The sequence below is a fragment of the Jatropha curcas genome, chromosome 5, assembly GCF_041381405.1.
Source record: "Jatropha curcas cultivar XTBG-Jc1 chromosome 5, XTBG_Jcur_1.0, whole genome shotgun sequence".
NCBI lineage: Eukaryota > Viridiplantae > Streptophyta > Magnoliopsida > Malpighiales > Euphorbiaceae > Jatropha > Jatropha curcas.
Window position 1 is genome coordinate 14,606,627 of NC_143155.1, and position 72,089 is coordinate 14,678,715.

Below are 72,089 nucleotides of genomic sequence, written 5' to 3' on the forward strand. Positions count from 1 at the left end.
AGGAGGGCGTGGGATGAGATGCTGCTAAGATGCATAAGTAAGAAAGAGGGAGAAGAAATAATGAAGAAAATCCATGAGGGAGTCTGCGGTACTCATTTGAGCGGCATGAGCTTGGCCAGAAAAATCATGAGGCAAGGTTATTTTTGGATGCAGATGGAAGGTGATTGCGTCAACTATGTTCGCTATTGTAAAGCGTGCCAGTACCATGATAATAAAAGTCATTTGCCTGCTGTTGAACTCCATCCGATAGCTCCTTCTTAGCCTTTCTCAGCATGGGGTATAGACATCATCGGCAAGATCACACCAGCAGTATCGAATGGACATCAGTATATCTTGGTTGCAGTAGACTACTTTTCTAGGTGGATCGAGGCTCAATCCTACAAAACTTTGACCGCTAAACATGTGGCTAGATTCATTGAACAGAACATTTTCTGTCGCTATGGAGTTCCCCATCACATAGTTACAGACAATGGTTCTCATTTTCAAGCAGATGTTGGTCAGTTGCTATATAGGTATAAGGTTGAGCATCATCATTCTTCTCCTTATCGCCCTCAAGCTAATGGTGCAGTAGAAGCCGCGAATAAGGAGATTAAGAGAATCCTACCCAAGATGTGCAAAGAGTATAGAAGCTGGGCTGAGAAACTTCCTTTCGCGCTCTGGGGGCATCACACTACATTTAAGTCAGTGAATGGAGCTTCTCCCTTTGAACTTGTATATGGGATGGAAGCGGTGTTACCTGTAGAGCTCGAAAAGAAGTCCCTTAGGGTTCTTGTAGAAGCTGGTCTGACCGAAGAAGAATGGGTCAAGAAAAGGTATGAAGATCTGGCGCTTTTAGATCGAAGAAGATTGAACGCTCGATTCCAGGATCAGATAAGAAAGAGAAGGATTGCTCGTTTCTACAACAAACGGGTACATCCAAGGGCTTTAAAGAATGGAGATTTAGTATTGATTAGATTATTAGACCATGAAGCCCAGAATCATCCTAGTGGGAAATTCAGACCCAACTGGCATGGACCATTCAGAATTCAGAAGTTACTAGCTAAAGGTGCCGCTGAATTAATCACCATGGAAGGGAAGCCTGTCAATCGGATTATCAATCAGGACCAAATGAAAAGGTTATATGTCTGACATGATGATTTTGATTAAAAAAAAAAAAAAAGAGGCTAGGTCGAAAACCCGAAAGGGCGGTCTAGGCAAGAAATGAGCTCGCTAGGTTGAAAACCCGAAAGGGCGGCCTAGGCGAAAGTTAGAGCATAATAAAAATAATAATAATAAAAATAAAACTTTCGGGATTAACGCGTGGTGCTTAGTTTAAATGCGAAATCTATGCCATGCGTTCATGACAGATTTGTGATTGGTTGTTCAATGCCGTCAACTTGACTAGAAGGAGAATCGGTAAGTGAATAGTTAGAATGAATGACCATTGTATTAAAATAAGTTTTCTTTACTTTTGTATAATGTTGAAAGAAGTAAGATTAATAAAGGGTTTGAATTTCAAAATTTTTCTTCCTTTTGTTTCAGGGATATGATTAAGGAATGCAAGACCTTCCTCTCTGCTTATATGATCAAGATTGACTCATCTATTTTGAAAACGTTCTAGTTGTTGGTCCTGCCTAAGTGATGAATTCTTTTAAAAAAATCGATCAGGAGAACGAATACCATTTTCTTAGTGATTTCCTTGGAAAGATCGATAAAAAACCATGGATAAAACCTTAGTACTCAATAGGTTCATGCATACATAAAGGAGTTACATATATTGTTTTTGTTTGATCTATGCAGGCAATAAAAATAGTCACCCCATCTTTGGATTTCCAAGTGTAAGCTTCTGCCTTTAGATCAAATGATTCGTTTTTATGGGCTTTCATTTATTGACCCAAGGGCAGGAGGCCCAAATGACTAACACAACAAATAATTTCGAAGGAAAAGATTTGTTGTCTTTTATTGTCCATGTGTGCAGAAAGCAGGGATTAATAAAGACAGAACTATCAGAGTCAACCATTGAAAAACATGGGATACATTAATTAGGAGCTCATGGCCCTGGAATACAAGAAACTGAAAAAGAAAACATAGCAACAACAGCATTTATTCTAGCAGAGGTTATCATCTGACGCCAATCTTTTCAAAATCTGGTATCATCACTAGGTGTAAAACCAGTCGACATACTCGGGTGTCACGGTGTCCTGCATCACCCCTTAACCCAGGTACCAAGTGTTTCGATTTCGCCAACGGTCAGCCAAATTGGTCAACAGACTATGCGTCATGGGACCACTTTCAAAGTCTTGGATTCTAGGAACGCGTTGTATCATACCGTACTGACGGCTGATCCTGTCCGGGAAATAGGCCACGGAACGATCTAGACTAGCGTACAACACGTAATTGAGGTTCATGCTTCCAGCAGTGACCAGTCTGATCCTCCACGAAGGACAAGTCCACCGAATCACAGGTTTATCCCCAAAATCAAAGTGTCCTCGGGACCGAGACCGAAAATGGGCAGGGCCATAGGTTGGAATCAAACGAGCAGGGACTGGAGGAATCAAGCATCCCCCTCCCAAGGAGTCAGAAGAAGCTGCAAAATAGAAGAGTCAGTGAATGCACAGTGAAGAAGAAAAGGGAACGTATTGTTCAGAAGTTTCCTTGTATTACATCGGATAAAGCCCTATCGTTCAGGAAGCACCTCTAGTAGTGGGGATCCTCGGAACTGGAGAAGGTATGATGGCAGTGCGCCAAATACCGAGGAATCCACCGGGAGTCAGCTGAGGCATCACCCCCAGGACCACCTGGATAAATACGATACTTGTAGGCCCACACCTGCAGCAAGATCTTAATCAGTCAAGAATAAAACTGAGTAATGGAAAATATGAAAGAAGAGAATGAAGAGAATAAGAGTCTTACCTCGAGTGGCCGGAGGAACTGCCAGTTTGACTCACCACTACCCCTGGTCCATACATCAAGACCGTGGTAGAGGTGAGCCAAGGCGAGAGAACCCCAGCTATAAGAACCAACCCGGCTCAAATCCCACAGACATGCTAGCACCGCAGGGTCTCCCTTATTCTAGGAGGTGCATAGCAGCTGCGAGGAGATGATGTAAAAAAGGAAAGACCAGGCTGCCTGATCCCTCTCCTCTCAATTGTATGCTGGAGCAGTAGGCCGAGCATCTACCGGTAGCTCTCTCCATGCGGCCAACCGTGTCCGGATCCGCTCGGCCCAAAAACGGTACACCACCTCGTAGGATACACACCCCTACGCGATGTACCTAGTCTGAGTGGTCACACCAAGCAGAGTGCGAATTAGCTGAGCTCCCAGAGCAGCAGTCTGGTATTGAGCGTCCAAAGGAGCAGCTGGACCATCAAACCCAAGCCCGGTGATGGCAGTGTAGTTGATGGGCGTGAGAGTCATCTCCCCGAAGCCGAAAATGAAGGTGTGGGTGCAGTTGTTCCACCGCTCCATCAGCGCATAACGCATGGCGGGTGGAAATCGAGGCTGAGTACGGGGAGCCCAGCAGCGTAGTCGCCAAAACCAGCAGCAATGACCCTGGACCGGATGGGAGGGTCCAACAAATCCCAGAATGCAGATGCGTCAGTGGAAGATCCGCCAGTATGGGCCTTGCCCAAATCAACCTGTGTAAGAAAAATTTCAATTCACAATGAATATTAAGCTAACAATTATTTATTTTTGTTTCATGGCAAGAAAATAAAGTATTCAAGCCTCGGGCCAAACATAGCTGCGTCACGCAACTATAGTTGCGCACGCGTCTACACAGCTGCATCACGCAGCTTGCCAAAGTCGCGCCCCCCTGATGAACAGCTGCGTCACGCAACTTTCCAAAGTTGCGCCTCCTGACGAACAGTTGCGTCATGCAACTTTCTAAAGTTGCGCCTCCTGACGAACAGCTGCGTCACGCAGCTTTCCAAAGTTGTGCCTTCTGATGGACAGCTGCGCCACGCAACTGTTCAAAGCATTGCATCCTTGACGAACAGTCGCGTCACGGAACTGTTCTTCCATAAGAACAGTTGCGTGACGCAACTGTCGAAGGTATGCAGAAACTAACCTATGTTCAATCTCTTTGTGTTTTTATTATTTCTATGCATTTTCAGGGCAAAAGTATGTCGCATGGGAGATAGCATCAATTCTCAATCAACAAATAAAGTAGTAATACATATAAAGGGGCGAAATCACAATGTTCAGAAACGCTAGGATTCATGGCGCTTCGAACATTTGCGTCACGCAACTGTTCACACAAGAACAGTTGCGTCATGTAACTCCTTCCTGCGTGACGCAACTGCCGACTCACATACAGCCTACAAATTCAATAAATTATCCACAATGCGCAATCGAAAGCGAGAAATTCAAATGCAAAATTACTTACCTCTGTCTGGAAACTGTGCATCGTGCTGGTCTCGTGGCGAACTGGGAACTCGGTGCCCGGCAATGGGAGGAGCTACAGCGGTCGCGTCCCGGGAGTCAGGGCATTATGGCTAACCGGTATCCGCTCACCCTCGAAAGTCAGGATGTTCGGGATCGCCCCCAGTGTGTTCATCTCCGGTGTGTAGGCGGAGGCTGGGATCTCGGGAAGTTGAGACATTTTGGTTGGAGTTCAGAGTGTTTTTAGAAAGCTTAGAGTTTTGGAAAGTGAAAATGAAATGTTTAAGAAGCTTACTTATAGTAAGCGGTGGGCCCAAGCCCATTTACCATCTCTTCAAGCCCAAAAGGAGGGGCCCATTAACCTCTTCAAGCCCACAAGGGCCCAAAAGGCCCGTTTAAAGCCCATAATGAACCGTTCAAGCAATTTGACGTCAGTATGCGGATCGTATACTTCAGCAATTTTGTCTACTCATCACACAGGGGGCAGGAGCATTAAATTGCCCAGATTACCCTCAGGTAAGTTTTCTTTCAAACACTGCATCAGGAAAGGTATACTTGAGAACTCAGGCTCAAAATTTTTCTAGCCTAAATTTTTGCTAAATTTTTGCAAAACTTTTAAACCAAATTTTGACAAAAAACATTGAAGGTATACCTAAAAAAGCTGATATTGTTTGTCCTAGGTCGGAATTCCAGACTGGGGGCAAAAGTATAATCTTTTGCCCTGATGCAAAATTTTAAAATTTATGATTAATGCATGGGGGCATGGGACGTCCCAACATTTTTTTTTTAACAAAAGGCAATGTAACATCCCTTCCCGGTCCACCCGTTAACCCGAATGAACCGAGCCGAGACGCTACAATCTGGTTGAACTTATATCCTGTCATGCTGATATCATCCTGTATGCTAAATATGAATATAAAACACTCCCAATTAAACTTTAAACTTTCAATATCTCCAACTAATCATCATAACACAACAACACTTTATATATAGTCATAACTGTATAAATCCTCAATAGCATTTAATATCCAGCAATTAATTGCATTCATGATCTATATCAAGTCTTCATGACCTAATCATACCAACTATAGTAAAATATTTCATATTCAATCATTTCCTCCAAATACTTACACCACAATAATTACATGCTTCAATTATATTTCCAATCACATAAGCTCTAACAAATGTAATAATTATACATGCCATAAATCTTAATACATGCCATAATTCTTAATGATATTACTCTCGATCTACTACTCCCAAATTCGTCACTTCTGTCTTGATAGTACTCTTCAAGTCTTCAAGTAGCAACCACGATCTTCAACCTACGCATGATAAAAATCGACGCGCTGAGTATAAAACTCAGTGGTGCTCATAATTCACATACTTAACAAAGTGTGATGGTAACTAACTTAAAATACAAATTGCATAAAAACATTGATAATCATAGATTCAGTAAATTTCAACGTCAATGCATCTTTATAGCAAAGAATAAACTTCTAATTCACACCATAAATAATTTAGTTCTAATTATCTCATAACTCCTTTACATGAACCTTTAATCACACATTATGATACTATCATGATCTTACCTGCTGTTCATTGTGTTGTATGAATGAAATCAATAAACATGTAAGAATACATAACAGTATATGTTCATTGTCTTACTTGTTATTCATTATGCTGTATGACTTATGCACTTTTAGTCACATCATATAAGTTATGATTAATAACATCTCATGACTGTATGGCTCCTTAAAGATTCAATAAATAAACTTGTAAGCATATATAGCATTATACTTTCATGATCTTACCTGATGTTCTTTATGCTGTATGAACTCTGCAACTTTGATTAAACTCAGTGAATATCACAATGAATAAAGAAACATATAAGCACATACATATGTAGAAATAAACATTTACTCACATATGGAATGTAAGCACACATATCATGATACTTTCATTTTACCTTGATGATCTTTCTTGCTGTTTAGTATACTGTATGATTCATGCAATGTTATGTCAAGATATCTGTATGGCTCCATAAGGTTATAGTGAAACCGAAGTGATAAGAAAAACTGTATGAAACTGGATGAAACTGTATGCTTGGCTGCTATGGCCTATATAATCATATCCACTCAACGGCCTGTAGCCGGAGTACCAAACTGTATGGGGCGCAGATCTGCTATTCTATGTCGCGACATAGCCTTATCTACGTGGTTTCTACCTAACCTCAATGGAGCATATTAATGGAATGACAATAGATAAAACAAAAGCATAGTAACTGTGTCATAATTTGCATGCTTGTGTCATGTTATTTTCACATGCTTGTGTCATACAATTAACTGCTTCATCATTTCATAAAATTTACTGCTTACCTGTATGCTGATACCCTCGCCAAGCGGGCAACTTGTGTCATGTTAGTTTCACACCATTTGCATGCTTGCATTTTGTGTTTATACATGTGTTCATGTTGTCTTTTTGCTTTAAAATGATTGAAGACATACAAGTTGAGAAAAGGAATACAATTGCATAGAATTCATAACTTCATACACCATAGTGTTTACCTCATTTCACATCATTTACATGCTTGCATGTTGTTTTGATGCATGTTCTAATGTTGTCTTTTTGTTTTAAAATGATTGGAGACATACAAGTTAAGCAAAGGAATACAATTGCATTGAAAATGAAGTCCAAAAGAGCATCAGAACACAATTCGCGAGCGCGCCATGCAAAGTCGCGAGCGCGAGAAGTGCAAAATGAGAGTCAAAGAGTTTCCAGGCATAATTCGCGAGCGCGCAAATGAAATTCGCGAGCGCGCGTCGTGTTTTCCAGCCTGCGCAGTCTGTACTTTTTGGTCATATCTCTCAACTTACAACTCCAATTTGGGTGATTCAAAAACCCATGTAAAGCTAACACATAGAGGAACAAATAACTCTTCTATGACACTTCCTAATTCCATCATTAAATAGGGTAAAAATCAAGGTGAAGTTACTGGTAACTTTTCCAGCAAAACTTGTTTCAGCATGAACTCAATATCTACTTCATTTATTCATTTCATCTCATGCTTTTTCACCATTTTCAGTCATCTTACTCAACATGAAACAACATATTTTCTCATTATCAACACACCACACAAATTCTCATGCAAGGAAATTAATTAAACTAAAAGAGATAGCACACCTTCACTTAACAAGCTTGAGCTCTTCTTTTTAGCTTCCTTTTTCTTCTACCTTTGAGCTCACCTCTCCTATACATGAGAATTCTTATGAATACTCAAAAAATATCACCAAATGATTCAAGTATGAAATTCAAGAAGGTTTACTTACTTGGATAGAATAGAAGTTGAATTACTGCTTGAATCCCATTAAAATCTTCACTACCATTAAAAGTGATGGAGAAAGGAAAGTGGAAGAGGAAAGTAGAGGAAGAAGATGAAGATAAGGATGAAGAAATGAAAATGAAATGGAACTCACGGGTAGTCTCTAGAATATCATTGATTTTTATGTGAAAATTACCAAATGGTACCTCAAGTGTCAAAATGGTACAACTCAATACCTCAACTTTATACTTTAGTGCAAGCAAGTCCTAATCCTTATACTTTGATCTTTTTGTTTCCTTCAAGTAAGTCCACTTCTTTTCCTTATTTCAGTTACATCCCATTCTACCCCACTCTGGACTCTAATGGCTCGAACTGGGTTTTGAATCAGCCCGACTCGACTCTAAGCAACGACTCGATTCAATAGAAAAATGGGACGTTACAGTTCTACCCCCCTTAAAGAATTTCGTCCTCGAAATTCACTTACATTAAACACTTACAACTCTCATAATAGTTTCCAACTCAGATTCTTCGTTAATTGGGTAGCACTTACTAGCCTTATGTTCTCCACATGATTCTCCCAAATGAACATCCATACTAGCTAATATATCCAGTCCATATCAGCACTCAATCCAAAGACCTATATACCGCCCATACCAAACATATCAGTATATCATAGACATATCATATCATATACATATCATATCATCATCTCATATACATATCAAGGCATTTCATTGCAATAGCCTATTCAAAGATTTGCATAAAGTAAATTCTCATAAAGCATGATGAGATTATAGAAACATATCCTGAGATCATATAGTTTATGTTCATAACTGTATGAATAACTTTATGTCGTCATGGTACTTAATTTCGTCATGGTACTTCTTCTCATCCACTGTCATGCATATATACATATAGTCATACATGCATACTTGCAAGTTCCACTCAAGAAGAAAACAAAATGAAACCAAAGTTCCAAATGTCAATACATGAAAGTAATTGTACACAATCACAAAGTTATGCAAATCATGCAATATGCCATATAGATTATCTCAACTTGACCATTTATCCATAATGATTTGGTTGTTCCATCCAAATAGAATTCATTAAGTGATAGCAATTCCACCTTTCTCTTTTTTTTGAATCAAAGATAGCTCACATAAATCCATAAATCATCCGTGACTTATAAATACTTCTATTAACGATTAACCAATCTTTCCTGTCTGAAGAATGATCACGTATAAAATCTTGATCATTTTGGCTTAGAATTTATTCTTATATAAACATAGTGAGATCAACACGAACCACAATTTGTACATATTCATGAACTCTCAAAGTATAGTAAGTCTGATCTTGTATATACTCTGATGCATCATTACTTTATGTCCATCGAATCTTAATAACCATGATTCCTAATTTGTCACAAAAACTCTGAATGATTATCATCTCATTTAAATCATCCTAATTCATATTCCTTCACCTCTTTAATTGATGCTTTTCTTAATCTTAATTTACTCACATGACTAGATCCATTCTTACTTACCTAATTTCTTGGTATAACATCAATTCAATAGTTGGACAACTATCTCTCCATGTCCAATGTCATTCATCATTTCACTTAATCATCATGGTCCAATATTTATATAACATCATTATCTTCGTTTGGTGTTTAGGAACCGTTTACTTTTTTTTTTTTTTTTGGAATCATAGAATTTCTCATTAAACTTACATAACATCTAGAATTCACCAAATACTTTAAACCTCAAAAACGAAATCTTGTTGAATATAATTCATACTTATATCATATTAACCCACAAGGTGCCACAATTCATACAGATCCACTACTAGGCTCATCAAGATTTAAGTAATTTACTTCTTCCTAAGAATCACCATACTTTTCTTATAACCATAGTACTTTATATTATTCCTGATAGTCATACATTTGCAAAATAGCTGATGAACACCACAATATACTTGACTCCACCAAATAGTAAGTATTTCTCATAAATAGAAATCACTTCTCATAAATGACTTGAAATAATGACATTAGTTCTTATGAAAAATACTCATCACCCATTCTTAGAGCAAATCACATCAAATCATTCATCATTAAGATCATTTATGTAAATACACCAATGAATATATGTATATATGTATTCTATCCAGCAAAATGCTTATCTCAATAGTCATATTAGATTCCATTAACCACAATCATGTAAACATCAATACTCTTCTTAACTAGATTCTAATGTCCTTATATTCGAATCAGTTCATTTTCTTATTATATAAGACTAGCATCTCATCCTCAACATACTCCTTCCATAGGCACATGTACACACATTCATGCATTTTATGCATGCATTTCACATTCACATCATTTCACCTTTATACTCTTAATCATGCATAACTTAATATAGCTTTGTGCTTACACAACCATACAAGGTTACACTACATCTTACATTTGTAAGTATATACATATATGTTATTTTAATGTTTAAGTTGTAACATCCCTTCCCGGTCCACCCGTTAACCCGAATGAACCGAACCGAGACGCTACAAACTGGTTGACTTTATGTCCTGTCATGCTGATATCATAATGTATATTGAATATAATATTATGCTGATGTTGTTTCCATTAATAATGTACTTAATATTTACAAGACATGATACTAGTGTCAAAATGAAATGGGCCCAACTGTGTGCCCTGTACATGCCATAAAAAGGGTAGACAAAAGATAAACATCCAAATGAGTAGCTACCCTGAAGACTGAGTCTTCTACAGATGAACTGCAGCAGTTGTAAGCTGACTCTCTACGGTCCAGTCTCAAAACCTGCGAGTTAAACAGGTAACTCGCTGAGCAAATAAAGCTCAGTGGATATCTCAACATAGAAAAAAAAAAACAATTAAGCACATACATGTATAGAAAGAACCATGTAAACACATATGGCACATATAAGCACACATATCATGATACTTTCTTTCTACCTTGACAGTCTTTCTTGCTATTTATTATACTGTATGATTCATGCAATATTATGTCAAGATATCTGTATGGCTCCATAAGGTTATAGTGAAACCGAAGTGATAAGAAAAACTGTATGAAACTGGATGAAACTGTATGCTTGGCTGCTATGGCCCATATATAATCATATCCACTCAACAGCCTTTAGCCGGAGTACCAAACTGTATGGGGTGCAGATCTGCTATCCTATGTCGCGACATAGCCTTATCTATATGGTTTCTACCTAATCTCAATGGAGCATAATGTTGGTCTGTCAATAGTATAACACAACATCATATTAATGGTTTCATAACTTCATAAATCATAATGTTTACTTGGTTTCACATCATTTGCATGCTTGCAGGTTGTTTTGATACATGTTCTAATGTTGTCTTTTTGTTTTACAATGATTGGAGGCATACAAGGTGAGCGAAGGAATACAATTGCATAGAAAATGAAGTCCAAAAGAGCATAAAAACACAAGTCGCGAGCGCGCAAAGCACACATGAGAGTCAGTGAGTTTACAGGCCAAATTCGCGAGCGCGCAATGAAATTCGCGAGCGCGCGACGTGTTTTCCAGCCTTCGCAGTCTGTACTCTTTTGGTCATATCTCTCAATATATAACTCCGATTTGAGTGATTCAAAAACCCGTGTAAAGCTAACACATAGAGGAACAAATAACTCTTCTATGACACTTCCTAATTCCGTCATTAAATAGGGTCAAAATCAAGGTGAAGTCACTGGTTCTTTTTCCAGCAAAACCTGTTTCAGCATAACTCAATATCTACTTCATTTGTTCAGTTCATCCCATGTTTTCTCACCATTTCCAGTCCTCTCACTCAACATTAAGCAATATATTGTCTCATTATCAACACACCACACAAGTTCTCATGCAAAGAAAATGGTAAATGACAGGAGATATCAAACCTTCACTCCACAAAGCTTGAGCTCTTCTTTAGCTTCCCTTTTCTACAATCTTTGAACTCACTTCTCCTATACACATCAAAATTCTTATAACTTATCTACAATATAACTCAATTAGAGGTTGAATAACATAAAGCTTCAAGAAATTCTACTTACTTGGAGAAAATAGAGGTTGCCTTAATGCTTAACTACCATGTAAATGGATGGAGAAATAAAGGGAAAGGAAGGAGATGAAGAAGATGAAGATAAAGATGAAAATGGGAAAGTGAAATGATTATCACGGGTAGGCCATCAAAATATCAAGGGATTTATGTGAAACTTCCTAAATGGTACCTCAATTGTCAACAGGTTACAACTTAATACCCAAGCTTGATCTTTTAGTGCAAGTAAATCCTAACCCTTATACTTTGATCTTTTTCTCTCATTCAAGTAAGTCCACTTATAATCCCAGTCTACCCCAACCGGGTTTGGTTCGGCCCGACTCAACTCGACTCTATGAAATGACTCGACTCAGTAGGATGTCACAATTCTCCCCTCCTAAATAAAAACTTCGTCCCGAAGTTTACCTGTTGTGAACAAATGCGGATACTGTTGTCGCATGGTGTCTTCAGATTCCCAAGTTGCTTCTTCTGTCTTATGATTCCTCCAAAGAACTTTTACCAATGCTATTTTCTTGTTCCGCAATTCTTTAATTTCTCTAGCTAAGATCTGCACTGGTTCTTCTTCATAAGTGAGATCCGGCTGAATTTCAATCTCTTCTGTTGATAACACGTGTGATGGGTCTGATCTATATTTCCTTAACATTGATACGTGAAAGATATTATGAATCCGATCTAAGGTTGAAGGTAATGCTAGGCGATAGGCTAATGGTCCTACACGTTCAATAATCTCGTATGGACCAATGAACCTAGGGCTAAGCTTACCCTTTCGTCCAAACCTTAGGATCTTTTTCCATGGTGAAACTTTCAGAAATACTTTATCACCGACCGAGTACTCAATATCCTTTCTCTTTAAATCAGCATAGGACTTCTGTCGATCACTTGCTTCTTTCAGCCGTTTTTTGATGATTTCCACTTTCTCTTCTGTTTCTCTAACCAAATCTGGACCCAAAATCTTCTTCTCACTAAGTTCTGTCCAACACACAGGTGTCCTGCATTGTCTACCATACAATGCTTCATATGGTGCCATCTTAATGCTCGATTGGTAGCTGTTGTTGTAGGCAAATTCCATGAGAGGTACATATTTGTCCCAACTGCCTTCAAATTCTATAACACATGATCTCATCATGTCTTCCAGGATCTGAATGACTCTCTCTGATTGGCCATCGGTTTGAGGATGAAATGCAGTGCTGAAATGCAATTTCGTCCCTAATGCTTCCTGCAGTTTACCCCAAAACTTCGATGTAAACCTTGGATCACGATCAGATATAATGGATGATGGAACTCCATGTAGTCGAACTATTTCTCTAACATAAATGTCTGCTAACTTGTCCAGAGAATAGTCCATCCTAACTGGTAGAAAGTGTGCGGACTTAGTTAATCTATCTACAATTACCCACACTGCATCATGCTTCCACTGTGTCTGAGGTAATCCAATAACAAAATCCATCGTGATCTGATCCCATTTCCATGTTGGCACTGTTATTGGATGAAGCAACCTAGATGGCAGTTGATGTTCTGCTTTTACTTGTTGACATGTTAAACATCTTGTTACAACATTTCCGATGTCTTTCTTCATGCCCGGCCACCAATAGCCTTTCTTCAAATCTTGATACATCTTGGTACTACCTGGATGCATTGTATATGGACTGTTATGAGCTTCATGCAGAATCTTTTGTCTAAGCTCCCCTGTCTGTGGTACAACAACTCTGTCTTCATAGAATAAGACTCCACTGTTATCCAATCTGAATTTCCCACCATGATCTTCCTGTACTTGTTTCACCCATAGTGCTGTTTGTGCATCTTTCTTCTGTGCTTCTGCAACTTCCTGAACCCAAGATGGCTGTACTTGCATCTGTGCTAGAATAACTCCCTGCTGTTGCAACTCCATGCTAATTCTCATTGCTCTCAAAGTAAACAATGATTTCCGGCTAAGGGCATCAGCTACCACATTAGCTTTGCCTGGATGGTAATTAATGACATAATCATAATTAGCCAGAATCTGCATCCACTTCCGTTGTCTTGAATTCAAGTCCTTTTGTGTCGGTAAATACTTTAAACTCTGATGATCTGTGTAAATGTGACACTTTTCACCGTACAGATAATGCCGCCATACTTTGAATGCTAGAACAATGGCTGCCAGTTCTAAATCATGGGTTGGATAATTCAATTCATGTGGCTTCAATTGTCTGGAGACATAAGCTACCACTTTACTGTCTTGCATGAGTACACATCCTAACCCAATATGAGAGGCATCACTGTAAATCTCAAAGTCTTTACCTGACACTGGCTGGGTCAACACGGGTGCTTCAGTCAACTTGTTCTTCAAAGTGTCAAAACTCTGCTGACACCTATCATCCCATTGGAATACGATTGCTTTCTTCAATAATCTTGTTAAAGGTGATGCAATGATAGGGAATCCCTTTACGAACCTTCTGTAATAACCGGCTAAACCCAGAAAACTTCGAACTTCTGTGACATTTCTGGGTGGTCTCCAATCAACAATAGCTTCAATCTTCTTAGGGTCCACTCTGATACCCTCCGATGACACCACATGTCCTAAGAAAGAAACTTCTTCCAGTCAAAACTCACACTTACTGAGCTTGGCATACAGCTGTTTATCCCTCAGTGTCTGAAGTACAATCCGCAAATGTTTATCATGTTCAACCCTGTCTCTGGAGTAGACCAAAATGTCATCTATAAACACCACTACGAACTGATCCAGATATGAATGAAACACACGGTTCATGAGATCCATGAAAACCGCTGGTGCATTTGTGAGACCGAATGGCATTACTAAAAATTCATAGTGACCATATCGGGTCCTCAATGCAGTCTTAGCGATATCTTCTTCCTTTATCCGCAACTGATGGTATCCCGACCTGAGGTCGATCTTAGAAAACATGCCTGCACCCTTTAGCTGATCAAACAAATCATCAATTCGAGGCAATGGATACTTATTCTTGATTGTCAGTTTGTTCAGTTGTCTGTAGTCAATGCACAGTCTGAATGATCCATCTTTCTTCTTTACAAATAATACCGGTGCTCCCCACGGTGATACACTGGGTCTGATAAAACCTTTATCCAATAACTCCTGCAGTTGAATCTTTAACTCTTTTAACTCTGCTGGTGCCATTCTATAAGGTGCAATTGATACTGGTGCTGCTCCAGGATAGACATCTATGGTAAACTCCACTTCCCTCCTTGGTGGTAACCCTGGTAACTCTTCTGGAAATACGTCTGGATAATCACACACTGTTGGTATGTCTTGCACTTTTGACTTTTCTTTCTCTGCTTGTAATGCACATACCAAGTATGCTTCACAACCCTTCTGAATTAATCTCTTTGCTGCCATGGCTGATATCACATTACCCAGAAAATCTCGCCGCTTCCCGACTACTATTATCTCTTCCCCTGCTGTTGTATATAATGTCACCCTTTTCTGTGCACAATCAACTATAGCCTGATGTTTGGATAGCCAATCCATGCCCAGAATAACATCAAATTCTCTAAATGGTAACTCCATCAGGTCTCCTAGAAACTCCTTTCCATGTATAACAATTGGACAACTTTTGACCATTGTATGGGTTTTTACTACATCTCCTAATGGATTTGTAACCAACATACCCTGACTCACATGTGTAACTACTAACCCTTTAACCCAAGGTTTAGGTACGCTAATGTATGAATGAGATGATCCAGGATCAATTAAAGCATAAACTGTATGATCACATAAAGAAAACTCACCAACTATTACATCTGGAGCTTCCTCATCTTCCCTGGCTCGCATAGCATAAACCCTGGCTGGAACTCTAGTATCGGGTCTGTCCACAGTCTCTGATTGCTGTCTCTGCCCTCCGGAGGTCTCACCTCTACCTCTGCCTGCTATGAACTGTGTAGGAACTTTTGCCCTCTTAGGACAATCTTTCTTCTGATGGTCTGATGCTTCGCATAGCCAGCATTTGCTAGTCACCAGCCAACAATCTCCACCATGTCGTCTGCCACAATGCTCACAAGGTGGCAAAGTATAACCAGCTGACTCTGCACCTCTACTGGTGCCTCTACCAGTTCCTCTGCCTGAACCTCGACTACCACCGGCAGAACTAGCCACAACTGATACCGCTGGCGCATTAGCAACCCTAGCTGAGCCTTGGCTGAAGGAAGGCCTAGACCCAGCTGAAATACTAGCACCTCTGAATCTCTTGCTCTCCGACTGATATGTACTGGGTGCACTCTGAGTTTGGTCTCTCCTCTGCTGAGACCGCTGGCGTCTGGTACGCTGACTGGCCTGAATTCGCTCTATCTCCTGAGCTGCCTCTTCCAACGCTGAGAACTCTCTGAATCTGGAAGCTACCACTCCCATCTGAATCTCATCATTCAGGCCTTCCTGAAACTTTTTACACCTCTCGGCCTCTGTAGCCACTATCCGCTTACCATACCTGCTAAGTCTGGTGAATTCTCTTTCATATTCTGCCACTGACATTCTGTTCAGTCTAAGGTATAAGAATTCTTTTCTTCTAGCATCAAGGTAAGCCTCTGTGATGAACTTTTTCTTGAATTCATCCAAAAAGAATTGCCAAGTACGCTGCTCTATTGATACTCGCTGCTGAACAGTAGTCCACCATGTATATGCTTCATCTATTAGCAATGATGTGGCACAAATCAACTTGTCCTCCGGTGTACACTGTAATTGTTCCAGGACTCTCGATGTCCCATCTAACCAATACTCAGCTATTTCTGGACTATCATCCTTGTTAGCACTAAATTCTTTCGCACCATATTTTCGAAGCTTCTCTAGTGGGGGCTTTCTTTCTCTTTCTACTACTATTGGTGCTTGAGGTATCACCCCTGCAATCTGTCGAAAAGTATCTGCAAGTTGCTTTAACAGCACCTCTTGACCTGGTGCTACTGGAGCCTCACCCTCCACTGCTCTAGAGGCGTGTGACTCGCTCTCACCTTCCTATGACATCCTCCTAAAAGAATAACAACTGCTTAGTTCATCAGGGTAGTCATGGCATGTACACTAGACTGACTTATGCATGCAAGCCCGGGGAAACTAAACCTAGGGCTCTGATACCAAAATTTGTAACATCCCTTCCCGGTCCACCCGTTAACCTGAATGAACCGAACCGAGACGCTACAAACTGGTTGACTTTATGTCCTGTCATGCTGATATCATAATGTATATTGAATATAATATTATGCTGATGTTGTTTCCATTAATAATGTACTTAATATTTACAAGACATGATACTAGTGTCAAAATGAAATGGGCCCAACTGTGTGCCCTGTACATGCCATAAAAAGGGTAGACAAAAGATACACATCCAAATGAGTAGCTACCCTGAAGACTGAGTCTTCTACAGATGAACTGCAGCAGTTGTAAGCTGACTCTCTACGGTCCAGTCTCAAAACCTGCGAGTTAAACAGGTAACTCGCTGAGCAAATAAAGCTCAGTGGATATCTCAACATAGAAAAAAAACAATTAAGCACATACATGTATAGAAAGAACCATGTAAACACATATGGCACATATAAGCACACATATCATGATACTTTCTTTCTACCTTGACGGTCTTTCTTGCTATTTATTATACTGTATGATTCATGCAATATTATGTCAAGATATCTGTATGGCTCCATAAGGTTATAGTGAAACCGAAGTGATAAGAAAAACTGTATGAAACTGGATGAAACTGTATGCTTGGCTGCTATGGCCCATATATAATCATATCCACTCAACGGCCTTTAGCCGGAGTACCAAACCGTATGGGGTGCAGATCTGCTATCCTATGTCGCGACATAGCCTTATCTACATGGTTTCTACCTAACCTCAATGGAGCATAATGTTGGTCTGTCAATAGTATAACACAACATCATATTAATGGTTTCATAACTTCATAAATCATAATGTTTACTTGGTTTCACATCATTTGCATGCTTGCAAGTTGTTTTGATACATGTTCTAATGTTGTCTTTTTGTTTTACAATGATTGGAGGCATACAAGGTGAGCAAAGGAATACAATTGCATAGAAAATGAAGTCCAAAAGAGCATAAAAACACAAGTCGCGAGCGCGCAAATGAAAGTCACGAGCGCGCAAAGCACACATGAGAGTCAGTGAGTTTACAGGCCAAATTCGCGAGCGCGCAATGAAATTCGCGAGCGCGCGACGTGTTTTCCAGCCTTCGCAGTCTGTACTCTTTTGGTCATATCTCTCAATATATAACTCTGATTTGGGTGATTCAAAAACCCATGTAAAGCTAACACATAGAGGAACAAATAACTCTTCTATGACACTTCCTAATTCCGTCATTAAATAGGGTCAAAATCAAGGTGAAGTCACTGGTTCTTTTTCCAGCAAAACCTGTTTCAGCATAACTCAATATCTAGTTCATTTGTTCAGTTCATCCCATGTTTTCTCACCATTTCCAGTCCTCTCACTCAACATTAAGCAATATATTGTCTCATTATCAACACACCACACAAGTTCTCATGCAAAGAAAATGGTAAATGACAAGAGATATCAAACCTTCACTCCACAAAGCTTGAGCTCTTCTTTAGCTTCCCTTTTCTACAATCTTTGAACTCACTTCTCCTATACACATCAAAATTCTTATAACTTATCTACAATATAACTCAATTAGAGGTTGAATAACATAAGGCTTCAAGAAATTCTACTTACTTGGAGAAAATAGAGGTTGCCTTAATGCTTAACTACCATGAAAATGGATGGAGAAATAAAGGGAAAGGAAGGAGATGAAGAAGATGAAGATAAAGATGAAAATGGGAAAGTGAAATGATTATCACGGGTAGGCCATCAAAATATCAAGGGATTTATGTGAAACTTCCTAAATGGTACCTCAATTGTCAACAGGTTACAACTTAATACCCAAGCTTGATCTTTTAGTGCAAGTAAATCCTAACCCTTATACTTTGATCTTTTTCTCTCATTCAAGTAAGTCCACTTATAATCCCAGTCTACCCCAACCGGGTTTGGTTCGGCCCGACTCAACTCGACTCTATGAAATGACTCGACTCAGTAGGATGTCACATAAGTCATAAACCAATATACTTCATAGCTCATGAATTTATACAAGTGACTTCATTGTCATGTATAAAACAATCCTTCATTTATCAAAACTTTAGAAAACCACACTTGAAAGGTTATTTTGCAAAGTGTTCAGAGAAGAAGAATTTTCATAGCAAAATCATTTGTTCATAAGCAACATAAACTATGCTTCTTCTGGAGTCAACATGAACAAACATTTTTACAAGTCATTCATGCTATCACTATCATGGATAAAAATCAGTGTCAAAATACATCTCATAATACTGATAACATTGAGAACTCATATCAACTCATGAAAGCACACAAATCCTTAACACCTCAATAATATTTCATCTCCAATAACCACTACATCGAATTCCCTATCCATTATTCTTTAAGCATATACTCCATGCATAATGGTCTAAAAGGATATAACCAGAAATCATCAATAGTAACCTCACTATATACTCCGCTTACCACGACACCATTCTCTAATGGCTGGTTGTTTCCAATCAAACCAATATGGCATGTCTTTAACTTAAATTACTCATACTCTCACTGCATGTCTTTAACCTACATAGATACACCTATAGTCCGAGAACCGCCTAAACCTAGGCTCTGATACCAAAAATTGTAACATCCCTTCCCGGTCCACCCGTTAACCCGAATGAACCGAGTCGAGACGCTATAATCTGGTTGAACTTATATCCTGTCATGCTGATATCATCCTGTATGCTAAATATGAATATAAAACACTCCCAATTAAACTTTAAACTTTCAATATCTCCAACTAATCATCATAACACAACAACACTTTATATATAGTCATAACTGTATAAATCCTCAATAGCATTTAATATCCAGCAATTAATTGCATTCATGATCTATATCAAGTCTTCATGACCTAATCATACCAACTATAGTAAAATATTTCATATTCAATCATTTCCTCCAAATACTTACACCACAATAATTACATGCTTCAATTATATTTCCAATCACATAAGCTCTAACAAATGTAATAATTATACATGCCATAAATCTTAATACATGCCATAATTCTTAATGATATTACTCTCGATCTACTACTCCCAAATTCGTCACTTCTGTCTTGATAGTACTCTTCAAGTCTTCAAGTAGCAACCACAATCTTCAACCTACGCATGATAAAAATCGACGCGCTGAGTATAAAACTCAGTGGTGCTCATAATTCACATACTTAACAAAGTGTGATGGCAACTAACTTAAAATACAAATTGCATAAAAGCATTGATAATCATAGATTCAGTAAATTTCAACATCAATGCATCTTTATAGCAAAGAATAAACTTCTAATTCACACCATAAATAATTTAGTTCTAATTATCTCATAACTCCTTTACATGAACCTTTAATCACACATTATGATACTATCATGATCTTACCTGCTGTTCATTGTGTTGTATGAATGAAATCAATAAACATGTAAGAAGACATAACAGTATATGTTCATTGTCTTACTTGTTATTCATTATGCTGTATGACTTATGCACTTTTAGTCACATCATATAAGTTATGATTAATAACATCTCATGACTGTATGGCTCCTTAAAGATTCAATAAATAAACTTGTAAGCATATATAGCATTATACTTTCATGATCTTACCTGATGTTCTTTATGCTGTATGAACTCTGCAACTTTGATTAAACTCAGTGAATATCACAATGAATAAAGAAACATATAAGCACATACATATGTAGAAATAAACATTTACTCACATATGGAATGTAAGCACACATATCATGATACTTTCATTTTACCTTGATGATCTTTCTTGCTGTTTAGTATACTGTATGATTCATGCAATGTTATGTCAAGATATCTGTATGGCTCCATAAGGTTATAGTGAAACCGAAGTGATAAGAAAAACTATATGAAACTGGATGAAACTGTATGCTTGGCTGCTATGGCCTATATAATCATATCCACTCAACGGCCTGTAGCCGGAGTACCAAACTGTATGGGGCGCAGATCTGCTATTCTATGTCGCGACATAGCCTTATCTACGTGGTTTCTACCTAACCTCAATGGAGCATATTAATGGAATGACAATAGATAAAACAAAAGCATAGTAACTGTGTCATAATTTGCATGCTTGTGTCATGTTATTTTCACATGCTTGTGTCATACAATTAACTGCTTCATCATTTCATAAAATTTACTGATTACCTGTATGCTGATAGCCTCGCCAAGCGGGCAACTTGTGTCATGTTAGTTTCACACCATTTGCATGCTTGCATTTTGTGTTTATACATGTGTTCATGTTGTCTTTTTGCTTTAAAATGATTGAAGACATACAAGTTGAGAAAAGGAATACAATTGCATAGAATTCATAACTTCATACACCATAGTGTTTACCTCATTTCACATCATTTACATGCTTGCATGTTGTTTTGATGCATGTTCTAATGTTGTCTTTTTGTTTTAAAATGATTGGAGACATACAAGTTGAGCAAAGGAATACAATTGCATTGAAAATGAAGTCCAAAAGAGCATCAGAACACAATTCGCGAGCGCGCCATGCAAAGTCGCGAGCGTGAGAAGTGCAAAATGAGAGTCAAAGAGTTTCCAGGCACAATTCGCGAGCGCACAAATGAAATTCGCGAGCGCGCGTCGTGTTTTCCAGCCTGCGCAGTCTGTACTATTTCGGTCATATCTCTCAACTTACAACTCCGATTTGGGTGATTCAAAAACCCATGTAAAGCTAACACATAGAGGAACAAATAACTCTTCTATGACACTTCCTAATTCCATCATCAAATAGGGTAAAAATCAAGGTGAAGTTACTGGTAACTTTTCCAGCAAAACTTGTTTCAGCATGAACTCAATATCTACTTCATTTATTCATTTCATCTCATGCTTTTTCACCATTTTCAGTCATCTTACTCAACATGAAACAACATATTTTCTCATTATCAACACACCACACAAATTCTCATGCAAGGAAATTAATTAAACTAAAAGAGATAGCACACCTTCACTTAACAAGCTTGAGCTCTTCTTTTTAGCTTCCTTTTTCTTCTACCTTTGAGCTCACCTCTCCTATACATGAGAATTCTTATGAATACTCAAAAAATATCACCAAATGATTCAAGTATGAAATTCAAGAAGGTTTACTTACTTGGATAGAATAGAAGTTGAATTACTGCTTGAATCCCATTAAAATCTTCACTACCATTAAAAGTGATGGAGAAAGGAAAGTGGAAGAGGAAAGTAGAGGAAGAAGATGAAGATAAGGATGAAGAAATGAAAATGAAATGGAACTCACGGGTAGTCTCTAGAATATCATTGATTTTTATGTGAAAATTACTAAATGGTACCTCAAGTGTCAAAATGGTACAACTCAATACCTCAACTTTATACTTTAGTGCAAGCAAGTCCTAATCCTTATACTTTGATCTTTTTGTTTCCTTCAAGTAAGTCCACTTCTTTCCTTATTTCAGTTACATCCCATTCTACCCCACTCTGGACTCTAATGGCTCGAACCGGGTTTTGAATCAGCCCGACTCGACTCTAAGCAACGACTCGATTCAATAGAAAAATGGGACGTTACAGGCAAGATCTGTTTGTACACAGAAATTGCTCTTTTTCTCTTGAACAATTTTTCAGGCCAACCGGTGATGGTTTTTCGAAACCGATAGGTCCCACCAAACAGTGATGGTGTATTACGAAGTTGTTTGGATCGTTCTTCTCGATTAGTGATGGTGTATTGCGAAGCTGATCGAGTCAATCCTCTTACTGATTAGTGATGGTGTATTGCGAAGCTGATCAGAACAATTCTCAGCCTAAACAGTGATGGTGTATTACGAAGCTGTTCGGACTCTCTTCCTGGTTAATGATGGTGAATTACGAAGTTGACCAGGGCAATCAAAACCCTTCCAGCCAATCAAACCTAGCCTCGAAGGTATCTTCATAACCAATCAAACTGAATTTTGGAAGTCGTTACTGTTTTCGCCCTAAATGAGATCCCAAATATCCCCGGAAGGGACCTCGGAAAACTTCTTTTTATTTTATTTTAGAATTATTATGATTATGATTTTTATTGGAAAATGGTATTAAAATCTTTTGGGAATGTGGTGCCAATAAATCGGTCTTATAAAATATTTGAGTCGCCACCCATTATTTCAGCAATGGGACCGTTTCCAATTTTAATTTATAAAAATGACTCCATTTAACCCAATTTTTATTTAAGGCCAATTATTTGAAAAATTGGTCAGGCGCACCGTGTGCTATTCTAGGTAAGGGAATTGGGTACGTCAGCCCGTTGGAAGCCGACGCCGGAAAAAATCGGCCTCTTTTAACCTACGATTTCTAATTTATTTTTATTTTAGAAAAGCCAATTTATTTAATTAAACCCAACCCGAATAAATCGAACCGAGTTCCTATGTGGAAAATTAATTAATCGTCCCAAATAGATTAATTCATTGCATTCATAATCACATCCATCATCCACCCATAGTATAATAATTAAAAGACCCGCTCTTGCCTTATGGTTAAAGGCGGGCCACAAACCGGGTTTAACAATACAATTTAAACAATATAAATAATAAATCCTAAAATCTCAGAATCATAGTAAATTAACTTGTTTGATTTGATTAAAACCCAATCTGCCCATTATTGGTCATTTCTTGAATTAAAATTAAACATTTATTTAATGATATGAAATTAAAACAAAATATAAAAAAAGTATTCTGGAACCCTAGAACAGTTGCGTCACGCAGCTGTTCTATGAAGAACAGTTGCGTGACGGAACTCCTAGTTGCGTGATGCATCTGTTCGTGACCTTATCAAAATTTCCAGATTCAACCATTACTTATTTAAAACATAATATTAAATAAAAATATAAAAACAAAATAAAAACTATGCCCACGAACAGTTCCGTTATGAACTAAGCTTTGAAGGAAGCAGCTGGCTAAGTAAAAGAGCTAATGGAGCAAGTCTTTAGCATCTGAAACCACTCCTGACATATGATTTTAGGGAGATGGGGAATGCTCACCAGATTAATGCATCATCAGTTATGTATATATGCATTACTGTATGAAAATTTGCCAGGTAATTTCTGGAATTTGATTTGTCGTCTTATGATTTAAAGGTGGGCATTTTAAACTTCGGAGGAAAGTTCACTGTCATGATGTCTGAGGAGAGATAAGAATCATTCCTCAATCCGTAGTCACTATGGTCTCCCACCTCTCAGACCTCTCTTAAGACCTATGAAGTCTTCACTCAAAAATTATCTTCGGCATTGAAATTTTCCAGCAGTAGAGTAAATTGTACATGCATCATCTTTCGGTCCAAGGTATTCATTCTCCAAGATGATTTGGCATCCATTTGTAATTCTACCGAAGATCCATCTAGTACAACTCCTTTCTCCACTATGATGTTATTACTCCTTCATACTTTCCAATCGATTGGAGGTACTTGTAATACTTGGGGTTCTGGAATGGCCATCGACCTTTCTAGCACAACTGTAAAATTGTTGTAAGCATGAGTTAGCATTGCTACAGCTTGGGGCTCAGTCGTAGTGACATTAGGTAGAACTGGCAAGATCAATTTGGTTGGAGGATCTAATTCTGCCAGTCTCATTGACTCCATCTATTAGGATTCTTCCATCAGCTATCTTGATTATTCAATATTGAAGAATATTATTTCTTTAAGGAGTTTTGCTCAAATTGAGAGATGTGAAGTATGTTTTATGTTCACCGCTCCAATTTAATAGTATCAAAATTAATGATATAACAAACAAGGAAAAAACTAATAGAAGTTATGTGTTGCTTGACTTTTAGTATTTGAATGATAAAGATAAAATGACATTTACCCTCTTTTAGTTTTAAAGATACATAACAGTTGGAATGCTTTTTTAGTTTTAGAGATACATAATAGTTGGAATGAGCTAACCAAGCGAGATATGATATAGGAGATCTTAGCTCCTAATATCTGGGTCTATCTTAACAATTACAAATTAAATCTAACTATGTTACAAACAAGTACTCAGAATTTTTTAGCCAGTAAGGCAAATAGTTGTCTACCAATACTAATATTTTCATAATGAAATGGAATAATATATAATTATCATATTGAAAAATAGAATAACATATATGTATCTATTATTCATTTTTAAATGATTATTGTTTTGGTTTGAACCAAAAGGTTAAGTTACTATTATTGGGTTCAGCTAAATTAAATTCACAAAATTAAATTTATGTGGTTCTAAATCCTAGAAGTAGGGATAGAATCAGCGCATGTAATTATGTGAATTTTGAACTACTCATCTCCGTATTTATTTAAAAGTTTACTAACCATATTTATCCTCAACTCATTTAAGTATTTGTATCTAGACCTATTTATAATGCACTACCATACCCTTTCTAAATCTGTTTAAAATACCCTTAAATGGAAAGGCACGTCTATAAATTTTAAACTATCCAAATCTTTATTTGTTTAAAATATCTTTTTACTAGTAATGGATAGGAAACCATAAATACTCATAGCAAACATATTTAATATATCAGGTAACGAGTAAGGATTACTCAAATATCTATTCTTATATTCTATTTATATAATAATTTTATTATCTCTATTCGTTTCAAACCCTTTATAACTACTTGTAGTCTTATTAAATATGCTAAATTATTAGAAATACCCCAAATTTTACCCTAATCCAACTTTTGTCTCCTAATATCCAGAATTTTAATTTTAGTTACAATAACACTCTAATTTCAAATTATACTCAATTTAATGTATAAAATATTATTTTTGTGGGACTCAGTTTAATATTTCCTCCCAAATCGGACTCCTTCCCCACCAATTGCTTATAAGTAAATAAATATTTATATTTATTTATATAAATATTAAAATAAAAAATAATATATTAATCTTAAAAATAAAATATTTTTATTTATTTATATAATATTGACAACAATTAATGATTTCGTAAAAATAAAATCAAGGAGTAATGAATGAAATCTATTTTTACAAGAGATTTAATCATTTAACCTAAATATAAACATAATTTCACGCTTAAAAATGACAAAATAAAAACCTAAATTAATATTTTATGCTTATAAATAACTAAAATTTATTATTTTATTTAGCTTTTTATGAATTTAAATTCCTAACCAATATTAATTATAACGCTATTAAACGGTGAATTTTTAGAAAGAGTATAGATCTAATAAAAATAATATTTTATTTATTAAATTGTATATAATTTGAAATTAGAATGCTATTCTAACTAAAATTGAAATTTAGAATATTAAAAGAAAAAAATTGAATTTATGATATAATTAAAATCACCTAAAAATTTAAAGGGTATTTTTAATGATTTAGTCCATTAAATGAATAGGAGCGGATGGATATCTTAAATAGCTCGCTTTGTTCTCATCTTTACTTACAAGTGTTTGAGCACGAATAAGCTATAGAGATATTTTATTTGTAATTACCTTTTGAATGTTGTTCTTTATTTTCAAGAGTTTTGAGCTTTTTGGTACTTCTTTTCTAATATATATATTTTTTTTCTTTTACCTTAAGAAATACTCAACCCCAAAGGATTTCCAACTGCCTCAGAGACCAAACAATCAACCACTAAAGTAGCCTCACAAGAAATCTTCACCAGTTGGTCCTGCAAGTCCTTTCGAAGAAGGCAATGGCACTTCTTAATAAGATTAGTAAACCGAAAAGCCCATAGAGCGTCCACTAATATTTTTATAATGTATAGTAAAATTATTTTTAATTGTCTTTTTTAAGGAAAAAAATCATTTTTAATTAATTGTCTTGATTTTAAAATAATTAGTGAATAATTTACTATTTAAATAATTTTTAGCTTTAAAAATTATTTTTACTATTTAAATAAGAAGTATTTAACTAATGAAAATTATTACGAAAATTTATAAATTATTTAAATTTTTGATAATGTCAATAATGTATACAAAAAAACACTGTAACTACTAACTAATTTTATCTTTTTATTAAAAATTTAAAAAATTAATTTTTATCAAAGTTTCTATTATGATATTTTATTAATAGATTATACTTGTATAGACTGAATTAGTATCTTATCAAATCAATAAAAATGAAATTTTTATATTTGAAATGAAAGATGGAGCGGAGTTTCACGGGAAAGCCAACTAACAAACAGTAAAAAAAAAGATATAAAAAGTGGAATTGATAAGTGTTTAAGGTGGCTTGCAAAAATAAAATAAAATTATTTTATTAAATACAGTTCAATTTGTCTTCTGAATTTAGAAGAAATATTTAATTTGTCCAAAAAATTAATTTTTTTGTAATTTACTCGCTTAATCTGGGAACAAAAATTTCAATTTTCATAAAAAATAATTTAAAATTTTTCAACTGATAAAAATTATTTAAAAACATCAAAATTAGGAAAAATAGTTATTTAGAAACATAAAATAATTATAAAAAATTTTAGTGTCTTATCATAAATTTTAAAAAATAATGAAACGAAATATTTGATTTAAATAAAGTTATAGAATTAGAAAAATATTAAATTATATGAATATTTGGTTTAAAAATATTTATTATTTGTTTGTTTAGTTATTTCTTAAATTTATTTTATCTAAGTAAACATTTCATTATTTTTTAATTATATTTTTATTTAAACTACAATTTTTTGAGTAAAACTGAGTTTTTTTGTTCTTTTATTGTTTTGGTACAAGTTCAATATTGCTAATTTTGTAACTGTCTTAAAAGTAATTCGCTTCCAACATTATTTTTTACAAGAAACTACATTATTTGTAACTGTCATTTCCTTCGGGGGAAAAGATCTTCTCAACAGTCTCAACGTGACAAAGGATCTCTCCGGAAAGAATGAGAAAACGAATGGAGACAAAAGAATCCACGTGTCAATCCAATAACAAATACAGACAAAAACTCCAGTAGTTTCTTGTAAACTCTCAAACTTTCAAAACCCATCCATACACTTCTCTGCTTTCTCTATAAATTCTCAATCTCCATTACCCATTGGATCATCCTAAGGTCTTATATCATTTCAACGATCTGGTATCTCCCGATATTCTTTTCTTCTGCAAGTATCACTAGCTATGGCTTCTTCAACAATGTCTCTGTCAGCTGCTGCAGCTCCTTTGATTTCAAAGAAAGCCATGACAACTAACTCAACTAAAGGAATAGTGAGCTTTCCTAACATGGGTAGGCCATCGCGTCTTTGTTTAGTGAGAGCTCAGGCTTCAGGGGATCAGAAGGACAATTCTGTGGATGTTCATGTCAATAAGGGTGACCAGGGCACTGCAGTTGAGAAGCGGCCTAGAAGTCTGATTGCTGATCTCTCTCCTTTTGGTAAGTCTTTTTCAAAGACATCTCATTGATAATTTCGAATTGGTTTGAGTCCTAAAATTTCTGAGAGAAGATCAGAATTAAGCCGATCCCATTATAGTTTTTGATTTGATTTAAGGTTGAAATTATCAAACCGATTTTGATTTCAATTCAAGTTAACACATATATATATGACTTTGATTGTATATTTATGCAGGCTTGATGGATCCATTATCACCAATGAGGACAATGCGTCAAATGTTAGACACAATGGACAGGCTGTTTGAGGATGCAATGACATTCCCTACAGCAAGAACAAGGGCAGCAGCGGGAGAGATAAGAGCACCATGGGACATCAAAGACGATGAAAATGAGATAAAGATGAGGTTTGACATGCCAGGACTTTCTAAGGAAGATGTCAAAGTCTCAATAGAGGATGATGTGCTTGTCATTAAGGGAGAGCACAAGGAGGAAGAATCCCGCGATGATTCGTGGTCTGGCCGGAGTTTAAGCTCTTACGACACCCGTCTTAAGCTACCAGATAACTGCGAAAAGGATAAAATCAAGGCCGAGTTGAAGAATGGAGTTCTCTTTATTTCTATTCCAAAGACTAAAGTAGAACGCAAGGTTATCGATGTAGATATACAGTAAAGATTGTAACCTCTTCCTTGTTTTTTTTTGGTTTGCGGTGTGATTTTAATTTAAGGTTGCATATGCAAAATGAAGATGTGATGTGGCATAGAGCCTGAGATTGTGTATAGTAAAGTTTATAATGATAATAATAATAATAATAATAATAATAAGAAAAAAGACAAGTTTAATGCAACTGTACGTGTATGATTAGTCAACAACAATAACACCTTCATAAAAGTTTCCCAATTTTTAATTGCTCCTACCTTAAATTTATGGCGTAATTATACATGTTTTATTTGGGTTAATTGGTTTGGTTGGATTTATAGCTTTTAAGTAATTGATAATTTTTATTTTATAATATAAATTTGCTCAAAAATTAAAATTGTATCAGTTTGATACGTTTATAGTTTGGTGAATGATATATATATATATATATATATATATATATATATTATTTTGTATATTTTTTCTGAACATGCATTGTATGTTGTTTGTATTTATTATTTTTTATACTCGTTATTTATTATTTCATATAAATTTTATATTTTTTTTATTTTATAATATTATAAATCATGTATTTACTAAAAATCTAAAATTATAATGATATATTGAGATTAAAAAAAACAATAATTATTCACTAAAACAATAAAAATGATAATTGCTACTTCATTAAGAAAATTATTTACTAATAATTTAAATCCGTTAGCTTTTTTTTTTTTTTTAATCTAAATGATCATCCGCCCATCTTATTAAAGCATCTATATCCATTCTTTCTTTTATGGTATAAACTCTAAAATTTAATTCCTCTTTCGCTCATTTTTTTATTTTTGAAGTATTAAAATTCTCTTTGTTTTCTAGGACAAGCGTCGTTTCCCTCGGGAGCCTTTTATTCTTTGTTTGGTCACTACAAAAAAATCACTATTTTGCGACCAATTATTGCGACCGATTAAATTCGGTTGCAATTGTGCGACCGATTTGCGACATATGGACAAACAGTCGCTAATTGTAGCGCTAAAAATTTCCACGAGTTTGTTTTCCAGTTTGCGACTAGTGTACGATGGATTTGCGACCATGTATTATTCCGTCGTAAAATTGCGCGCTTTAAATTGAGGACCAAATTCTGCGAATGATTTGCGACCGACTTAGATGGTCGCAAATCGATCGCAATTTTGGTGCGAAGTAAAACGACGTCGCAGAGTTAAAAATTGCGACCGATTTTAAGAAATTTGCGACCGATCAGTTGGTCACAAATTTTAGGGCTTTAAACGCCAGACGCCTTCTTTCTTCTTTCTTCTTCTTTATTTCTTCTCCTCCTCCTCTCTTCTCCTCCGTTCGCAGCGCCGTCCCAGTGTCTCGCCGTGCCGCTCCAGGCCGCCTGACGCCGCCATCTCGGCTCCATTGCAACCCCGGTCACTTCTCATCGGCGTTTACGCTCTTTGGACACAAGTTCAGGTACATTTTGCGATTTTATTTTATTTTTTTCAATTTTTTTTTGTGAATTGCGATTTATATGTAATTTAATATATATTTAAACTTTTGAATTTATTAAATTTTAGAACTTTTATTTACTGACATTGAACCGTTCAATTTTATATTTTGTTAAAATGAAATCTTTATTTAATTAAAAGCAACGGGAATCGAAGTTACTAATAACACAAGAAAAATTCCGGCGAGAATAACATGGTATAAAAAAAAAATCCCAATTCCCATCTAGACATTGAAATAAAATAAATAAAAGTCAACTCGTATAATAGAAAACTAATGTCAGATTTTTCATTTTAAAGCCAAAAAAAAAAAAAAAAAAAAAAACTCGTTAAATTGTCTTCTTTCTTCCGACTGAACATCACATGATTTCATTGAGTAATGGTTGCACATTTCATGGCTTCAGTTAAATAAGGGTTAAATTCTAATAAAAATAAAAGTTAAAATGCTCAATATTGATCAATAAAAAATTAGAGGTTTATAAATTCATGAGCTTAAGAATACGTTTTATAAAAAAAAGAAAAGACATTTGCAGGATATGATTGAATTTGACATTGCAGAGTTGATGATTCATATTTTTTTACTTCGTGTTTTATAAAGATGGTTCTCAAAATATAAGAAACGCACGGCTTTTGTCATGATTATTGGCACGATCACTTATTTTCGTGATTGTTGTAACAATCATTATGATATTAATAGTGATTGTTAGCCCTTGTCCATTGCGCTCCATTGCGCTCTTTGGTGTTGAATTTTGTACATGTGTTATTGAAAAGAATGATAAAATTGGAATTAGGCAAAATTATATATGTAATTTAATCAATGTACACTACAAAAAAAAACGCATAATTGCGACCGATTTTTGCGACCGACATAATTCGGTCGCAAAATTGCCACCGATTTGCGACTTATAAGCCATCGGTCGCAAAATTTGGCGCTGAAAATTCCCGCGAGAATGGCTAATGATTTGCGACCTATGTACTACGGATTTGCGACCGATTTTGCGACCGATGTGCGACTAAGTGTTCTTCTGTCGCAAAATTTCGCGCGTCAAAAATGGGCCAAAGTTCTGCGACCGATTGGAGACTATATTGCGACAGATTTTTTGCGACCGATATATTTAGTCTCAAATCGGTCGCAAATTTTGAGCCTAGTCAAACGACGTCGGCTCATTAAAAATTGCGACCGATAGTTATAACATTTGCGACCGATATGTCGGTCGCAAAATTTAGGGCTTTAAGCATCGGGCCCTTTCTTTTTTCTTTCTTCTTCTTTCTCTCTTCTCCTTCTCCTCTCCTCTCCGCCGTCCGCAGCGCCACTCTCGCCCATCCTGAGACTGTTCCAGCCTGCCTGACGCCGCCAGCCCCGCTCGCTTTGCACTTCGGTCAGCCTGTTGCGAAAATTTGAAGTTAGTTTTATTTTGCGATTAATTTTTCCAATTTTTTTTTCGATTTTATTTGTTTTTATTGTATTAAGTTATGGTTGATTTTGTATATAGGGTTGCGATTAGAATTTTTTTAGGGTATTATTATTATTATTATTATTATTATTATTATTATTATTATTATTTGTATTATTGTTGTTGTTATTATACTAATATTATTAATATTATTATTATTATTGTGATTGTTATTATTATTATTATTATTATTATTATTATTATTATTATTATTATTGTTATTGTTATTGTTGTTGTTATTATTATTATTAGTATTATTATTATTATTATTGTTGTTGTTGTTGTTATTAATATTATTATTAATGTTATTATTATTATTATTGTGATTGTTATTATTATTATTATTATTAGTATTATTGTTATTGTTATTGTTGTTGTTATTATTATTATTGGTATTATTATTATTAGTATTATTGTTGCTGTTATTAATATTATTATTATTAATGTTATTATTATTATTGTTGTGATTGTTATTATTATTATTATTATTATTATTATTAATGTTATTATTATTATTATTGTGATTGTTATTATTATTATTAGTAGTAGTATTATTGTTATTGTTATTGTTATTGTTATTATTATTATTGGTATTATTGTTACTGTTGTTGTTGTTGTTATTATTATTATTATTATTGTTAATGTACTTGTAATTATTATTATTAATATTATTGTTAATGTTGTTGTTGTTATTTTTTAATTTTAATTTAACATATATATATGCAATTTAAATAAATTAAAAATTGAGAGTTTCAATCAACAAAAAGCCGTAATTATATATTGTTACATAATTTATTTAAAAAACAAAAAAAAATAAAAAAATTGTTGCTATATATAAAATTAATAACCCTTAATATCCAAGCAAATAGATAAATATCATTTTATCATACAAATTTGACTAAATTGAATCGAATAAAATAGAACGCGCCATTAATATTTAGGAAGAACGACATTTGGAGATACATTCGAGTGATATCGAGCAATAAAAATTTTAATTTTCAAATTACATTAATTTCTGCAATTTTACCGATGGATGATAATGAAATTTAGCAACAAAATTGAATGTGATTAGTGAGCACGCCAAATTTTTTTGCTTATTCAATCTCTATTTTTATTTATCTTTTCTAAAAAAACATTTTATTCATTAAAAATTGCATTTTCTTTTTGCTTTAAAGTTCTATTTTATTAATATAAAATCTAGTAATCAATACATATAAAACTATTGTAAATATATAGTAGAATGATTTTTACAGTTGTTATTAGGAGAGAATAACAATATTTTAAAGGTTCTAAATATATTGTGGTTGATTTATTATATATATTTTTTGTTAGGACTTTTAATGAAAAATGTGAAATTAACATTTAGTGGTTTTTCTTATTTCAACATTTATTTACTAAAAAAATTGTTGAATGTATAAAAAAATAAACTCATTTTATCCATCAAAATTTCTCAAATCTAATAAGTGATCTAATTTTTAATAACTTATAAAATACCTTTCACAAATTCATCAAAGTTTAAAATTGAACCGAAATAATTAAATTATTAAAAAAATTTAATCAAACTTTGATAGCTACTTTAGTAGACCATTTCAAAGTATGCAACCAATTCGGAAAAGTTTCAAAGTTTCAAAGCAAGTGTCATTTCAAATATACGGAATATAAATATTATGGGATTGAAAATGAAAGCACTTTTCTTTTTATTATATAATATTTTACATTTTATTCAAGTTAATCGAAAAAGTAATATAAAAGAAATATGCAAATGCGATGTGTACTTAAGAGTTTTCAGTTTTCAGTTTTCAATATATGCTCCAAACTACAAAAACTAATTGTAAATATCTTAAGATCAACGTATACGTAGTTGATGCATAAAAACCAACTCTGTGAAAGTACTGAACAAAAAAAATAACAAGTACAAAAACTAATTGCTCCAATTTTTTTTTTTTTTTAAGAATAATTGGAATGTATATAAATAATTCTTTGTGAGAAATAGGTTATTACATGTTCTTAATTATTGGCAACTTTTTCTTGAGAAGTTTTGGCTGTGTTTTTCTTTATTTTATATTATTGTCGTTATTTTTCTTAAATATGTTTTTGACTGTCATGAATGATGAGTTTGGATTGGAGGCCTAGTAGTGGCCATATTGCCTTTGGAGAATGTTGGTATGATATAGAAGTGTTTATTGATTTGTTTTTGTATTTGAGATTTGATTGTGTTGTGCCGAAATGCTGCCGAATTTTTTTTCCAAAAATTCAATATGTAGAATAGTACACTTACCTTTATTACAGTAGTCTTTGTATTCAATAAATGAACTTAGTGATTTTACATTTATATATAGTTACCCGTATTATAGAAATAACTTTAGTTACTTATAAGTGTTGTAAATTGAACATTACATTAGGTGCATGTTTTAAGGATGGTTTAGACTAATGCAATTACATGACACGGCCCTTTATAAACACATTGTTAATTAGGTAAAAAAAATGCAAAATAATCGAGCTTGGATGTACTGGAGGTTCGAGGTCAATGGGATATTAAGACAAGAGTTCCTGCAAGGATTGGAGGCGTTTATACAGTTTGCAGTTGGTAATCCCAGTTTTATGGATGATAATAAGTTGAGGTGTCCATGTAATCACAAGAAGTGTCGAAATCGAGCCTTCTTAGACATCGATACAGTGAAACTTCATTTGTGCAAACATGGGTTTGTGGAAAATTATTATGAATGGATACATCATGGTGAAGCTCGAGTTGCCAGTGGGTCAGGCCACTCCATTCCGGTAAGTTTAGAAGTTCAGCCTTATCAATTTCTGTATGGTAATCAATGCAATGATATGGTAATCGATGCGAGGAGAGTACAATGTGAATGGGATAATATGGAGGAATCGCCAAATGTAGCAGCACAACAATTGTTTGACATGCTAAGTGCAGCTAACAGTGAACTGTGGCCTGGATGCAAGAATCATTCAGTTCTGTCTGTTGTTGCACGATTACTACACATGAAAGCAGAGCACCATTTTTCAGAAAGGTGTTACGATGATTTTGTGCAGTTAGCAAAAGAAATGTTGCCTGAAGGCCATTCAATGGTTGATAATTTTTATCGGACAAAAAAATTAGTTCGGGGGTTGGGACTATCGGTAGAAAAGATTGATTGCTGTCGTAATAATTGTATGATATTCTGGGGTGTTGACTCGGAATTCAGAGAATGCAAGTTTTGTAATCTTCCAAGATATCAACGGCGGGGTCAAGGGACTGGTAGAGAACAAAAAGAGAAGGCTTTCAAGAAGATGTATTATTTCCCTCTTATTCCTCGCCTTCAAAGGTTATATGCATCTAAGGCGACAGCTGAACACATGATGTGGCATGCTTTGCATGAATATGAGGATGGTATAATGACTCATCCGTCAGACTCTGAAGCGTGGAAACAATTTGATAACATTCATCCTGTGTTTGCTGCTGATATGAGAAACGTGAGATGATACCTTGGTCACCCCTCCTGGCACTACATCACATCCAGCAGGTACTCCTCCCGGCGATCCGACATCGGGAGATCCGACATCGGATCCTGAAGATGAGCAGCAGCATATATAGATTTGATTTTGGACATTTTTATTTTTTCATTTGTATTTTCATATTTTAATTTGTTCAGAACAATAAAATTTACATTTTTATACTGTTATTGAATTGGTTGTGTGATATATATGCATTTATGTGAACTTTCACAGGTGCAGAAAAATTTTGGTTTCAAAATAATATTTAATTTTTTTTATTTTTTTTTCGATTTTTGCGACCGATTTGCGACCGATTTGATACCAAAAGTGAAAATTATGAATTTATACTTTGCGACCGATTTCAAAAAATTGCGACCGACAATCTGCGACCAAAGTTGCGACTGAATTTCCAATTAAACCATGACCAAAAATTGCGACCGATTATTCAATTTTGCGACCGATTTTATCGGTATCTAATTTGCGACCGATTCTCTCATCGGTCGCAAAATAAGTTTGCGACCAGTATTTTTGCGACCGATGATTGTCGGTCCCAAATCGGTCGCTAAAGCAAATTAGCGACTGATTTTTGCCATTTTGCGACCGATTGGTCGGTCGCAAAATGGCGTTTTTTTTTGTAGTGGTAATTTTATGCAATGCAATTTTAAAATTTTAGTTTGTGTTGAATTGATTGAAAAATAAAAAATTACATGTTATTAATTAATGTTAAAAAAAGAACTAAATCAATTAAATATGTGCAAGTGAATAAGTATAATTGTGTAACTAAAATAAATGACAAATAAACATAGTTATGTAACTAAAATTACTCTTTTTTTTTTTTGTAATTATGAAATAATGCATTGTATTTGTTATTATTGTTGTTATTATTCTTAAATATTTTTTTGTTTTTAAATGAATGATGCGTTTGGGTTGGAGGGCTAGTAGTGGCCATTTTGCCTTTGGAGAATGTTGGTATGATATAGAAGTGTTTATTAAAGTGTGTTTGTATTTGAGATTTGATTGTGTTGTGCCGAAGTGCTGCCGAATTTTTTTCCAAAAAATTCAATATGTGGAATCGTACACTTACCTTTATTATAGTAGGTTCATATATATATATATATATATATATATATATATATATATATATGTAACCTTAGTATTGAATAAATGAACTTAGTGAGTTTACATTTATATATAGTTACCCTTATTATAGAAATAACCTTAGTAAGTTAGAAGTGTAAATTGAACATTACATTTAGCATGTTTTAAGGATGGTTTAGACTAATGCGATTACATATAATTTGGCCTTTATAAACACAGTGTTAATAAGGTAAAAAAAATGCGGACTAATCGAGATTGGATGTACTGGAGGTACGAGGTCAATGGGATATTAAGACGAGTTCTTGCAAGGATTGGAGGCGTTTATACAGTTTGCATTTGGTAATCCCAGTTGTATGGATGGTAATAAGTTGAGGTGTCCATGTAATCACAATAAGTGTCGAAATAGAGCCTTCTTAGATATCGATACAATTAAACCTTATTTATGCAAAAATGGGTTCGTTGAAAATTATTACGAATGGATACATCATGGTGAACCTCGAGTTTCCAGTGGGTTAGGCCACTCTATTTCGGTAAGTTTAGAAGGTCAGCCTTATCAATTTCAGTATGGTAATCAATGCATGATATGGTAATCGATGCGAGTAGAGTAGAATGTCATTGGGATAATATGGAGGAATCACCATTCTAATCATTACATCATTTATTTCAACTCATACTTACATATTGGCATTGTACAATGACATACACCTGCAGAAAATTAAAAAGAATGTGCATAGTAAGGCAAAGGTCGAGAGATCAATTTGCAATGCATATTTGGTGGAAGAAGCTTCCACCTTCTGTTCACACTACTTCGAACCACATGTTTTCACCAAGCATCGGAGAGTGCCACGTAACGATGACGGAGGAGATCGAATAGAATCTGAGTTTGAAGGAAATCTAACAATTTTCACCTATCCTGGGCGTACGATTGGTAAATAAAAAAAATGACGATTGACTAATGTAGAGATACGAGCGGATCAAACCTATATTTTGTTGAATTGCGAAGAGATTACACCATTTGTACAGTAAGTATACATATTGTAAACAATTTAAACCCGGTGTGGGGCGTAGTTAAATCATACGTATGCTAATTTTGTTCATTCATAAACATGAAATATATCAATCTTTTGAGGCTTCAAAATCCTAATTTGACTGATACTGCAGTTGATGCAAAACTGGACTTTGAATTTGCAGAATGGTTCAAATATTATGTAAGTTACTTTCAATGTACACAACATGGAATGTACATTATTAGATCTCACTCGTGTCATTACTATTTCCCATAAGCTTGAAGCTCGGAAAGCGATATTGGTAATAGATTCATTACGGATCTAGCAAAGGGACCTCTACCGATTGCTAATGCCTAATCTGGCTACTTTGTAAATGGTTACAAGTTTCACACTGAGGGTTATGGGAGAAGCAGAAAGACAATGAACAGCGGTGTTTGCATAAAGAGATCAAACTACAATGACGTGTCAAACAATTTTTATGGGAAATTGGTTGAGGTTTTAGAGTTAGAATATCCAGGCCTACCACTGAAGTGCACAATCTTATTCAAATGTGAATGGTTTGATCCTACACCAAACGTTGGCATGAAGGTTCATCCTAAGTATAATCTGGTAGATATTAATCAAAGAAGAAGATATACAAAGTATGAACCTTTTGTATTGGCAATGCAAGCTGCACAGGTGTACTATGTCTCATATCCATCGTTTAAACGAGATCATTGCGATTGGATGACAGTGCGTAAAATCAAGGCTAGATTAGTTGTTCATGCACTTGAAACCAAACAATCTGCTTCACTCGCAATATCGGAGCCATTTCAAGAAGTTAGGGTTGATACGCAACCGATGCAAGTTGTTGAAGATTTAACAGATAGATTGGATGATGAAAGCCGATTTTATGTTGAAATAGGAGCATCGGATGATGAAGAGGAAGAAGATCAAATCATCATGGGTACCTCAGAAGACGAATATGAAGAAGAGGAAGAAGATGAAGAGGAGGATGAAGCAGATGATAATGAAGACACTTAATACTTAGAACAGTTTTACTGTTACAAATCGATAGATGTATATCTAATATTATTAATGAAGAATTTCAATGTTATTAACTTTCTTTACTCATATTTATCACATGTTCTACAATTCATATAATTGTATACATACATATCTAGGTTCTGATATCTGCAATACAGATGGCTAGAGGCAGAGCGTTTGATTCAGACGCGTCCGGCAGTGGTACGCGTGGAGGTCGTGGCCTAGGACGCAGTACCCGTGGACGAGGAGGGACTATCCCTCCTTCGTCTTCAGGTACGTATGGGGCTTCATCCTCTGCTCAGCGACCAGTACTGCCGCCATCACTTCCTTCTGCTCCTTCCTCTTCTACCCCAGTTTCTGGACCAGTACATTCTTCACCAGCTGCACAGTCACATACTGTGCAAGGTAATCATAAATGTCATTACTGTGATTTCAATTATATATTAATTATTTATCTGCATTTATAGCATTTGTCACTTCTTTTGCAGCTTCATCAGATCCATGTACCAGCCTCAGTTTGGTAGCGGGACAGTAAGTACTTATTCACTGTTTCCTCTATACTTGGTTTTGTTCAGATTGTAATGCTTTCGTCTAATTATATTTCACTTGTGTTTTTTTTTTTCTCAGTGTGAACACCCAAATTTTGAGGCTCAAAGGCTCTCAGCTCCTTCAGTGACTTATTGTGCCGGACGGGATGAAGGTTTGACTTGTACCATCTCCAAGCCGAAGGCGCCAGCCCTGATCTGGGATCAGTCTGGAGTAACTCTGGGCGAGTGTAAGGAAAGTACTCGAATGCCCAAGTCTGCAGAACAAAAAAAGAGAATCAGTGAGAAAGGAAAATCAAGATAAACAGAAAAAAAACACACAGAAAGGGAGAATGTTCTTTACATTACCTCCCAGAAGTAGAAAGTCCCGCTAAGCTTGCCATGGCCTCGACTCAGGTCACACATATCGTCATACATGCGGCTCAGAATAGAGCCGGCCCAGTCATACTCCTCTAAAAGGGCCAAGTTCTCCAAACTCTTCAAGATAGAAGGGTTAAACTTCTCTTTCCTGTTGGACCAAAAGGTCGAAGCAAACAACAGCAACAAAGTGAATCGGGCCACCTGAGTAGCCGTCAACTCTCCCCGCCCGTATCTAGCATAAATGCCCGGGGCCTGGAGGGATAACCAGCGTCTGGAAATGCTCAAAGCAGGGGTAGCAGAACCTGGTTCGGCCAGCCGAGGCAGGTCTATCCCAATCAGCTCCACCATCCGGTCGGAGGAGATATCAATCCTCCAGTCATCATATAGCTCGATCGGCCGAATCCCGAAAGGGATCCCGGATATCACAGAAAGTCTGTAGGAGTCATTGTCAACTCGCCCCAAGAGAAGTGGAAAGTGTTGGTGGTATCCCACCACCTTTCAGCCAAAGCACACAATAACTCCTTGTAGTTACTCCGACCCATATCAAAATGCCTCAAATAGCCCAGGTAAGATGGATGAATGATCGCGCCAACCGGGCTGTTTGGATCGAATAGTTCGAGCGGAATTCCAGCCACAGAACTCTCACCTACATCCAATTTAATACGAGAGTCCTAAAAGGTAAGTCAACCTAAGAGTTACTCCTCGATTCCTTACTAAGGGTAATATCTTAGTTCTACCCTAACATGCATACTAATAAAAAGCAGTAAGCACAGGAATTTTTTTTTCAAAATCACAATTTGGCCTAAGGCCGAAAGTTCACAATTTGGCCTAAGGCCCAAAATTTCACAAATCCAAAATTTCACAAATTGACCTAAGGCCCAAAAAATCACATTTTGGCCTAAGGCCTAAAAATCACAATTCGGCCTAAGGCCCAAATGTTAAACGAATAAAAGTGAAAGGGAACTCACCTGGGCAAAGATGTCGGTCATGGAGGCATGAGTATCTGCGTCTGCCATAAGATCGACCTCGCCGAGAGAAATCCCTAGAGACCCGAGGAAATCCTCGTCGCTGCTATAGCTTGGAAGAGCCATAGAAGAAATTGGTCTTGTAGCTTTGAAAGTTGAGAGAATTTGAGAGAGCTTTTGTATGTAGAAAGTTTAGAATGTGTAGAATGGGTGAATTTTAAGCTATTTATAAGCAAATAGCCAAAAGGCAGGTCTTCTAGACGCGTCAAATTTTCGCCTCCAAAATTTGTGTTTCAGACAACCACCGACTCCCATAAATCATTTTTTATGGTTGCCAGTGGGGGGCAACTGTGAACACCCAAATTTTGAGGCTCAAAGAGCCAGCATGCCCGGATGCAAGCAGTCCGGCCGGACCGAAGGCCATTTTGGAAGTTTACCGAAAGTATGCCAATATGGTACTTGAAACGTCCGGGACGTCGCGAGGATCGTGAAACCGGTCCCGGAATTTTTTTCGGAGGACTGGAGCTCCCGGAAAAACCTCCGGAGCGAGATTTAGTAAAACCACCAGGCACGGCGGCCCAGCCGCTGGCTTCCGGTGACCCAGCCGCCGGCCACCGGCGGCACGAGCCGCCGAGCCCCGGCGGCCCAGCCGCCGGCCACCGGCGGCACGAGCCGCCGAGCCCCGGCGGCCCAGCCGCCGGCCACCGGCGGCACGAGCCGCCGAGCCCCGGCGGCCCAGCCGCCGAGCACCGGCGGCCCGAGCCGCCGAGGCAGGCGGTCCGAGCCGCCGAGTATCGGCGGCCCAGCCGCCGAAACAGTCCGTTTTTCACCTATAAATAGTGGCCCCGGGCCTTCTGTTTTCCTCACTCAGTCTGTGTTGACGGATGCTCCTTCTCCCTACACTCTTTGCGATTCTTTACTGCTTTCTTGCATTTTTTTAATTTTAGTTTTATTTTATTGTTGTGATACTTGGTCACTTAAAATTAAATTAAAATTAATTCCCTTAACGAGGAGCTTAACCTGGAGTTGAGAAGTGGCCGTCGATTAAATCAGGTATGTGAATCAAAACTCTGCCTATTTAATTTTAGCACTTCATACATTCTTCTCTTCTACTCCTAATAATTCTATAACTGCATAAATGCATTCATGACATCTTTAGGCAAATAAACTGCCTCAAATATTTAAGTTTAGGCTAAATGCCCGGTTAATAAATAATCGTGGTATTACAGCCTAAATCCGACGATATTGGCTTAAAATACCTAGTTAATCAATAGCTATGGTATAATCGCCTTTACTTCGAACAAATCTGGCTTAAGTCCAATTAATCAATAATTGCGGCTAAAAAGCTTTAATTAAACACGTTTTCTTGGCAATAAATTGCCTACATTATAAATCAATTAATCACTTTTGGCAAACAAATTGTCTATAAGTGAGATTGATCCTTTTTTAGCGACAAATCGCTTAAATCACAAATTTTGGCTAAAAGCCTTCAATTAATCACTTTCGGCAAATAAAATGGCCTTAAATCAACCAGTTTTGGCGACAATCGCCCAATCATCAATTTTTTGGCAATAAATTGCCTAAATCAATGTTTTGGCTTTAAAGCCTTCAAATAAATCAAATTTTGGCGACAATCGCCTAATTCACATCAATTTCTGGCAACAATTGCCTAAATTAAATCTTTTTGGCTAAAAGCCTTAAATCCACATTTTTGGCATCAAATGCCTAAAAATCAATCAATCCTTTGGCAAAAAGCCTAAACAAAAATGCACAAAGCATACACACACTCATGCATAAAGCATACCCATTCAAAGCCCTTCAAAGAAGGCCTATCGAACTACGTCGACTTTAATCTTCCATTCAAACGGAAGTACGTAGGCACGTTTGGGATTTAACCCCGAACGGCAAGTCGAAATCACATAAACATTTTGTTTGATCCAATTATTTCATTTTACCTTGCAAAGCATTCATTGTTTTGGTTAGTTCATCAGCATGACATAGTCTCGGGATCCACCTTGGGTTCGTAGACCATGCCTTAACTTTGGGTTAATTAATCTAGCATTTAGGTTAATTAAAATCGGAGTCACTTAGGGTTTTTTCCTAGTTTACCCTAAAATAATTAAACAAGGTGGCGACTCATATACTCACGTGCATTTCTGTCCTTTGTCATATGCATTCACTTGCAATGATGTTTGGGGAGGGGTTCACAGTTTGGCGACTTCACTGGGGAGTGTACTTATGTAATCTTTTTGCATAAAAGTGGACTACAATTGCTGTGTAAACTAACCAGCCCTTCTTGAGGGTTTTATTTTACTATGCTTTGTTTTGCAGGGTACCCCAACAAAAAAAAAATCTAGTATTCTTTCTTTAAGAATACGAGATTGAGGAAATTTGGACTCAACTTGTACAATTTAATTAAATCATTTTAATTTGTTGATTTATTTGCATGATTGAGAATCCTTTTCTCCATTGCATAAAAAAAATGAATTTCAAATGAATTTCTTCTCTCTCTGTTCAAACTTCTGAGTCTGGATAGCAAGTAGCGCTGATCGGCAGGTCTCATTGATTATGTCGACGGACAGCCAAAGCGTCCTCCCTGTTACCGTAAACTGCCCCTAATCCTTTTGGGGGTGGCCCATGGGTATGCGTACCGTTGGACCCACGCGAAACTCTTTGTTTCACATGTGGTTAGGTATATCCATACTCAAGGTTCAAGGGTCCCTTATAAGCCGATTCTCTATTTGAGTCATAGCCTATAGAACCTATCCTTTGGGACTGTATGCACCCAATGATGTGAACCATACCATTAAATAGATTATGACGTGTTGTTATGCGCATTCATGACATATCATAAACATGAGGTAAACACAAAGAGAGCATGAAATACTCTTCTCATTCATGCACAGTTGGACAAAAGAGTCGATCTACGTCAGTTACCTTGACACACCAACCACTGTATCTAATCCAACTACCCTTATCCTTACAGGTGCCCACGATCCAAGTGCCCACATCAGTGCCAGCCACTCCTACAGTACTATCACCAACTTCACCAGCTACACCAGCTTCACCCACGACCTCAACAGCTTTACCTGCACAAATGGCATCGCTCGCTGATATCCAAACCCTCATTGAACAACTAGAGGCCAGAATGGAGGCCAGAATGAATGAGGCATTGGCTGCCCAAAGGACCGCCCTGATAATTGAGCTAGGCAATGGTAATGGAAATGGGGCTTCGGCTGGGGGAAATGGACCTGCTGCTTCCAATCAGGGTCCTGTTGCTGAGCCTACAAACCCTACCCTGAACTTGGATGATGTGCCCTCCAAAACTGCTTCTGAGCTGGAAGCTCAAAGAATGAGAGAGAAGCTAGAACTCCTAGAAAGATCTATCACTGCTCTCAAAACCCACAAGGAGGTGGTGGACATGGACTCTTTGTCCTTGTTCCCCGAGGCAAGACTGCCAACCAAGTTCAAGATGCCCAACATGGACAAATTTGATGGAACCACTTGTCCTAAAACTCATTTGAAAATGTATGTGGGGGCCCTTAACCCGTTTGGATTGAGCAGCGAGCTCCTTGCTCAGTTGTTCCAGCAATCTCTCACTGGCGCTGCTTTGAGATGGTTTGTCAGTTTAGACCGGTCCAAAATGAAGACCTGGGAAGACATTTGCAATGCATTCAATTCCCAATACCATTATAATATGGAGGTGGATGTTACTCGAAGGGAGCTAGAAACCACCAAGCAGAAAAATAATGAGCCCTTTTCCTCATTCCTTACGAGGTGGAGAGCCAAGGCCGCCCAAATAATTAATCGACCCTCTGAGCAAGAACAGGTAGACATAATCATTAAGAACCTGCAGCCTGTTTACCAACACCAACTACAAACCCAGTACCTACCAACGTTTCAGTCGCTCATTGCCACTGCTACAAAGGTAGAAGATCTGATTCAAATGGGGCAACTGAAAGAAGACTCGGGAACCTCAAAGTACAAGAAACCTAGCCAAGCAAGCAAGGTCCACGAAGTGGCTAGCATCACCCCCACGAATCCTTTACGTGTGGGAAACATGAGGAATAATAATCAATCATCCAGAAGAACCTATACTGATCTCGGGATGCCAATCCTTGTGGTATTCCGAGAAGCCGTCAAGGCTAATTACATAAAGCCTTTGGAAGCAAGGCCACCGCCGAATCTGTTGCCAAGGAATTACAGGGCTGATGAATACTGTGAGTATCATCAGGGGCATGGGCACAAGACTGAAGCGTGCTGGACGCTTAAAAACCGCATCCAGGACCTGGTGGATAACGGTTCGATTATCCTGAGGAGTAAGCCAAACGTTAATACCAACCCCTTACCAAATCACGGGATAAATGCTATCATGGCTAACCAGGAACTGATCGATCCTTTCGAACTGTTCCTAGAGATGAATAATATCTGTGTCCTGGATCTGAATGACTTAACCGAGGAACTTGATGCTATAACCAGGAGCAGGAGACAATATGAGCCACTAGTCTTGGATAAAATCCAAAGCAAGCCCTACCAGAGGGCAGAGGAGCTAAAGGAAGACCCGGTACTTACACAACTAAAAAAGACAAAGCTAGGGTATCAATCTGGGAACTTCTAGCATCGTCCTTTCCTCATCGCCAAGCTCTTTGCAAGGCTTTGAGTCAACTTCAGACATCAGTGGAGTTTAGCCCCGAAGTACTAGTATCCACCCTTACCCAATCATCTAAGATGCAGAGCATCGGGTTTTCTGATGACGATTTACCCAGGGAGGGAGGCAGTCATAATAACGCCCTGTATGTCACCGTCCAGACCAGAGACAAAACTGTCCCCATGGTTCTCATTGATAATGGGTCAGCACTAAACGTCTGCCCACTAAGGGTAGCCAGCTGTTTGGGGTTAGAGGAAACAGATTTCACTCCATCGGACCAAATAGTGAAAGCTTATTACAGTACCCGGAGGGAAGTGTTGGGGGTTGCTACGCTAAAGTTAACAGTTGGGCCGGCTGTGATGGAAGTTCCATTCCAGGTGATTGATGTACCGACTAGCTTCAACCTGCTTCTGGGCCGACCGTGGATACACCACACTAAGGCAGTACCCTCGTCCTTGCACCAAAAGGTCAAGTTTCCCTATGAGGACAAAGTTATCACCATTCAGGGGGACGACTACAGCCAGCTGAAAAAGCCAAAGGGTCAGCCTCTCTTTGAGGTCAACCCCGAAACTGCAAATCTACCCCTCTCGGGATTCCAATATGACACTGTACAATTCTTAGAGGGAAAGACTGTAAGCTCTCGAATTCTTTTTGATTTCGGGACAGTGCAAATAAACTGCATAGTGCCTCTGATGCTGAAAATGTCCTACCTACCAGGAATGATTATGGCAAGGTCCGGGAAGAAGTATCCTGCACTGCAAGCTTGGGAGTGTCCAGTGAATGAAGGGGCCTATGGACTAGGCTACGAGCCTACTGACGAAGACCGGGCTGAAAGAGGTAGAAGAAGAGGAAGGAAAGAGAATGTACAGATGCGGCCTTACCTATTAACTCTGAACAGCTACTTCTGCAAACCGGGAGAAGCAGTTCCTTACTGTGGCTTCCGAGAACCCTTTTGCTGCCCAACCGCTAGGAAGATGCTGCCTGGGTTAGAGATATTCTCAGATGTCTGGGGCAACAAGCCCGAAACCATAACTGAACTGGATGCGGAAGACTTCATGCAGCCTAGTCTCTTTGACGAGGTTGCGGTTATCACAGGAAATGATGGGAATCGAGACCTGCTGGATCTGATCAAGCCGAATGAAGGACCTCTCACCAATTGGTACACCGAGGAGGAGCGCGCTGTTGATAAACCCCTTCCCAAATCAAACCTAGTACCTAAGTCAGTAGTCAAGTCCTGTATTGAGTCTGAGTCTGACCCTGAGTCTGAAATCGAGTCAGAGTCCAGTTCCAGTTCTGAGTCGTCCGTGTCGGATCTAGAAGATCCAGATTTCAAATTTGATGTAATCTTTGAAGACGATTCCGTCATAATCAATAAAGGCTTGCAAATTCTTGATTACCCTGCGTGTCTGTCTTTCCAAGCATTTCCAAGCAAAAATAATCAAATAAATGAAATAAAAAATGAAAAGGAAAAAATAATGATTGGCAAAGAAGAAAATGAACATACATACATTGCATCTGATTGTATGAACAGGGAACAAGTCAGTGAATGTTTGAAGAAATTTGCCGATTGCTTCATGTGGAAGTCAAGTGACATCACGGGAATCGACCCAGCAATAGTGGTGCATAAGATTCCGGTATACCCTGAGGCTAAGCCAGTAAAACAGAAGCTTAGGAGACTGAAGACAGAATGGTCCTTGAAAATCAAGGAGGAAGTTGCCAAGCAACTGGAGAACAAGTTCATAGAACCCATTGCTTACCCGATATGGTTAGCAAACATTGTGCCGGTTCCTAAGAAGGATGGAAAAGTCAGAATGTGTGTGGATTATCGGGATTTGAATAAAGCATGTCCGAAGGACGACTTCCCCCTACCGCACATTGACTTGCTGGTTGACCGAATGGCTGGACATGAGATGGTGTCCTTGACCGATCTTGATGTCAGATACAATCAAATAATGATGCATTTGCCAGACAAAGAGAAAACGGCATTCATCACAGAGTGGGGAACCTACTGCTACAGGGTCATGCCTTTTGGGCTCAAAAATGCCGGGGCAACCTATCAAAGAATGGCGACAACCATCTTCCATGACATGATTCACAAAGAAGTCAAAGTGTATGTGGACGACATGGTTGTCAAATCAAAAACAGCTGAAGAACATACAACAGCACTTGAGAAGTTCTTCCTTAGACTTCGAAAGTACAACTTAAAGCTCAACCCGACGAAATGTCTATTTGGAGCTACATCCGGAGTATTTCTAGGGCACATGGTCAGTCGGAAGGGCATAGAGATTGACCCTTCAAAAGCCAAGGCCATTTTAGAAATGCCAGCACCAAGGACGGAAAAAGAAGTTCGGGGTTTCCTGGGAAGGCTACAGTACATCAGCCGGTTCATTAATCAATTGGCCGATACTTGTGGTCCGATCTTCAAATTACTCAGGAAAGGAGTAGCGGTTAAATGGAATGAGGATTGCCAGAAAGCTTTCGACCAAGTCAAGCAATATCTGCTATCCCCGCCAGTTTTACAGCCACCAAGGCTAGGAAAGCCTTTATTATTATACCTATCAGTGACAGAAGAAGCGATGGGTGCAATGCTAGCTCAACAAGTAGAAGATACAAGAATAGAAAATGCCGTGTATTACCTTAGCAAGAGGATGCTGGAATACGAGCTAAAATACAACAAGATAGAGAAGTTGTGTCTGGCTCTAGTGTGGGCCTATACAAAGCTGCAGCACTACCTCTCGTCTTACACGACCTATGTCATTTCTGAATCGAACCCCTTGAAATTCCTTATGGAGAGGCCGGTTTTTGACTGCAAGATGGCTAAGTGGGTATCAGTGCTCGCAGCTTATGATTTAAAGTTTGTACAACGGAAGGCAGTAAAAGGTGGAGCCTTGGCTGACCAATTAGCAGAATTACCGGTCGAAGACCAGATGCCGGAGGTAGAATTTCCTGATGAAGACTTGTTAAGCTTGGAAAGTGAAGTCTGGGAGATGTACTTCGATGGAGCTTCAAACTACCATGGAAATGGGGTTGGTGTCGTATTCAAAACTCCTTGTGGAGAGTACGTCCCAATCGCAGTCAAACTAGATTTCGACTGTACCAACAACGAAGCCGAGTATGAAGCTTGCATCAAGGGGTTAGAAGCAGCCCTGGAAAAAGAAATAAAAATCCTTATGGTTTTTGGAGATTCCAACCTGATAGTCTCTCAAGCTCTAAGGAAATGGAAAATTAAGGAAGAGCGGTTGGTTCCTTACCTACGACGCTTAGATGAATTAGCTCAGCAGTTTGAGGAATTATCTTTTCACTACCTGCCGCGCGCCAAAAATCAGTTTGCAGATGCGCTGGCTACTTTAGCCTCCATGGTTAATGTAGGAGGGGATCGAGTCATTCGACCTCTGACGGTTCGGCTACAGAAACGGCCAGCACATGTCATGAATCTAGTCGACGACAAGCCGTGGTTTTGGGATATACAGAATTATCTTCAGAATGAAGCCTACCTGGAGGGATCTGCCAAGACTGATCAACGGACATTGAGACAGTTAGCATCTGGATATTTCCTTACTGGGGGAGTTCTGTATAGGAAAAGTTGGAATGGCTTACACCTAAGGTGCTTTGATGAGGGGGAAGCCCAAACCATCATGGATTCCTTGCATAATGGGGAGTCCGGTCCGCACATGCACGGGATAGCCTTGGCCCGGAAAATTATGAACTTAGGTTATTACTGGTCAACCATGAATGCAGACTGCGTGAGGCATGCGCGGAAGTGCCATGAGTGTCAAATTTTTGCCAAGCTACAAAAGCAGCCCTCGGTCAATCTGAATCCCATTGCTTCACCATGGCCTTTCGCAACTTGGGGCATAGATGTGATCGGAAAAATCCACCCAAAGGCTTCCAATGGCCATCAGTTCATCCTGGTTGCTGTTGATTATTTCACCAAGTGGATTGAGGCAGCCTCCTATTCGGTCTTGAATGCCAAGAAGGCAGCACAGTTCGTTCGTACCAACATCCTTTGTCGGTATGGAACACCATTTGAGATCATTACTGATAATGGGTCTCACTTTCAAAGTGAATTTTCAGACCTACTGAAGCAAAAGAAGATTCAGCATCATAAGTCTTCACCCTATCGCCCACAGACAAATTGGGCTGTAGAGGCTGTAAACAAGGCTATAAAGGTCATTTTGCAGAAGACATTTCAAAAGCATAGAGCTTGGCATGAACAATTGCCAAATGCCTTGTGGGGATACAGGACTTCAATCAGAACGCCTATTGGGGCAACCCCGTATTCCTTAGTATATGGCATGGAAGCAGTGTTGCCTATTGAGCTGGAAGTTCAGTCAGCAAGAATTATCCGAGAAAGCCAGATCAGCGAAGCAGATTGGACTGAGAACTATCATTTGCAACTCTTGGGTATGGATGAAAAGCGATTGCGAGCAATCCACCAAACTCAAGTTTATCAAAGAATAATGGCGCGACATTTTAATAGGAGGGTCAAAGACCGGAAGTTGGAAGAGGGTTGTTTGGTTTTGAAAGAAATTAGACAGCCAATCGTAGACCCACATGGGAAGTTTCGTCCTCATTGGGCTGGACCCTATGTGTTGAAGAAGATACTATTTGGCGGAGCCGTCATCTTGACTGATTTGGATGGTTTGAAATTCACAAATCCATGTAATTTAGATCAGTTAAAAAGATATTTTGTGTAATTGTAATCATTGCATATTTGAACTACATTAGACCTGATTCTCTTTGGAAAAAAGGAATTATATATCGGAGATATGTAGGCAGTCCTCTTTGGGCGCGGTCTAAACATTAATATAAAAATTATTATTTCATAATTCTTTTCTTCTTTGCCCATAATAATAAAAAAAGGGGAAAAGAAAAAGTAAAAAAAAAAAAAGAAAGGAAAACCCGCTAAGTCAAAAACCCGAGAGGGCGGCTTAGGCAAAAGTCGGGACCCGCTAAGTTGAAAACCCAAAAAGGACGACTTGGGCAAAAATGGGTAGCTCGCTAAGTCGAAAACCCGAAAAGGGCGGCTTAGGCAAAAGTTAGAGCTTTGAATAAATAAAAGTTGGAAAGTGCTTGGAAAGCTAAAATACAAATGTCATTCATAAAGCAAGCAGTTCAAATCAAGCAGAAAAGAGAGAGTCCAATGAATAATAAAGTCTAAGTCAAAGTCTCAAATAAAAAGCCAAAAAAATACATCCAAAAAAAAAAAATCCAAAAGCCAAATAAAAGTCAAAATAAGAGAAAGATAGTAAAAGCCTATAGGAGTCTAGGTGTCCCGTCTCCTCCGTGGGGCAACATCCTCTGAGTCTTCCCTGGCTGTTAAACTCTGCCCAGCCTCACCTGTCCGAGGAGCCAACACAATCTCCTCACCTGTCCTAACCTCATCAACAATGTTAGCTTGAACCCAACCTTCGAGAACACTCAGCAGTGCAGTCCTCCTTGGTCTCTCAATCAGCCAGACAGCAGTAATAAACCAAGCCCGATACTCAGGAGAAGTTTGAACACTGGCAGGATTAGGTAAAGGCTTAATCATGCGATGATCTCTAACCCAAGCCCTAAGGATGGCTCGGGTAACACCCGGGGTAATAGCTGAATCAGCCGAAAAGTCATCCATAATCGGAACAGTTTGGTCTATCCCCATTTGCCTCAAAACGCGCGAAGCGCAGTACCAAGTACAGTGTGTGAGGCCTAAAAGATAAACCCGAGAATGGCGAAAGGTGACCTGGATGAAGCGGGTGATGCTGTACCATGAGATGAACCACAGTATCTCATTTGGACCCAACTTAATTAGCCATGAAGTCCATGAATCAGTAGATGGGTGGGTGATCAAAATCCTCCGCATACGATACTGAGTGGGATTATAGGGCAGGAGAGTAAGAGTAACAACCACTTGAAGGTTGTCCTTCAACCAGACCTGAGTAATGGATCCTTTCTATTACAAGGGAGTAAAGTAAAAAAAAGACAGGAAAAGATAAGAAAGATGATAAAGGGAAATACCTGGAGAATGATGGGAGAAACTGTCCAGTCATCAAACCCTAAAGCAGCCCTGTCAAGGCTCCTAATAGTCTCGGCCAGCACAATGCCGCCAATACAGCCCATATCCTCCATTTGTCGAACCGCTGGCTTCCGGTGACCCAGCCGCCGAGCCCCGACGGCCCAGCCGCCGAGGCAGGCGGTCCGAGCCGCCGAGTACCGGCGGCCCAGCCGCCGAAACAGTCCGTTTTTCACCTATAAATAGTGGCCCCGGGCCTTCTGTTTTCCTCACTCAGTCTGTGTTGACGGACGCTCCTTCTCCCTACGCTCTTTGCGATTCTTTACTGCTTTCTTGCATTTTTTAATTTTAGTTTTATTTTATTGTTGTGATACTTGGTCACTTAAAATTAAATTAAAATTAAATCCCTTAACGAGGAGCTTAACCTGGAGTTGAGAAGTGGCCGTCGATTAAATCAGGTATGTGAATCAAAACTCTGCCTATTTAATTTTAGCACTTCATACATTCTTCTCTTCTACTCCTAATAATTCTATAACTGCATAAATGCATTCATGACATCTTTAGGCAAATAAACTGCCTCAAATATTTAAGTTTAGGCTAAATGCCCGGTTAATAAATAATCGTGGTATTATAGCCTAAATCCGACGATATTGGCTTAAAATACCTAGTTAATCAATAGCTATGGTATGATCGCCTTTATTTCGAACAAATCTGGCTTAAGTCCAATTAATCAATAATTGCGGCTAAAAAGCTTTAATTAAACACGTTTTCTTGGCAATAAATTGCCTACATTATAAATCAATTAATCACTTTTGGCAAACAAATTGTCTATAAGTGAGATTGATCCTTTTTTAGCGACAAATCGCTTAAATCACAAATTTTGGCTAAAAGCCTTCAATTAATCACTTTCGGCAAATAAAATGGCCTTAAATCAACCAGTTTTGGCGACAATCGCCCAATCATCAATTTTTTGGCAATAAATTGCCTAAATCAATGTTTTGGCTTTAAAGCCTTCAAATAAATCAAATTTTGGCGACAATCGCCTAATTCACATCAATTTCTGGCAACAATTGCCTAAATTAAATCTTTTTGGCTAAAAGCCTTAAATCCACATTTTTAGCATCAAATGCCTAAAAATCAATCAATCCTTTGGCAAAAAGCCTAAACAAAAATGTACAAAGCATACACACACTCATGCATAAAGCATACCCATTCAAAGCCCTTCAAAGAAGGCCTATCGAACTACGTCGACTTTGATCTTCCATTCAAACGGAAGTACGTAGGCACGTTTGGGATTTAACACCGAACGACAAGTCGAAATCACATAAACATTTTGTTTGATCCAATTATTTCATTTTACCTTGCAAAGCATTCATTGTTTTGGTTAGTTCATCAGCATGACATAGTCTCGGGATCCACCTTGGGTTCGTAGACCATGCCTTAACTTTGGGTTAATTAATCTAGCATTTAGGTTAATTAAAATCGGAGTCACTTAGGGTTTTTTCCTAGTTTACCCTAAAATAATTAAACAAGGTGGCGACTCATATACTCACGTGCATTTCTGTCCTTTGTCATATGCATTCACATGCAATGATGTTTGGGGAGGGGTTCACACTCAGCATATATCCATCCTCTCGAGCATCGAGGCAAATTATGTGGATAATTAAGCTACAACTCCATAAAGAAGGATACACATGGGATGTCATACCACAAGAGGCGAGAGACTTTTATTGGGAGGAGTTTCAGGTATGCTTTGGTTTAAGTTATATCATCATTCACTGTTTACAATTCATCAAGATACCTCGTTTTATTGAAATTTTATTTTTCATTTTTTGTAGAACCATTTCGTATGGGACGAGGCAATTACGGTTTTGCTGAAAGTGGCCTGGGAGAAATTATACGCTGACAGATATGCTGACTTCACCTATAGTATGAGAACAAGCGGTAAGAAGCAGCAGTTCGTGTCTCAAGAGATATGGGAGAGCTAGCAAAAGGCTTGGGAGGATCCTACATTCAAGAGAAAGCGGGAGATATTTGCACAAAACAGGCACAGTGAGACTAGCGGTGATGGAGCAGGACCTTCTCGACACACAGGTGGATCAATATCTGCTATAGAGATAGCTCAATCAACTAGTCACTGTATATGAAACCGATGTTTAATGAAAGGACACTATATTAATATATCATGCATAAAAATTCATTACAGGCTGAAAAATTAGGTCGTGAGCCCACACCGATTGAGGTGTTTACATACACTCACACGAAGGACCACGATCTTAATACGTTTGTCGACAAACGTGCGATGAGCGTCAATGTAAGTTACAATGAAGAATATTTACATTTACCCTCTAGTTGTTGTGAAATGTACAAAGTTCAATATAATAAAGCTTGCAACTGCATTGATTAATTAATTTTTTGTTTTAAGGAGAACTATACTACAGCTCGGGAGCGTCTTATTTCTTCTCAGGCTGATGAATCTGAAGCTGAGTCAAGAATTGATAAGGTGGCACTTTATCTCGAGGCTATAAAGGGCGAGAAGAAGAGGAAGGTATATAGCATCGGGTCTCAGGCATCACAGTTTTATTGCAGCTCAACATCTCATGCTTCTGCAGCCAGCGCAAGACCATAGCCCAAGCACAGTGCCGAGGAGTTTACTGCATTACGGGCTCGCGTTGATGATCAGGAGAGATAGATTGCAGAACTTAGAGCGCTTGTCATGCGGCTGTCCGGTCAGCCCGGTGCTGGTACTTCTTCCTCTGATCTTGCGCCTGCTGCAGATCAAAATTTTTTGACATCTCAACAGCAGCCACTACCATCTCCTGATCCCGATGCTGCAGACAATACCTTGGTCACCCCTCCCAGCGATTCGACATTGGATCATGCCGTTTTTTTTGTAGTGGCTATGAAAGTGAGTGGGTTTTGATAATGGCATCTACTAGTAATGGTGGGAGTGGAGGGGAGTGCTGAAGAGATTGATACTATGTTGATGGAGGCGTGTGCAGGTTTGGCACTTGAAGAAGGCGGATTGGGTTTATGTATGAGAAGACTGTCGAGGAAGATTGGCATCTGTGTATTGTTGGGAGATTGATGACTGATTAACCTATCAAATTTTCAGCGTTCCAACAGATAATGGCAGTGGTGTGGCGGCCGGTAAAAGGGATATTAATGAAGGAGTTGGATAATAATGCTTTGTGTTCCAATTTTTTCATCAGATTGATTACGATCTTGTGCTGGAGGGTGCCCATGGAGTTTTTCGCAAAATTTAATCCTTTTACACCCTTTAGCGGAAGGGAAGCACCCAAAGAAGGCGGAGTTAACAATTACGGATATTTGGGTGTGTGTACGATCTTCCAACAGGTTTTATGGTGGAATCAATAGCAAAACATGTTGGTAATACGAATTGGCTGTTATATTCATTCTGACTCGAAGAATTATGTGGGGTTGTGGAGGGAGTATATGAGGATTACGGATTGTATGGATTTCGGAAACCGCTGAAGCGTCGGATGTAGGTGAAGAAACCTGGAGGGAATTGGTCCTGGATCAATTTCAAATATAAGCGCCTTACCATCTTTTATTTCTTTTATGGTACACTAGGCCACTTTAATAGTTTTTGTGTAAAATTATTTGATTTTCAGAGATAAAAAAGGAACAATTTGCTTACGGAGCTTCGATGAGATTTAAGCCACATAAGCCAATGGTGATGGGCACAAAACGGTTGAAGTCGAAGGCAGACCTAGTGGCTGGTGGTCTGAGGGCGATGGGTCATGATCCAATGGCAGGATACAGCAATCCAAATTCAAAGTTTGGAAGTGCTAAAAGAACAGGATTTAGAGCAATATTGCCTCCAATAATCTCGGTGACAGCTTAGAAAGCACAAGAGAAACATTCAAATACATTTGCTCATGCAAATAATGTGCAAGAAAAGCGGAAATCTAATATGTTAACTAAATCTAACCTGGAGGAGGATTCTATTACTGTCTTGGATGCTACAAGATGTAGGCAAGAAGAGGATGTTGTGGTTGAGGATACGACTATTTCTCCAATGAAAGATGTCCATAAAAATGAATTAGAGGTAGGTCCTAGGGAGCAGGACTACCTAGACCAATGAGTTTGCTAGTGTGGAACTATCATGGGCTTGGGAACCCACATACAGTTAGTGAATTAAGAGACTATGTCTCTCAGAAGAGGCCCATTTTAATTTTTTTTATGGAATGTTCTATTGATTTTAATAAAATAAATAAAGTCAAAAAGTTATTGGGTTATGAAAGCTTGTTTGTTGTTCTGCATGTTGGGTATAGTGGGGTTTAGCATTATTGTGGAAACATTAGCCCATGTGTTCTTTGATAAGCTATAGTTAGAACCATATAGATGTGAACGTGGACATATGTGGCTTAAGCACTTTTCAATTTATAGGTGTTGACCATTATTTCAGACAAGGTTCTAAGAAATTCCACCACGGTTCTAATGATGTGAGAATTAGCTCGATCGGACCTCCAAAAGTCTGACAACCCTGAAACTAAAGAGAAGGGGCAAAATGGTAAAATGCCATGATTAGTGTTGAAAAGCCAGTGTCGAAACTGATTATCCCTATATCAGTACTAATTTTGGGTGCACCGAGGCCCCTACTGGCACCGAATAGGAGCATTTCGGTGCTAATTGAGAGGACCTCGACACCGATTTTTACCCTAGATTAGCACTCCCTTGCCTATAAAAGGCATACTCCCCCTCATTCTAAACCACCTCTTGTTGCTTTATTGAGCACTTCTCAAGCTTCAACGACTCTCATTCTCCCTTTTACGATTCTAAGGCAATATAGTCTGACCTTGCTCTTCTTCCTTAATTGAGTTAAGGCTCAACTTGGTATTCAAAAGTCGATCCTTTCGACATTCATTTACACTTTAGTCTTCCTTAGACTAAAGGTATTAGTCAATTAATTGATTATTAATTAATTTAAGAATTAATTAATAATTCGTTAATTAATGCTAGTAAAATATAAGACTATAATTCCGGCCCTCGTGCCCTACCTAAGCTCTATTTGGAGAAAGACTCGACCTCTTTGGTCTTTATAATCATGGAGCTCCGATCCGGCCGCGTCACAAGTGCTAAGGTATAACCACTAAACTAAAAAATTTATTAATTAAGTTCGGTCCGTCCAGCACTTTATCAACTATCAAGCCCGGTCCGTCCGGCACTCTGCATGCTTTAAGCCTGGTCCGTCCAGCAAAATCACAAAACCAATTTTCAATCAAGCTCAGTCTACCGGCAAGCCCTTTAATCCCACTCCTCAAGTGGCACCTTCAAAACCCTACCATCCTAATCGGTGGTAAAACTTCGTACGCCCTAATCCTCGTACAAAAGAGGCACAAAGGCATACCTACATATTTTAGCCTAGGAAGCGGGCCCTCGACCGAATTGACTGGTTGGGATTTAGGAGAATGTGTCGCACGATCTAGAATCATCGATAAACGAGGCTAGAGTCGGGCTCCCCTTCGAATTACATGCTTTTAATTATTCATGCTTTAATGCACTATATGTCTGATATTGTCATGCATTACTAGTATGTTCATGCATCAATAAACTGACATTTATGCAAAACTCCGATTTTAATTTTTCAATTATAACCCAAACTATTGATTCATTTCAAAAGAAGTTGAAAATCTAGTCCCCGAACCCAATAATTCGAGGCTAGTGCATTTTATCCAAAGGCAAACTGAAAATGGAGTCCAACACGAGTTTTTTTCCTTAATCTTTTCCCCCGAAAACCAAAACAAATTAAGGTGGCGACTCTATCACATCACACACCTGTCAAAGCACTCCAAAGAGCCAACTTGACATCATTTAAGTGCTAAACTAAGCCATAATTTGACAAATCAATCTAAAATCAAACAAAAGGAACCGTAAGGAGTTCCTCCCAGTTTCCATGATGAACCGTCTAATGGGCCCATCTGGATCAATTTTGTCCTTCAGATCTTTCCCATAGTGCTCGAATGGGGGCTCATAATAGGTTTTTATAAGTTCCCTGAAAGAAGTTGTAGGAGGCAGTGAGTTGTAGGAGGCAGTTTTGGCAACTTCTTCGTTCCTTATGTTCAAAATCTGATTTGCCATGGTGTGTAGAAGGAGATTTCAATGATATTATGTCCCAAAGTGACAAGGAGGGAAGGCATTTACATCCAGGTTGGTTGTTTAATGGTTTTTGAAGTACAATAGGAGCTTGTGCCCTACGTGATTTATCGTATGTGGGATATAGGTTTACTTGGGAAAGGGGACATGTTTTGAATGACTGGGTGTTAGAGCGATTGGAAGGGTGCTTGTATCCTCATATTGGAGTATGTTATTTCTAAAAGCGTGGGTATTTCATTTGGATGTAGTCCATAGTGATCACTCTCTATTATTTGTTTCTATAAAAGCTTCGATTATTCAATATAGGCCCAAGAGTTTTCAATTTGAAAACGCTTGGCTATTTGAAGTGGATATGGAGCAAGCAGATGTTGCTGGGAAAAGGGAACTGGTCTTTCTCTTGATTTAGAAATTCAGCAATGTGGGGTATACTTGCAACAGTGGGGTTGAGATAAGGCAGTGATTTTTAAATGCAAGATTAAAAAGAGTAAAGCACAAATGTTACTGTTAAAGCATAGAAAAGATCTAGTCTCGGTGCAATTGTATCAGGTAGCACAAGACGCGTATACTGAGGTGCTTCGACAATAAGAAATTTACTGGAAGCATCGATCTAAGCAGCATTGGTTGAAGGATGGCGATCTAAACACAAAATTTTTCCATACAATGGCTTCGTGTAGGAGAAAGAAGAACTAGATTATACAATTAAAAAATAATCAAGGGGTATGGGTGGACTGGGAGTTGGGTTTGGATAAGATTATTGTAAATTCTTATGTTGAGCTTTTCTCTTCTCAGCAAGGGGATTATGAAACGTTTATAGAGTGCATGGAATAGAAGGTGTATCAGCAATATAATGATGTTTTGAATAGGCCTTTTATCGAAGTAAAGATAAAAGAGGCAATTATGGGCATGCATTTGGAGAAAACTCCCAGGCCTAACGATTTAAATCCCGGGTTTTGTCATTCTTTCTGGCATGTGGTGGGTAGGGAGGTGAGTGAAGCTTGTGTTGCTTTTCTGAATCATAATCAGCTATTCCAAGGTAAAAATTTGACAAACATTGTTCTAATTCCTATGAAAAACAATATGGTCTTTATGTCAAATTTAAGACCAATATCATTATATAATTTAGTTGATAAAATTGTTAGTAAAGCTCTAGCTAACAGGATGAAAAGTTGTTTAAAGGATGTTATTTCTGAGTTGCAAAGTGCATTCATGCCAGATCGGTTTATTACATATAATATATTGGTGGTCTATGGAATAATGCACTATTTGAAAAGAAAGACGGTCTGGTGGCTCTAAAAAAGAATATGTCTAACGCTTATGATCGGGTGGAGTGGGCTTTCTTAAGGCAACTGATGTTGAAATTGGGGTTCTCTGCATCCTGGGTTGGTACCATCATGAGGATGGTATCTACAGTATCATATTCAATTATGCATCATGGCTGTGCTTATGGGCCTATTATTCCATACCATGGTCTATGGCAAGGAGATCCTAGTTTGCTGTATTTTTTTATTATATGTGTGAAGCTCTTTCTTCTTTATTGAGAATATTTGAATTACGAGGTCAATTACATGGATGCCCTGTGCCCCTATAATCTCACATTTATTTTTTGTAGATGACGCTTTCTATTTTTTTAAAGCACTCACCTCGAGAGCTTTTATAATCAATCATTATTTATCCCTTTATCAGCAGGCATCTAGGCAACAAGTGAATTTCAACAAATTGGAGCTCTTCTTTAGTAGAAACACTGAGTCAACTACTCAGGAGGTGATCTCTAATTTACTTGGGGTGACTAGGGCAGTGAAGTTTTCAATACCTAGGCCTACCATAGGTGATTGGCAGAAGAAAACTAAAGGTGTTTTCATATGTTGGTGATAAGGCATTGAAGAGGTTGCAAGGATGGAAGACAAAGATGTTGTCAAAGCAGGCAAGGAGATTTTGCTTAAAACAGTTGCGTAAGCGGTATCGAATTATCTAATGACTGTGTTTCTATTTCCGAATTCTATTTGTGATACAATTGAGAAGGCGATGAATGACTTTTGGTGGAGTAATGGAATAGGTGATAATGGTGGCATTCGATGGGCTTCGTGGCAAAACCTTGCAAAAAGAAAAGAAGATGGAGGAGTGGGATTTAAAAATTTAAAAAAACTTTAATCTCGCTTTCTTAGCAAAGTGAGGATGGCGGTTTCTTATTGATCTAGCTGCTCTTGTTTGTCGGTTATATAAAGCAAGATACTTTCTAGATTGCTCATTTTTGGAAGCAGAGATTGGAAAGAATCCAAGCTAGTCTTAGAGAAGTGTTTTGCGGGTGCTGAACTACTGCAAAGGGGGGTGTTTGCATCAGATTGGAAATGGTAGAAGTACAAATGTGTATTTATCTCCACGGTTACTTGATTTAACCTCTCCTTTTGTAACTTTGGTAAACCATACTGGTATGGAGGAGGTGATGGTGACTAATCTATTTCGCCAGGGCAACGAGAATGGGACATGGAATAACGTTATAATAAAAAAGATCATTAATAATGAAAACCTAACATTGATATATAATAAATATGATCATTAATAATGTTATTGAGACTGGTCCTTGTAAAATTATTTGTAGTTTCTAGCAATCATGTACAGCAGTCTAACTGGTATTCATGTCTTCGATAGCAGTATGGTATATGTAATGTTGTTGGTTCCAGGTTGCGTAGGACTACCAGGTTGCTAGTCCTTGTTCTTGTTCTTTTGCTTCTTCTGGTTAGTACCCCCAAACTTTAGAATCTATAGCTTTACTACATATAAATCTATGTTTGCACTTGTTTTTCCTTTTGTACAGTATCTAATTGAAGAATTTGACTCTAATTTTGATCGTTGAATGTTCATTGTATAAGTGAACTTTAGAAATTGGGATTGTAGATTTACTTTTTTTCCTCTAATTTTTGTGGGTATTCCTATTTCTACTCTAAGAATATTGGGAATTTAGGGCTTTTTTGATATAAATTGGTAGTTCTTTTGTTAGTTTTTGCTTACAAAATAAATAAAAAAATGTTTTTCTTTTTCTTTGTTATGGGATAAGAATTGGAAAATTCTTACTGAATGTGTTCAATCTAATAGGAAGATACCTGATTATAAATATAAATGAGTGACAAAGAAAAGTTTCTTTTTTTTTATACAATGTGTTAGTCATATTGGAATTTTCCTTTTTCTAGTATTTGCTATCCATGGAAAATAATTTTTTCTGGAAAACTAAATTATCTTTTTGCCTTACCATTTTGTTTTTTATGATTTGATTTGCAGCCCCTAAACCTGCTATCAATAGTACTGATTGTTATCAGCTTTGGGGGCATCTATTAAAGCGTATGGATTTTATAGGATAGACTTATATATGACATTAATAGTTATTACGGGCCTGTAATAGAAGTTAATTATAATCATTTGAACTTTATATGTATGATGGTTCTCCTTAGCTAGTGCTTGAGCTACCATTATTATATGATGAATGATATGAAGATGTTTAATGAAATATGATGTTATGAGTAGCTTGAGTTGTATGATTGAAGTAGTATATAGGGTTGAAATTACAATCTTTGTAGAAGTGTTATAACAGGTTTTAGAAAATTGAAATATTGAATAATTTGGAGAAACTCTTGTAGTTTTCCATAGAAATTTAGGACTTAGAATTTTTATATGATTAATGTTACTATGTTAGAAGGAAATTTTCTTATATGCAAAATAAGCTTTATGCTTTTAGCATAGCATACAGCAGCACTTACACAAACTATCAATAAACCCGATGATTCATGCATATTTTAGATTTGGGTGTCATTAATTAATGAATTTAATGCTTCTAGGCAGAGTTTCTCTTTTAGATTGATTTATTTCATTAATCATTATTAAAAGAAAGGCTTTTGATAAGAAAAAGGTAATAAATTACATGGGTATAACAACTTGATGCGGAAGCTATATGGTTTAACTCATGGAGATTTTTATAAGTTAACGACCTTAGATTATGAATTCATCAACAACCATAAAATTTAATGATTTAATGTTAATTAAGCTTTAATATAGCCTAGATCATATTGTTCATAGAATTTGTTTAATAACAATACACAATAAGCGGAAGTGTACGTTGATCCATAGCTATTGATTACCTCGTTGTGGCAATTCGATTCTCGCCATAACAATAGATCTATGTTTCTTCACTCTGGCCTTTTGTCCATAAATTCTCTCTTAATGGTCAGAGAATTGTCAACAGCAACGAGAGTTTTCTTTTCACGTTCTCTTAAACAACCTATCACTGCTATGTGTTTGAGGTAGCCGTCACACTCTCTTAATATATGTTGTTGATTTCCTTGATCTATTTTATAAGGCAGAGGAAGGGTATTAAAACCCTAACTGATTCCCATTCCATTAAGCCCAATAACCATCATTTCGGGCTACCTTAATTAGAACCAGCCCTTTAATTACATGGGCCACATAGGTTATTAAAATAATCTAACATTCTCCCACTTGGCCCATATGCATTTCTTGAATCTATCATGTTAACTTAATTAGAATTAAAGTGATCGATTATGGCAGTCACAAGTCATTAATCGACATGATTCCTTCCATACATCACAGACCATCTCAATTCTTAAGAACTTTAATCGAGAAATGATTCAACAAACAATACATTGTTGCAATCAACATTATTGTTATCTCACTCAAACCATTATTGTATACATCTATAATGTGGATAACACATAAATAAGCAAAAACACATCTTTAATTGAATTCCCAAGTGTCACAATAATATGAGCAAAATAACCATATGTGTATATATATATACAAGTTCGAACATCATGCTAACAAGGACTTATCTATAATGCCCATCCTATCAATATGGCCAGTGAAGATTTTTGGTGATAAGCCTTTAGTTAATGGATCCCCTATCATCAGATCAGTACCGATATGCTCAATTGACACCTTGTGTTTTTGCACTTCTTCTTTCACATATAGGTACTTTAAATCCATGTGCTTTGTACCCTTAGAATATCTATCGTTCTTAGAGAAGAAAACAACTACGGAATTATCACAGTAGATTCTCAAGGTCTAGCTATACTGTCGATAATACCTAGACCTGAGATAAAGTTCCGCAACCACAATGTGTGAACAATGGCCTCAAAACATGCCACAATACGACCTCCATTGTGGAAGTAGAAATGAAAGACTGCTTTCCACTTTTCCATGATACTGCTCCTCCAGCTAGGAGAAACAAGTAGCCAAATGTAGATTTTCTTGAATCTACACAATCGGCATAGTCTGAATCCGAGTATCGCACCACTTCTAGATGGCTGGAATTTTTATAGGTGAGTATATGTTGCTTAGTGCCTTGTAAATACCTAAGTACTTTCTTTGCAGCTTTCTAATGGTCCATCCCGGGATTACTTTGATATCGCCCTAACATTCCTACGGCGAAACTAATATCTAGTCGAGTGCATGTTTGAACATACATTAAGCTCCCAACTACTGACGCATAGGAAATAGAGTCCATCTCTTTATGTTTTGAATCATTCTTAAGACATTGCATTTCGTTGAACCTATCTCCTTTTTGAATTGGAACTATTCCTACAGAGCATTTTTCCATTCTGAATCTCTCTAATACCTTGTCAATGTGAGCTCTTTGAGACAATCCTAACAATCCTTATGATCTATTACGGAATATTTCTATTCCTATCACATAGGATGCCTCACCCATATCTTTCATTTCAGAGTTTTTAGAGAGAAAACCATTTACATCATGTAACAACCCAACATCATTCGCAGCAAGAAGAATGTCATCAACATATAAGAATAACATAATGAACTTGCTCCCACTGACGTTCATATAAATATACCGATCAATAGTGTTTTCTATAAATCCATATGAAGTGATGGTATTATTGAACTTAAGATACCATTGACGGGAAGCTTGCTTCAGTCCATATATTGACTTCTTTAACTTACACACCAAATTTTCCTTTCTTGTGACCATAAATCCCTCCGGTTGGTCCATATATACTTCCTCCTCTAAGTCACCATTAAGAAAGGCTATCTTTACATCCATTTGGTGTAGCTCTAGATCATAATGAGCCACCAAAGCCAAAATAATTCTTAAAGAGTCCTTTTTGGAAACTGGAGAAAAGGTCTCTTTATAGTCAATGCCATCCTTCTGAGTGTAACCCTTAGCAACAAGTCGAGCCTTATATCTTTTAGTGTTGCCCTTAGAGTCCCATTTGATTTTGAAGATCCATTTACAACACTTAGGCAACTCAACTAAGTCTCAAACTTGATTATCACTCATTGATTGCATCTCTTCTTTCATAGCATAAACCACTTTTTAGAATTATCACATTCCATGGCTTTCTAGAAAGAGACTGGATCCTTATTAATGCTTAATTCACATTCATGCTCAACTGAGTAAACCACATAATCATTGGAAATAGTTGGCCTTATTTGCCTTTGTGACCTCCGTAATGCTATTTCTTGTGAAACCACTTGCTCATTTATGACTTGTTCATTATTTACTGGTTCATCATTTATATGGTCATTTTGTGGGTTTGGAACGTTGTTTTGTTGTTCGGCCGTGCTACTAAACCGTTATACAATAAGAGGAAAAACAACTGAAGAAGAGACATTAAGAGAATCCACCTGAGTTGGATTTCTAATCTGAATCTCTTGCAAATCCACTTTACGTGATTCAACACTCCTACTAAATTGGCCATTTTCAATAAACTGAGCATTACCAGACTCAACAATTCTCGTAATATGGTTAGGAGAATAAAATATGTACACTTTTGATTTTTCAGGATATCCTATGAAAAATCCACTAACCGTTCTAGCTTCAAGCTTTTGTTCATGTGGATTATATATCCTAACTTCCGCTGGGCAATCCCAAACATGAAGATGCCTTAAACTAGGTTTCCTTCTTGTCCACAGTTCATAAGGGGTCTTAGGAACTGCCTTACTAGGAACCTATTAAGTAAATACACAGTAATCTTTAATGCATGCATCCATAATAATAAAGGTACAGTACTGTTACTTAATACACTCCTAACCATTTTCATAAGAGTACGATTTCCCCTTTCAGCTACACCATTCTGTTGAGGTGTACCCGACATTGTGTATTGCGCGCAAATGCCATGACTTTCAAGGAACTTTGCAAATGGACCTGGACATTGTCCATTTTCATTAAATTTACCCTAATATTCACCACCTCTAACAGATCTCACAACTTTAATTTTTCTATTTAACTGCCTCTCTACCTCATTAATAAATATTTCAAGGATATCCACTAATTGAGAATTTTCATGCAGCAAATAAACATAACCATACTGTGAGAAATCATCGATAAAAGTGATAAAATATTTTTCCCCACCCCAAGAGGGAATATCAAAACGGCCATTCTTCGTACAGAAGTAGCACTTCATCTCCTTATGGATTTGGGCCTCATTAACCTTCATTGGGGCTTTGTCCCTTTTCATGCCTTTCTTCCTTGATTTATTGTTGCTACTACTAGCTCCATTATGAAATGTGAGATTAACAGAGTGTTCCTTCAATTTCTTTAATCTCCCTTCCTCTTGAATCAACATGGCCTTGATTTCCTAAATGTTCCATTTTTCGTTATGGGTGTTGTAATTCACCTAGAACTGACCAAACTCAAGAGGAAGTGAGTTAATAATAAATTGAACTAAAAAGGATTCACTCACATCCATTCCCATCGATTTCAATTTGGCTGCCAAATTCTGCATGCCAGTCACATGATCATGAATGGATTGTGACCAATCAAACTTTTTGGTCGTTAGCTCACTCATTAAGGATCCTATGATGGACTTGTCAGCTATGTCTGATTAGGAGTATTCCTTAATTTTCAACATGTATTATTTAGCATTGTTTGTTCTGGGCATTGATGGCTTAACATTTTCGGCTATTGTCATCCTCATTAAGTTTAAGCTCAGCCTATTTGATCGCTCCCAGGCCTTATAATGGGACTTATCAGCTTCAGTACTGGTCTCTGCAATGACTGCTGGCTTTTTAGAGACTAATGCTAGATCCAAGTCCAAAACTCCTAACTGATAATGGATTTGTTCAGACCAATCAGCATAGTTAAATCCATTGAACTTAATCAGCCTAGTGCCCACAGCAAACATGTTAGAAGAAACTGCAAAATTATACATATACTCATACGATAATACTTTGAGAAAACATAAATGGATTTAAACAAATAATAATCTTAAATTAGGCATTTAAATTCACCTTTGGGTAATACTTAAATACATAGCTTTAACCAATAATGATGCCAAGAAGAAAATACTTTAATAGACTTTCATTGATGCAGAGCAACCTGCAAATCTTTATGCAAGTCAAGAGCAGTGACACGCCCGTGCTTCAGTACAGCACGCCTGTGCTTCTTTCTGGAACTTAGGGCACGCCCGTCATTTCAGTATGCCCGTGCTCATTACAGCATGCCCCGTGCTGCTCTTTGGAGTCCACAGCACACCCGTGCTCTTTTTTGGAACTCAGTTACGTTTTCACTCCTTAATTATTTAATAATGCTCCATACAATATGCATGTTATCTTTGAATATACATTCATATTTAATAAGTACAATGATAAGTCTCTTTAATGACATTGATTATAAGTAATGGTCTACTTTTAGGTAACCTAATAACATTATAATCAATGATCTCAATGTTCAATTTTAACTTTGATGTCATTTAACGGCATCTCACAAACATGAACAATTGAAAGCTGCATAGTCAAATGTCTAGACTAATCCAAACAAGGCCACTTTGGTGACTAACAAGTTTTCCATTCATTAAACATTGATTTATGCAAAACTTTATGAGATTGAATTAAGATCTAAAAACTTTAATGACATTATACAATAAGATGTCTTAACCTTTCTTTATAAATAACACAGTAGAATAATTTATAAAGCATAAAGAAAATAAACTGTTTTCAATTTCTATAATTTTGATTTCGTTTATACCAGATTAATCAATTTCACAATTCGAAATTAATTTCCATTAATTAAGCCAAATAAAAGATTATCAAACAAATCTAGAACAGGAACAGGCTCTGATATCACATGTTAATTAAGTTTAATATAGCCTAGATCTTATTGTTCATAGAATTTGTTTAATAAGAATACACAATAAGTGGAAGTGTACCTTGATCCATAGCTATTGATTACCTCATTGTGGCAATTCGATTCTCACTATAACAGTAGATCTATGTTTCTTCACTCTGGCCTTTTATTCGTAAGTTCTCTCTTAATGGTCAAAGAATTGTCAACAGCAACGATAGTTTTCTTTTCACGTCCTCTCAAACAACCTATCACCGCTATGTGTTTGAAGTAGCCGTCACACTTTCTTAACATACGCTGTTGATTTCCTTGATCTATTTTATAAGGCAGAGGAAGGGTATTAAAACCCTAACTGGTTCTCATTCCATTAAACCCAATAACCATCATTTCGGGCCACCTTAATTAGAATCAGCCCTTTAATTACAGGGGCCACATAGATTATTAAAATAATCTAACATTTAATTCGTGTTTGATTGCGCTATTGGAAGATAGGTAATTAAATCGATTTAAAATAGCTAATAATACATCAGGAGAGCTTGTTACCGATTTTAGGGTTGTTACTCCTTAAACAATTAAAATTGATTATCAAACTCATAGAATAAATTGGATAAAATTAAGTGAAGTCAAAATTCTAAGTAGCGTTTAATCCTTGATTTCTTTTAATCAAATCATCTTGCTTGATTTCTTTTATTCTCTTTCATTGCTTTTAAATTAATTTCTTAGAATTATCTCCTTATTGTCATTTAAATAATAGTATGATAATACAATTTTGGTACTTGGTACACATAGGACAATACTTTACTCACACTTTATTACTTGTTGCCATTCTGTACACTTACGAATTTACCCTGTCAAGTTTTTGGCGTCGTAGCCAAGGATCAAAAACTTGACAGAGCATATTCGCAAGTGTACGAAATCACAATAAGTAATAAAGTGTGAGTAGAATATCGTTCCATGAAGATTGTGTACCAAGTATCAAAATTGTGTTATCCTACAATCATTTAAATGACAATAAGGAGAATAATTATAAGAAATTAAATTAAAAGCAATAAAAGACAATAAAAGAAATCAAGCAACATAATTTGATTAAAAGAAATCAAGGATTAAAGGCTACTAGAAATTTTGACTTCACTTAATTCTATCGAATTTATTCTATTAGTTTGATAATCAATTTTAATTGTTAAAGAAGGAAAAATAATACTAAAATCATTAACAAGCTCTCCCGATATATTATTAGCTATTTAAACATGGTCTAATTACCTATTTTCCAATAGCGCAATCAAATATGAATTAAATCATTAAATTTTATGGTTTTTTATGAATTCATAACCTAAGGTCCTTAACTTATGAAATCCCCCATGAGTCAAACTATATATCTTTCGGATCAAGTTATTATTCCCATGTAATTTATTACCTTTTTCTTATCAAAAATCCTTCTCTCGATAATGAGAAATGAAATAAATCTCCCGATAGTGAGAAATGAAATAAATCAATTTAGGGGAGAAACTCTGCCTGGAAGCATTAAGTTCAATAATAAATTATACCATGAACAAGGAAAAATAAATCTAATATTATAAATTGGAATCAAAATTAAGCTACATTAAATCGCTAGTATGAGAATTTAGTTTGACATAGTTATTAAATTAAACTCAAATAAACGTGTAAATAATTCCATAATCCATATGAATATTAAAAATAAAATAAGATTCAGAGTTTAGAAATAAAAACTAATAACGGACTCCATCTCTGGTTTAAAATCAAGTTTTGAGAAATTTTCCCTAATAAGGGTGGCGACTCCAAAATTAGGCAGAGTGAACAACCTGAGTACCAAATACCTTGACTAATTTAGCATCAGCTTGGGAAGAGATTTCAGTTATGCTTAAAAACTCGTTTATGATGTCATCAAGTAGCATCTCGTGTTATAAAGGAGGAATGATTATGGATATCGAGGAAGAAGACCAGCCATGGTTTTATGATGTCCTGTAGTGGATAATGCAGTTCTATAGGCCCAAAGTGCATCATCGAGCTTTTTGGACTAGTTCTTCCTTGATTGACCAACCGTAGTCTCAAATATCTTCTTGATTTCCTAGTTTGTCACTTTTACTTGCCCACTCGTTTGTGGATGGTATGAGGTGCCTATAAGATGAGTGACACCATATTTTGTAAGAAGATAGTCTAGGTACTTATTGCAAAATGCCTACCTCCATCTATAATTATCGTTGGAGGTGTGCCATGACGTGTAAAGATGTAATTCCTAATGAAGTTTATCATGCTCTTGACATCATTATTGGAAAGAGCAACGACCTTCGCCCATTTAAAAACATAATCTACCGCAACTAAGATGTATTGGTTAGAATAAGAAGGAAATGGTCCCATGAAATCCAAACCGCACACATCAAAGATCTCCACTTGAAGAATGTTGTTTAATTGCATCTCATGTCTCTTGGAGATATTTCGAACCTTTAGCAATGATCACAAAGAAGAACAAAGTTAAAAGCATCTTTAAATAAGTTAGGCTAATACCAACCTCTTTCTAACACTCATGTCGCTGTTTTGCTTGCTCCAAAATGCTTTTCCCATTCCATTGAATGACAAAAACAAAGAACACTATCCATCTCTACTTTCGGCACACATCTTGAAAAGAGTTGGTCACTATAATTCTGAAACAAGAATGGTTGCTCCCAATAGTATTGTTTAAGATCATGAAAAGAATTTTCTTTTGTTGATAAGAAAGATTGGGAGGAGTAAGCTTGCAAGCAAGATAGTTGACCATGTCTGCATACCATGGGCTTGCATACTTGCCAGAAGGAGAAGATGTTCATGGGGAAATCTTCATTAATTTGTAATTCCTCAAAGCTTTTCCTTCCCCCAACTCAAGCCTCAACAGGTGATCAGCCACAAGGTTCTCGGTTCCCTTCTTATCCCGAATCTCCAAATCAAATTCCTATAAAAGAAGAAATAATGAATTAGTCTAGGCTTTGCATCCTTTTTTTAAAAAATGTTTGATTTCTGAATGATTAGTATAAACTATTGTTCTAGCTCCAATTAAATATAATCTAAATTTATCAAAAGCAAAAATAATTACTAGAAGCTCCTTCTCGATTATGCGTCATTCAATGTGCGACTCGCATAATAAATGACATGCAACTCCTTTTCCTTTATTTGCCCAAGAACAACTCATATTGCATGATCACTAGCAACACACATGAGCTCAAAAGGTAGGCTCCAATCTAATGTTGCAATGATAGAAGTTGGTATCAATTCCTTCTTCAACTTGTTAAAGAATTTGAACACTCTTCCTCAAAATCAAAAGGAACATCTTTAACCAACAAATTACAAAGAGGTTTTGTGATTTTCGAGAATTCTTTGATAAATCTCCTATAAAAATTAGCATGGCCAAGAAAACTTCTTACCCTTTTTACTAAATTTGGAGAAGGTACTTTTTCAATTATCTCTATCTTGACTTTGTCAACCTCAATTCCTTATTTGGAAATTTTATGCCATAATATAATACCTTCACTAAACACAAAATGACATTTTTCCCAATTAAGAATAAGGTTATTAACTTCATACTGCTGCATCACTAGAGAAAGGTTATAGAGACAAGAACCAAAAGAAGAACCAAAAACTAAAAAATCATCCATAAATACCGTAATGGATATTTCAACCTTGCCAGAAAATATGAATATCATACACCTTTGAAAAGTCATAGGTGCACTGCATAACTCGAAAGGCATTCTTCTATAAGCAAAAGTACCATATGGGCAACTAACAGTAGTCTTTTCTTGATCCTCGGGAGCTATAGGTATTTGGAAATACCCTGAATAACCATCTAAGAAATAATTGTAAAGATGACCTGCAAGTCTCTCAAGCATTTGGTCAATAAAAGGCAAAGGGAAGTGATCTTTGTATGTTGTTTTGTTTAATTTTTGATAATCAATACACACACATATACCTGTGACAGTTCTAGTACGAAAATTCATTATTTTTATTAGAAATAACTGTCATACCTCCTTTCTTTGGAACGACTTGTACGGGGCTTACCCAACTACTATCCGAGATTGGATAGATGATATCGACATCTAAGAGCTTAATGATTTCAGCTTTTACTACCTTCTTCATGTTTGGATTTAATCTCCTTCGATGCTCGATTAAATGTTTGTAGTCATATTGCATTAAAATTTTGTGCATACACACACTTGGATTGATCCCTTTTAAATCTAAAATCGACCACCCCAAAGCTTTCATATGCTTTCCTAAAACCTGCAGCAACCTTTTCTCTTAATCAAGTGATAAGTGAGAAGAAATGACAATAGGCAAAGAATTATGCTCACTTTAAAATGCATATTTTAAATGTGAAGGGAGCTGTTTTAGTTTTTGCTTGGATATTTCACTCTTTTCCTCACATTTTATGCATTGTTGTTAGTATTTGTGTCACCTTTACCACCAATGGCCAATTTGTCTTTAACATGCAAGGTTTTTTTTTTTTACACAACATCAACAATATCAACTCTAAATAATCATTAGAATCAATAAGATATTTGCAAGATTTAAGAAATTAAAAAGCAACTTCCTCTTGACCTACCTTTAAGGTTAACTTACCTTCATGGACATCAACTAAAGCTCTCACGGTGGCAAGGAAAGGTTGACCAAGGATGAGTGATCCTTATCTATCTTCATCTATGTCAACTATAATTAAATCCATAGGAAAAATAAACTTACCTCTCTTGATGAGCACATCCTCTATAATAACTCTTGGATATTTCATGGATCGATCCACTAATTGTAAAGACATCTTTCAACTCACCCATTCCTAGCATCTTGAGAACTTCATATGACATGAGATTAATACTTACATCTAAATCAACCAAAGCTTTTTCAAAATCAAGATTTTCAATACTGCGAAGGATAGAAAAATCTCCTGGATCTTTTTACTTTGGAGGCAATTTATTTTAAATGATTGCACTATACTCCTCTATTAATATCATTGTTCCTTGATCAACAATCTTCCTTTTCTTAGAAAGAATCTCCTTTAAGAACTTCGCATAACTAGGCATTTAAGCAAGAGTTTCAGCAAAAGGAATGTTTATTTAAAGTTTTTTTATGACATCAAGAAATTTGAGGAAGCTTTTATTATCTTTTGTTTGCTTGAGTCTTTATAGAAAAGGGATGGGTGGAACGTATAAGGCTTGACTTCCTCTTTCTCATCAAGATCAATGATAGGAGTCTTCTTGTTTTCCACTTCTTACTGGTCTACCTCCTTTTTAGGTGGATCCTCTAATTGCTTCCCATTCCTCAAAGTGATAGCTTGTACCTATTCTTTGGGATTCTTCTCGGTGTTAGGTAAAGCACCTTGAGGTATAGAAGCCATCATGTTTACAAATTGTCCCATTTGGATCTCCAAATTCTTATTGTAGCTTGTTGGACTCTATGATTCTCTTGAGTTTCATTCATGAATTCCACGTGAGATTTAGAAAGATCCATTCATGAATTCCATGAATTCCATCTTAGTGTTTTTTCTCTTGAGGAGGAAAACCTGATTGGGCATCCAAGATGTTGTTTGGATACCCATAGGAAATATTAGGATGATTTCGCAACCTGTTATAAGAGTTAGAGTATGGATAATTCTTTCTTCCTTGATTCACCAAATAGTTGACTTGCTCCAAATTTTGAGTATAGATATTGTCCATCACACACTCCCCAACTCCATATTGTCCATTTCACCTGTCACATGTTTGCAAAATAGAATTAACAGAGTTAATGGTCAACAAATCTAATTTCTCTACCATATTGTCTACTCTAGCATTCAATATGGTGATGGCATCAATCTCATAAATTCCTACAGGCATCTTCCTTTTGAAGGCATTTTGGTATGGCTATTACTTGACATCTCTTCTAATAAATCATAGGCCTCATCAATCCCCTTTCTTTCAAAAGAACGTCCCACAACAGCATCCAAAGTGATCTTCGTGTTATGCGATAATGCATTATAGAAATTTTGAACTTGCAACCACTTGGGTAAGTTATGGTGTGGGCACTTCC

General features: G+C 37.0%; 1 protein-coding gene, 1 non-coding gene and 1 pseudogene across 2 annotated transcripts in view; all 3 read left to right on the plus strand.

The window, feature by feature from the left end:
• The first annotated feature begins 27,827 nt into the window (after nucleotides 1-27,827).
• Nucleotides 27,828-28,970, plus strand: HSP21 (heat shock protein 21). Its single transcript, XM_089721081.1, has 2 exons — nucleotides 27,828-28,168; nucleotides 28,362-28,970. The coding sequence occupies exons 1-2, from the start codon at nucleotides 27,916-27,918 to the stop codon at nucleotides 28,793-28,795; spliced, it is 687 nt and encodes a 228-aa protein (XP_089577207.1). The 5' UTR covers nucleotides 27,828-27,915; the 3' UTR covers nucleotides 28,796-28,970.
• Nucleotides 28,971-36,788: 7,818 nt separating this feature from the next.
• On the plus strand, nucleotides 36,789-54,953 carry LOC149496257 (uncharacterized; annotated as a pseudogene).
• A 17,114-nt stretch (nucleotides 54,954-72,067) lies between these two features.
• Nucleotides 72,068-72,089, plus strand: part of LOC149496258 (small nucleolar RNA R71) — a 107-nt gene continuing 85 nt past the window's right edge. The window contains exon 1 of the small nucleolar RNA XR_016321064.1: nucleotides 72,068-72,089. This exon is cut by the window's right edge and continues 85 nt beyond it. This is a non-coding gene — a small nucleolar RNA (small nucleolar RNA R71).

Excerpts from the sequence above, each read along its gene's own strand:
- HSP21 (XM_089721081.1), top strand. The coding sequence starts at position 27,916 with ATGGCTTCTTCAACAATGTCTCTGTCAGCTGCTGCAGCTCCTTTGATT. Across the intron at positions 28,169-28,361 it reads TGCTGATCTCTCTCCTTTTG|GCTTGATGGATCCATTATCA; the intron begins GTAAGTCTTTTT and ends ATATTTATGCAG.